Genomic DNA, 61941 nt, shown 5'->3' with positions numbered 1-61941 from the left:
TGGAATCAGGCATCTGATTGGTACATGAAGAGGGAGGATTTAGAGGGATAAGGGTGAACCGCTGGCAAATGGGACTCCATTAACGCTCTCCGTTAATTGTCAATGCATTGAATACAGAAACTGGGACGCCATATTGTGGCTGGACAGGACGTTGATTAAGCCACTTCTGGAATCTGTTTTCAGTTTGAATTTCCCTGTTCTCGGAAGGATGTTGTGAAACTTGAAAAGGTTTGGACAAGATTTACAAAAACGTTGCCAGGATTGGAGGATTTGGCTACAGGGAGAGGCTGAATAGGCTGGGCTATTTTCTCTGGAGAGTCAAAGACTGAGAGGTGACTTCATAGAGATTTATAAAATCACGAGGGGTGTGGAAAAGGTGAGCAGCTGGGGTCCTATTTCCTCAGGTTAGGTGGGTCCAAAACTAGAGCACATGGGTTTAAGTTGAGAGGGCAAAGATTTAAAAGGGATCTAACTGGCAACGTTTTCAAGCTGAGTGTGGTGTGTGTATGGGAGGGGCTACCAGATGAAGTAGTGGAGGCTGATAAAATCACAACATTTAAAAGGCTTCCAATTGGATACATGAATAGGAAGGGTTTTGATGGATACAGGCCAATAGATGGTAAATGGGAATCCATTAGTTTAGGATTCCTTGTTGGCACGGACGAATTGGACGAAGGTCTGTTTCTTTGATGTTAATAAATTAAGATGCATTCCTCTCTTTTGTGCAGAGCTAGCTGAAGCACAGATAATTATCCTTGGAGCTGAGAAGGTGAAGCAGTGATTTCGATCTGGTGCAGATTTGGTTCCAAGGTCTTGAATTTGCAGAGAGAGAGGAATTGTTAACACTGTCACAATTTTTAGTAACTACTTTCAAGTAATTGGCAAATAATACAAGGTGAAAATGTGAACACTATTTTACTCAGTAAGTTCTGAGCATCTGGAACAGTCTGAACGACACAGATTCAGCAGGTATTCTGAAACAGACTTGGAATTTTACTTTTTAAGGAAAGATTTGGGAGGCTATGGGCTCATGGGAGGGGACTTGGGACAGATTTGCAGCATCTCCAGAGGGAGAGTACAACCCCAATGGGCTGATTAGCCCCCAGCCCCTGTGCTCTGTGATACTGCCCCATTCACTGTGAATGATGAAGCTCATCCCAGGGCAGGGAGAGGGATTAGCCCTCCACTCTCATGACAATGGTGCCCGGCTTGACGGCAGCTCCAGACCAATAGGAGGAGAGTCTGTGTGGTCCTGCAGCCAATGGGAGTGAATGAGGGGTGTGGCCAGCAAGACGACACCTGTCCATGAGCTGTGCAGGTGCAGTGTCACTGGGTGGGAGAGGGAGAGACAGCAGAGTCTGGGACAGAGGCTGTTGGACCTGAATTACAAACTCCGGTAAATTAAAACCAAAAGAACTGTGAAAGATGTAAATCAGAAACAACAACCAGGAGGTTCTGGAAAAGATCTGGCAGCATCTGTGAAGAGAAATCAGAGTTAAAGTTTAAGATCCGGTGTCCCTTCCACAGAACAGATGTTACTGAGAAAAAAAAGTCAGTTTATTTGCAGAAGATAGTGTGGGGGAGGATATAAGGAGTAAAGGATAGGTGGGGATAGAGTGAGAAGAACAGTTGGATAAAGGATAATGATCTGGCTGGGGGAGGGTGACTAGCTGTTAATGGAGACTGTTAGTGGCTAACCATAGGTAGTGTGTAATGACAGGCTGTGAGAACAAGGCCTGGTGTGTGGGGTAGGGGGCTACGACATGAGGTTGTTAACCACTAACTGTCTCCATTGTAAGCTGTTGCCCACCTATATCACTCCACAATTGGAGCTGCCGAGGACACAAACCTTTGGAATATCCTCCCTAACCCCCTCTCTCTGCCTTAAAGATGTATCTAAAAATCGTTCTCTTTAATCAACGTTTCCATCATCCGTGAAGCATTTTAGGAGATTTGTCAATGTGAAAGGCTCCATACAATGCAGGTAGTTGTTGTTATTGTCTGACATCAGGAGAAACAGGGATGAGCCCTCTCTCTCTTATACCTGATGAACAGCAGCAAAAGCAGGAAGCACTGAGCATGCTCCAGCCCACAATGGGCCTCGGATTATTGATGTCAGTGGGGGAACGGGGGCTAGAGGTGCTAGTTGTTCCTTCAACCAATCGGAGTGAATGAGGGGCGGGACAATACTCAACCACGTGATAAACTTCACTGACAGCACAGTGTTGTTGTGACCAAGGCATTGGAAATGTGTGAAGGTGCAGGGCAGGGGAAGGAAAGACATATTGACCAGGAAGGGAAGGAAATTTTCACGGTATGGAATGAGAGGTTTTACAGAACTTAGTGTACATTGTACAACACAAATTTGAAAATCCAAATTCTGCCCCATTTTCCCTCCCTATAATGCATTTTACACTCCCTGAAATATCAACTGTGTGTTTCTCTCTCCACAGATCCCAGTGATCAGTGCCAAAGCCCCATTGCCTGTGGAGAAGGTGATGTTTGACTTCCTGTACAGCTGCAGTTCGTGTGGTGAAGGTGCTCCCACAATGTGGTTGGGTAAGAGCTGTTATAGATTATTCACTCAGCGACAGTGAAGAGTTGACAATGTATGTGCAAATCAACAACAGTTTGTTTTTTTTTTCATGTTTACAATTCCACAGAAATACTATTGAGAGCTTCTGACATAAGGCCACAGATGGGGATATTAGGTCAGGTGATCAAAAGAATTGCCAAATAAACAGGTTTTCAGGAATACCTTAAAGGAGGAAAGCAGGTCTGAGAGGGTTAGGGTGGGAATTCCAGACCGTGTTGCCTTGGCAACAGTAGAAACAGCCAGACAGGTGAAGCAATGAATAAACACATCGTTGGGAGTCTGAAAGAAAATGAGTTGTCGGGATCTCACAGGTTGTGTGGTGCAGGGAGACAGGGATGTTCACAGCCAGGAATTACATCAAGGGTGAGAATTTTAAATTGTTGCTTGTTGATGGATCAACAAGTTTTGGTACAAGTGAGCACTTGGACAGTAGGGTTTTAGATACTCTTGAGATTGCATGTACGTTGAATGTGGGAGGCTGGCCAAGAGTGTTTTATAACGAAGTCTGGAGATAACACAGGGATGGACGAGTATTTCAGTAAATGAGCTGAGACTAGGGTGGAGTTGGGTGACGTCACTAATGTAGAAATAGTGTTTTTGGAGTTGGGCTGCTCCTCCTCATCACTCCCCCTCACCAATTCACAGATATTGTTCCTTGTTCTATCTGTCTGTCTTTTCTGGTTATGTCCTTCTCTCCCATTCTGCTACAAACTAATATTTGACCTCACCGTTGTTGCAAACACCTCCTCCATCCCACTCTCCCTTTCCTTTCTGAATTCCTTGTATTTGGTGTCCCTCCAGGATCTCTCCTTGGTCCCTCCTGTTTCTCACCTACATACTGCCAGGAGGTGACATCGTCCAAAAGCACCGTGTTAGGTTTCACATGTACACTGACAATGCCAGCTCTCCCTCCCCATCATCCCTCTCCATTACTCAGTTATCAAACTGCTCATCACACTCCCACTACGCGATTGGCTGCAGTTTCCTCCAATGAAACATTGTAGTGGTTAAACTCATTGCCTTCAGTTGCTATTACAAATTCCTTTCCCTTACTGCTGAGCCCCTCCCTCTCCCTGGGAACTGTCTGAGGCAGAACCACACTCTTCACAATATTGCTGTCATATCTGTAACCCCAAGGTGACCTTCTGATCAGGCATCTACACAATCACAAACACCAGGAATTCCAATCTCTAAAATGTTGCTTGTCTCCACCTCACCCCAGCTCCATTGCTACTGAAACCCCTGACCCGTGTCGGTGTTGCCTTAAACTTGACGAATCTAAAACAGAATCCATGATTCCGTGACTGACCCAAAATCTGGTTCCAGACTCCCTCATGATGGGAAACATCCTCTCAGTATTTACCCTGTCAAACTCCTTAAGAATCCTTCATGTTACAATGAGATCCCCTCTCATTGTTCCCAAATCCAGTGAGTGGAGTCCCAACTACTTCAGCCTTTTCTTAAAAGATAATCCCTGCAAACGATGGATCATCCCAGTCAGGTTTCTGTGAAATGCCTCTGATGAAATGTATTTCCTTAAATAAAGGGACCAAAACTTCTGTCATTAATCCCAGATGTGGTCTCACTTCAATTTATAAACTTCATAAAGTTCCTCTCAGGTATATACTCCAAACAACTCCCTTTAAACTTGCACAGATGTTGAAATGCTCAGCAGGTCATGCAGCATCTGTGAAGAAAACTCAGTTAAAGTTTCGGGTCTGGTCACCCTTCCTCAGATACGTTAACTCTAATTTCTTTTCACACCTGCTGCTAGACCTGCTGAGCTTTTCCAGAAACTTCTGATTCTCTTCCTGGTTTACAGCATCTGCAGTTGGTTCGGTTTTCATATCCTTTAAACTTGCCATCTCTCCTCTAGAATTTGTCATTCCACCTTGGGAAAAAGATTCACATTTGTTTGGTCTCCCCTACTCTGGGGGAAAAATATAAACCATGACTAGTCACCCTATCATTGCTCCTCATAATTTTATAAAGTTCGATAAAGCCACCTAAAGTGTCCAGTGCTGCAGGGAAATAGCCTCAGCCTATTCAGCCTCTCCCTATGGTTCAAATGTTCCAATACTGGCAACACCCTAGTAAAACTTTTCTGAACTCGTGCAAGTTTCCCAACATCTTTCCTGTAACAGGGAGACTGGAATTGAAAGCAGTCTGGGGATTCCAAAAGTGGCCAAGCCAATAAACTGTACAACTGAAACATGATCTCCCAACTCCTATCCTCAATGCACTGCCCAATAACAGCTAGCATACCGCACACCACCTTCACCGACCTGTCTACCTTCAACCACACTTTCAAGGAACTATCAACCCACACTGCACGGTCTGTTTGTTTGTCAACACTTCCCAGGAATTGCCATTAAGAGGTTGAGTCCTATTCTGGTAACATCTTTCTGAAATCAGGGAGACTACAATTGAATGCAGTATTCTAACACTGGCCTCACCAATGCCCTACTCAGCCACAACGTGACCTCCTAACCCCTATACTCAGTGACAGAATCCCCACAGTGTGGAAGCAGGCCTTTCGGCCCATGAGACCATACCAACCATCGGAACAGCATTCCACCCTAACTCTGTAACCTACCATTACCCAAAGCTAATCCAGCTAACCTGCATGGCTTTGGATTTGTGGGAGGAAATTGAGAGCACCCAGAGGAAGCCCACGCAGACACACAGGGAGAATGTGCAAACACCACACAGACAGTGGAGTCGAACCAGAGTCCATTTATTGACCAGCGCATTCCATTAAAGGTCAGTGTCCCAAATGCCACATTCAGCACCTGATCTCCCTGAAACCCCACTTTCCAGGAACTATGCAGTTGTTCTGAGCCCTTCAGAGGGAAGTAAGGTGAGGAGGAGAAAACACAAACAGGGTTGAGTAGTAGATCTATAAAATAACTCTCCATCTTCCCCCTCTGTGTTCCCCCCCGTCTCCCCCCACTCTCTTTTACCCCCCCCTCCTTTGTCGGTCAGTCCTTTGTCAGCCCCCCCACATCGTCGGTCGTGCATCCCCCCCCTTTGATCTGTCCCACAATCTGTCACACCCTCTGTCAGTCGCCCCCTTGTTGGTCGCACACCCGTCTCTTTTCCCCCCTCTGTCGGTTGCCCCCCCCGCCCTCAGTCTGTTCCCACTCTTTGTCGGTCGCCCCCTCTGTCCCCCCCCCCCCCCAGTCTGTTCCCCTCCTCTCTAATCCTGTTTTCTGGCCCCATCCATTTCTGTGCCTCCCCTCTCTGTCCCCACCCATTTCTGTCCCAACCCTCTCGATCCACCCACCCTCTCTGTGTACCCTCCCCTCCCAGTCCCCTAGTTCTGTACTCCCTTCCTCCCCCCCCCCCCCCCCCCCCCCCGCCACCCCCGGCAGGGAAAATATCTTGTCTATTTACCCTATCCATGCCCGGCCTGATTTTAAAAGTCTCCTTCAGGTCACCGTTCAGCCTCTGACGGTCCAGGGAAAACAGCCTATCCAACCCTGGCAACATCCTATAATTCTTTTCTGACCCCTTTCAATTTTGAGAACATCCATCTGACAGGAAGGAGACCAGAATTGCATGGAATATTACAAAAGTTGCCGAATCAATGTCCTGTACAGCCGCAATATGACCTCCCAACCCCTATACTAAACACTCTGACCGATAAAGACAAGCAGACCAACTGCCACCTTCACTATCCTAATTTCCTTGCTATTCTACTGTTAAGGAACTATGAAGCTGCACTCCAAGGACACTTTGTTAAGCAGCACTCCCCTGGAACTTATATTAACTGTATACGTCCTGCTAAACTTTGCTTTTCCAAAATGCAGCAGTTCGCATTTTTCTAAACTGAACTCCTCAGCCCATCACCCATCTGATCCAGATCCCCTTGTACTCTGATCTTTTTCCCTGTCTACCACACCTCCCATTTTGGTGTCATCCGCAAACTTATTTATAAGATCTCTTATGTTCACATCCAAATCATGGATATAAATGACGAAACGTGGATCCAGCACCGATCCTTGTGACACTCCACTGGTCACAGGCCTCCAGCCTGAAAAGTACCCTCTGCCTTCTACCTTCGGGCCAGTTCTGTACTCCGTACGATCTAACCTTGCTGACCAGTCTCCCATGAGGAACGCCTTACTGAAGTCCATGTAGATCATGTCCATGCTCTGACCTCAGCAATCCTCTTTGTTATTTGTTCAAAAAAACTGAGTCAGATTCATGAGACATGATTTCCCATGCACATATCTGTTATTAATATCCAGGATTTAACTCTGTACATCGGGGTCTGCGTTACCCAGTTATAGGTGTTAATATTCTGGATGAAGTTCATGTACACCAGCATTTTGTCAGTGACTGTGTATTGAGTCTTGTTAATGTTACCAACACCGGTTTTTGAAACCTTTTGAAAGGCAGTCCCCGTATCCCTTGCCCACCAGGAAATGGTGGCAGTGTCCTTACCTCTGGACCAGGAGGGTCAGGCTCAGCGTTGAGGAACAGCATCTTTGAAGAGGATGATTAGAAAACCTGCCCAAGCCACCAGGCCATACTGTTTCCCAGCTGTCCCTGCCTCAGCCTCTAAACAGAACCTTCCTGTAGTTTCTCTCCTGTCAGACTCTCCCATTGCTCAGTTTGTCCAGGATTCCCTCCTGCTGCTGCACTGCTCCTGTCGCTCACTGACCTGTCCATCCCCCAGTGTCCTCCACATTCATTCATTGTTTACAATCCATTACCCCAGTTCTCCAGCCCATAGAGACGGCTCAATGATTAGCACTGCTGCCTCACAGCACCAGGTACCCGGTTTTGATTCCAGCCAAACCCAGAGTTTGTGCATTCTCCCCATGTCTGAGCGGGTTTCCTCCGGGTGTTCCAGTTTCCTCCCACAATCCAAAGATGGGCAGGACAGGTGAATTGGCCATTCTAAATTGTCCATAGTATTAGTTACATTAGTCAGGGGTAAATATAGGGTAGGGGAATGGGTCTGTGCAAGTTACTGTTTGGAGGGTCGGTATGGACTTGTTTGGCCGAAGGGCCTGTTTCCATACTGTAGGGATTCTGATATATTGGGCAGCAGCTGCTGTCAGTCTCCCGGACTCCTGTATGATCGGGAGCACGTGCTGTAGGAGGGGAGACCAGTGTATGGGCACAGTGCTGGCCTATTGTGGGAGTATGCACAGTGCCTGGGAAGGAGGCTGTGGTTGTGAGGGATTAATCTGTTATTGGCATCTTCCTCCCTCTGGGAGCAGGACCCAGGGGAATGGCCTATTTCCTGGTACCCTGACATGTGATCAGACTATCAGTGGGGCAGCATTTTGCAGAAAGTTATCAGAACTCTTTTGTGAAGATTCAGGGTTTTTATGGAAAATGTCAAGGATGGGCCTGCAATTCGAGTTCTAATTTGGTTCATTTTAGTAAGACAGGTTTTGGCCAGAGTGTGCAGGAAGCAGTGCATGCAGGATGGTTGTCATCAGAGGATTCACCAACAACGCCCCCCCCATCCCCCCCCCCCCCCCCCCCCCCTTGCTGGACTCAGAGTCAGACTCATTAATTTGGTTCTTAGTCCGCAGACAAGAGCTAGGAAACTGAATTCAAAGTGAGGAGAGAGAGTGTGAGAACTGGGTGTGGAGGAAGGAGTGAGGAGATTGGTTTGGATTTCAGTTCACAGAAGAAAGAGATTGCTAGACTGAGAGTTAAAACTTTGGGAAACATGAAACTACAATTTAATACTATAATTGTCTTATAAAGATCCATCCTGTATTAATATGGTGAGTTGTTTTCTCAGTTGTAGGGTACTGAAAGGGTGGATTTGTGGATGAGAAATTCAAATTGAACTTCATTTTCAGTTTGATAGTTACTTGATCCGTGCCGATCTGAATATTCATTGGCCTTTTCATGTGGAAGGAAAGGTGTGTATTCTGTCCATGGGCGAATATTCCAAATCTCAGTGTGACTGGAAAAACTACTGAGACACAGCCAAGTCCATGTTAGGGTGGTGACTGTGGAGAAAGAGTTCGTTTGTTTTTGAAAGTCTGAAAAATCATGGCATGTTTCCCAGGAACAATTAAGCCACAGCTTTGCTTTGTAGAAGGACAAGTCTTTAATTAACCATACAACCAGAAAGACACAAGGATACCTGCACCTTGGGAAACACTATGAAAACGGGATTGTTGTAAAGGAGTTCATTCTCGATCATGGACTGTAATCCATTGGCGTTGTCACGTTGGTTCCAGCGCCGTGGGGAAACACTGGAAATATGATGAATGCAGTGTAGGTTTCAGTTATTAAACTGTAAAAAGTGCAGAACAATTTACAAGGATGTTGTCAGGGCTCAGGGGTCTGAGTTATAGGGAGAGGTTGGACAAGCGAGGATTTTTTTTGTTTAGAGCAGAGGAAACTGAGTGGGTACTGTTCTAGAAGTGTATAAGACCATGAGGGGCATGGATAAGGTGAATGCATTCAGTCTTTTTCCCAGGGAATCAAGGACTGGAGGGCATCAGTTGAAGGTTAGAGGGGAAAGAATAGAAGGGAAGTTGAGGGGCAACTGTTTTACACAGAGGGTGGTATGTATATGGAATGAGCTGCCAGTGGAAGTGGTTGAGGTGGGTACACTCTCACAACAGGTAAAAGACATTTGGACAAATACATGGATAGGAAAGGGTCAGAAGCAGATGGGCCAAGTGCAGGGAAATGGGGTTAGTGTGGATGGACATTCTGGTCGGCATGGGCCAGTTTGGGCCAAAGGGCCTGTCTCTGCTGCAGGATGTTATAACTCTAAGTGCATCTGCTATTTCTCCCACTAACTCTGTTGATATCCTGGGATGTATTCCATCAGGGCAAAGAGACTTATCTATCTTTAGCTCCATTAGCTTGCCCAGCTCTAACTCTTTCGTGATAATGGTTGTTTCTAGTTCCTCACCTTCCTCAGTCTCCTTATCAATTACTGGCATGTTCTTCGTATCCTCCACTGTGAAGACTGACTGCTGTGTACTCATATTCCTAAACCCTGCTGGATAGCAATAACTACATTAGCAGAACTCTGAGAGGTCTTCTTTGAGTCTTTATTGATGAGACATGGCAGTTACCTGGATAGTGTACATGCAAAACACCTCCAGGCAGCATCAGGTAAAGCCCCACCTGTCCAATGTAAAGCTCCCATTCTTATACCTTTTGTGGTTTGGGACTTTGAATAGAGACTCTCTCTCAGTATTATCTCCATGGCAACGGTCAGTTAGAAAGTCTACTTCAGTTTCGCACTTTGTGGTTAAAACATACACCCCTGTGGCTCCCTCAAGTATCTGACAGGCACTTCAGTTTCAGTGGGGCTGTCTATCAGGATTCTGATATGGAGGAGCCGGTGTTGGGGTGGGGTGGACAAACCTATGAATCACACAACACCAGGTTATAGTCCAACAGGTTTATTTGGAAGTACAAGCTTTTGGAGTGTGCTGTGATTTTTTAACTTGATCAGGATTATCTCTATGGTAACAGTTAAGTGCTTCAACAATTACAGAGACCATATATTTCCCCTTGAGCAGTGTAAACTGCTATTCCGGCCCTGGGGACAGCTACTCATCACTTTTCTCCCCAATCCCATCTAGCTTTCTGTTGATCTTTAAAGTTTCTCTAATCTCCTAGTTTCTCCGTGGTCTTTGCCAATTTGTATGCCTTCTATTTAAATTTGATAGACTCCCTTATTTCCTGAGCCACTCATGGCAGATTACTCCTTTTCCTACAGTCCTTCCTTTTCCCTGATATATACTTTTGCTGAGCACTTCGAAAAATTCCCCGTTGTCCGTCAACTTTCCCACGGTAAAGTCTTTGCTTCCAGTTTACATTAGCCAACTCCTGCCTCATCCTATTGTAGTCTCCTTTGTTTAAGCACTGGATCTTGGATTGGATCTAATCTTCCAGCTTTCCAGCTGTGTTCTAAGTTCAACCAGATTTATCAGAAGTCTTTTATCAGATTACGAGGTGAGGCGAAGTTTCCTGGGTGTTTTGCGTTTCATTAATACAAAGCCAAGGTCTTTGACAAAGTATAGGATAGATATTCACAACAGAGTATTCTGGACGGTGTGAATGTCCTCACAGTCTAAAACCATAAATCACTGTCTCCCCTCAGTTTAAAATTGCAAAATCATTATCTCCTACACGCTTCCTCACTATCTAAGTTTGGAACGCTAATCCACCTGACTATCCTGCTTTTTCCAAAATCTCCTTTGGTGAAGGTGGTGAGTTTTGGATTCAGCTTTCCAGTTATTACCGTAAGAAGATAAGCACTGGGCACAGGAGAGGCAATGCAGCCCTTCGAACCAGCCCCACCATTTAATACGGTGATGATTGAGCTCACCTCGGTCTCAGCTGGGTTTTCCCACCTGCTCTCTCTCACCCTTCATCTCATTGTAAATTCAACATCTGTATCTCTTCATTAAATCTGCTCATTGTCCTGGCATCCACCACATTTTGAAGAGGGAATGCCACAGATTTGCAACACATTGAGATAGGTACATTCTTCTTCATGAGAATAGAGTCCCTATTGTGCAGAAACAGGGTATTCATCCATCGAGTCCACACCAGCCTATGATGAGCATCCCATTCAGACCCACCCTGTCCCTGTAACCCTGCATTTCCCTTGGCTAATGGCCTAACCGGCACATACATGGACACTGTGGGAAATTTAGCATGGGCAATTCACATAACCTACACATCTTTGGACTGTGGGAGGAAGCTCGAGCACCCTAGGAAACCCACGCAGACATGGTGAGACCGTGTAAACTCCTCACAGTCGCCTCTGGCTGAAATAAAACCCGGGTTCCTGACGCTGTGAGGCAGTGGTGCTCACCACTCAGCTACATCTGCTTAAAATCTGCTACCCTTTATTAACCTCCCCACCCCGCAATCTATGTTCCTTACGTCAGAAATCAGGTTGTGGAAGCAGATGTCTCAGTAAAATCCCGTGACAGCCCACATGTCCTGTGTGTCTGAATGGGGATCCTATACACAACACCCTCCAGCCCACACCTTTCATTCACTATCCAGAAACATGTCTCCAGTGGCTTCATGGGGGCTACAACTCCCACAATCCCTGAGGCAGGGACCACACATGTGCGGGGAAGCCCAGAACTGCACATGTACAGAATATGGGCGGATTTTGGAGCATGTGCTTTGGGGTAATTAGCGGAAAGCATTTGACACTGTGATTGGCTGGAGGAGGAACCAATCAGCTTGTAGGATTAACGGGTTGGGGGGGTCAAAGGGTCACCACACCCACATGGGCCCAAGTTCCATCCCCAACTTGTCATAATGCTGGGAATCGACCAATGGGAAACAAAGAAGGATCTGACCCATTCTCCCAGACTGAAGGTTCCTCTTCTGTCCAGGATCTGCCACCTCCCTTTCTGTTTCCTTTTGTTTCATTCTGCTGTTACATTATTGACTTGCAGCAACTGAAGGGAAAGGAAGTGAACCCAGAAAGGGTGCAGAGTCTAACCAGGGACGGGAAGTGGTGGCATGGATCTGTTTATCAGTAACTCCATGAGAATGGGGGCGGGTACATTAGGGACAGCAGAGGCAGAATGGTGGGAGAGAGTAAGTGGGCTGGAGGGTTACAGCTTTTGCAGAAGAAAGGGAAAGAAGATTTCCAGAGAAGCTAGAATTGTCTGCTCTGAATTTCTAACCTGTACATATTTGTTTATTCAGGGTGCTTGATGGTGAAGATTTGCAGACTGAAATCTCAAACTCATGTGCAGATCGTGATTAAGTTAACCAGCATTTGAAGAACCAAAGATGGAGAATAACTTGGCCAAAATCCTGTACACTCTCCTTCCCAGCATTGTCGGTCTCTCTGCGCCAAATGGACTGTGAATGTTTCAAGACAGCAGCTCACTACCATCTTCTCAAGGGTAACTAGAGATGGGGAATAAATGCTGGCTGAGCCAGTGATGCCCATATCCTGGAAATGGTTTCTATATCTAGTTGCTGAAACCCGTTGATGTTACTGCAGGATGATGAGGGATGCTGAGTGCATCCTCCAGGAGGCAGCACCATCACATTACCCCTGCCTACACCCACACAGTAACACCGCAACGTCACTGGAACAAAAGGCAGTGAAGCCAAAGGAGGACTTAGATATAGTTCTTCGAGGTAAAGTCATGAAAGGGGATTGGAACACAGCAGGAACAGGAGACTGAGCTGGATGGTCAGCTGTTTCCCATTGAATGGTGGAGCAGGATTGAAAGGCCGAATGGCCTCCTACTATCTCTCCTGTATGTATATAGCCATGGAGCCCGGCTAGGAAGAAGTAGGCAGGGCAGGGATTCTCCAGGCGAATGCACTTCCACACCCGGTTTCAGTGAGGGATGGTTTGATGGATTTTATTTAACATTTGTCTTTAACACAAGGTTTGTGAATTTGGTTTTAAAATATTGTAGCTATTTATTCCACAATAAATAAAACTAAAAGAAAATAAATGAAACTATCTGAATATAACAGTTTTTAAAATTTCAAACGCCCTGTAAAACAAATCCTGTCTACTCCCGGACACCATCAGTTTCCAGTTACTCAAGCTCCAGGGAAATATTCCCTCCCTGTCTGAACCTTTGGTTTGATTTAACTGTTTTTCAGTTCTGGTTCTGTGAGCTGTGAAGTGTTCTTTATTCCCCATTTCTCTGACCCGGACGTGGTATCTCACACAGCTGAGCAACCTTCCCACCATCAACATCATCACCCCCCATTACCCCATTTTGGTTCACATATAATCACCAGCAGTAAACCACCCATGTAACCAATTGAATATTTATAAACAACGCCCCTTACAGGCAAAGCAAACCATTATAAATGACAAAGTGGGAAGGGATCAAATCAAAGTAGAGTTGGGAGTGAGGAGGCAGCGATGGAGATAAAGCACTGTATCCACTGCGGTACCCATCTCTATCTAAAGGCAGCGGGAGAATTGATAAAAACTACGTGCTCCTTCTCCAAGGACACCCTGTTGTATCGCCTTTATCCTCAATCATAGAATGGAATCCCGACAGTGTGGAAGGAGAGCATTGGCCCATCAAATCCCACCAACTATCCAAAGAGCATCCCATCTGGAGCACTCCACCCCTGTAACACTGCATTTCATATGGCTGATCCACAGAGTCTGAACAATCCTGGACACTGTGGACAATTTAGCATGACTGATCCACCTAACCCACAAATCTTTGGACTGTGGGAGGAAACCAGATCACCTGGAGTGGACCCACACTATCCTGGGGAGAATGTGCAGACTCCACACAGGCTGTTGACCAAGGCTGGACTCTAACCTTGTACCTGGTGCTGTGAAGCAGCAGTGCTATAGAGCAATTTAAATCAAAACAGATGACCCCTGCTCATTGATGTTTGTGGAGACTCATTGCCCAGAGAGACATCCTGAGATTCAGAAAGAGACAATATGAATTCAGTCAACTCCTGCCGAGTTAATGTGATTAACAACAACATCAATACTCCAACAGTATCATCAGACCTCGTACCTACTCTATCATTTACGATTTTTAACCCATGGGAAGTTTGTTACCAGCTTCGATGACAGCCATAATGCTCTGACCACTTTGACAGAGCCAGTGCTTGTCAGTTCTCATAGTTATCAATAGATTGTATCTAAACAGGATGCCCCACAACAGGAAGTGCACTGACACTCAATGCATGTAAGGCAAGGTCATTTTCCTAAAACCACTCGCGTCTGGCAATACCATTGAATGTATTTTATACAGGAGTCTTTCAGTCTCAATTGCCAGTTCCAGTCCATGAAGCAGCCAGTAACACGCCCCAGTGAATTGAATTCTAACAGCAGCATTGCCCTGGCAGGAGAGATTGAGGAGCTTGAAGCTGTCTTCTCTGGAGTATCTAAACATGAAACACTTCAAATGAACAAAAATCTTCAAGAGCTCGAGAGAATGTATACAGGAAGGAAGTGCTCCTAGGCTGGTGTGCCTGGAATGAAATAAACACTAACTACGGTATCTTTACCCAGCATCCCCTTTAGCTGCATAAATGTTGAAGATTTATTTGCTGCTCTCTCCATCACTCCCATTTTTCACTGCTGTAATGTTGATGACTGTGCAAATATATAAAATTTAATTTAATCCATCCCAAAGCCTCTCTGTACCTGTGTCTCACTTGTGTTCACCGAGACACTCATTCAATCTGACCTCTTTGTAAACCCTGCTCTGATATTTCCTTAGAGGGCTCAGAATTAATTATTCACAGAATTGTTACTGTACAAAAGGAGGCTGATTGGCTGATCAGCTCTCCAAAGGATCACCTCACGGAAAGCTATTCTTCTCCCTTTACCCCATAAACCTTTCCATTCATCCTCTTCCAGTAACACCGGCGAGTTCACAACTAACCACAGCGATCAGATTTATTTTGTTTGTTCATGGGATCACGGCATCACTTGCTGGGGCAGCATTTGTCATCCATTCTGACTGCACAAGAGATGGTTCAGAGTCAACCCCATTATTCAGGGTCTGGATTCACATGTCGGCTGGACCAGGTCAGGAGTAACACAGTCTCCCAGACCCAATGACATGAAGAGTTGATTTCTGGCCTACTATCTTATTTCTGAAACGATAATGAATAATGTTTGCCTTTGAATTAAAAGAGAAAGACGAAAATGTGTTTTATTCTGATTGAGCCCGTCCTCCTGTGTCTCTCAGTTGTTATTGACAGTCTCATTCCCCCCGCACCAGAACCTGTCCAGAGAGTGTTACAGAAATAGCAGAATGGTCAGCTGCAGCTGGTCACCTGACCGGTCACTGGACCCAAAGGTGCACTCTCCACAGATGCTGCCAGATCTGCTGACTTTTTCCAGCAATTTCTGTTTTTATTTCTGATTTCCCAGCATTTGCAGATGTTTAGTTTTTCATATTCATCTGGTCTGTTGCAGAGGAGTTTATTGATGAAATTAGAGGGTTTTGCAAGTTGTACGTTAGGTCACACATCAGCTATGATCATCATGAATGGCAGAGAAGGGTTGAGGGGCTGAATGGCCTCCTTCTGTTCCAATGAAAGTTATCCATCGGCAGCTTGTGGTAACATTTCCCCTCACTGCTCACTTCACCCTCCATGTCTAACACACTGTTACTGACTGAACAAACCTCCTGTGTTTGAACTAAACCTGCTAATGTTCAGTGGCTCCTCCTGCCTCCTGGGTTTAACTCTCATCATGGAATGCTGTCTTGTATTACTGCGGGAATGCCCACAAGGACTCAGCCTGGAGTCTGTATCCCCTGGGATCCACGAACCCCATTTATTTCCTCCTTCCTCTCTCATTCTGGCTATTGAACTCTCAGTTTCAATCCATTCTCTTGTCATGCTCTTCAACATGCCCATGTGGGTGGACTAGAGGCAGCTGGGATTTAATGAAGGGAAATGGGAATTAGGCGGAAGCATGAGGAGAGGTGACAGCAAAGACAGTTCTCATTGTAACGGCAGAGTTTCTCCATGACCCAGTGAGTGCTGCAACACCTGAGACTGTGGGGGAGCCAGATTCAATCAGGGATTTGGGGAAACACTCAGACACTGACCTGTCCATCTGGTGTTAACTCAGACAGAGAGAATGAAAGATACACATTAGATTGCAACTTTGATGATCTGGGGCAATGAAACATGCTTCCGACCTGATGATTTCAACCTCAAATCTCTGAAAATACAAACACAAAGCTTCCCATTTGTACCAGGTTGTCTCTCACCCTCCTGTTTTCTTGAGAAAAACATTTGGAGCCGTTCAGCCTTTTCTTGTAATTATAACCTCTATGTTCCTGTAAGATTTGTAATGAAACCTTTATTGTTTTCCTGTCCCTTGTGAGTGATGGCAGCAGCAGAAACAGGTCCTGACCTGTGAGGAGTTTCAGTTGGAATACTTATATTTAAAAATTCGTTCTCACCCTCACATACAGTGTGAAATTGAGGTAAAAACAGAAGGATAGGAGTGAGTGAGAACCCACAGAAACACACAGGCAGCATGTGTACCTGAGCTGAACGAACCAGGCATTAGGAAAATGTGACAGCAATCGCAACCATTTATAATCGCATAATTCTGCAGGTGTAGACAGAGGCTATTCGGCCCATCAAGTCGGTAATTACCTGCTCTCCTACCCTATCCCCGTAACCCCACATTTACCATGGCCAACCCAACGCGCCAAACCTACACTCTCCAGGCCATGTTAGCACGGCCAATAGAGCAAACCTGCACATCTGTGGGAGGGTCACAAATTACATCCAAATGCTCGGAATTGTGGATGAAAGCTCACAAATACTTGACTGACGCAAATTCTCTGTTTCCAAAATAAAATCTGGGGAAACTGCAGCCAGAAAGATTTCCCATTATCTCTGGAGGAACAGAATTCAAAATTTGTGCCATTGACCCGGGGGGAGTGAAAGTTACAGTGGTCAGGGAACTATCAGAAATGTAATAGGTTGTGAGTAGGTAGGTGTGAGACAAGGACAGAAAGGCAGTCTGTCACATAGGCGAAGGCAGGAGAGATTAAACAGCAGAAATGGTAGTCCCTCAAGGCCAAGGGGAATAGATTTAGGGCTGGGAAAGAAACAAGGAAACAAGATATGCAGCTGCCAAAGAAATACTTTGAGAAAATAGGTTATAACAACATAGAGGACAGCGTCTACAGTCTGAAATTGTTGCTCTCATTGGTGAGTACAGAACGCTGTAAAGCCTGAGTCATTCTATCACAGCCAACACATGGAGGATGGGCCAAGTGGCTTTGATCTGTGCTGTAACTTTCTGATAATTTTATTCTGACATTTGGAGCTCAAGTCTAATGATGTTTAACTTCTCAAATTGGACTGGAGTTTAATATTCTGGAGAAATGTCAAATAAATCACATTTATCCCATTCTGCAGAACTTAGTCCATTGCCCTGCACGTTCCAACATTTCAGTTCCATCCACGTACTTTTATTCAAATGTAATGCTGGTAACTGCCTCTGTCACCCCATCAGTGAGATCCTGCTCTCCACCATCTCTGAGGGAAATAAATTCTCCTTTCCTCTTTTTTTCTGAGAATTATCTTCAATCTAAAACCTCTAGTTCCTGATGGCTCTGTTAATGAATAGCTGCTTCCTATCCATTCTACCTGGATTCCTCAGCATTTCATCACATCAATTAAATCTCAGTTCATCTTCCTTGGGAACCCCCCCCCCCTCCCCCAACCTATCCAATCTTTCCTCAGAGCAGAAATTCTCCAATCAGAGAAACATTCTGATCAATCTTCTCTGTCCCCTCTCTGGTGTGATCACATCAATCCTGGAATGTGGGGACTAAGAGTGAGTGCAGTACTTTAGCCGTGGTCAAACTAGTGTTCCAGTGTCACCTCCGTGTTCTTGTGGTTGTTGCTGATACAAGAAGTGTCCTGGTTTTCCCACATGGAACTGAATGTGCACTCCATGGGGCTGGGATTCCCTACCATGTGTTTGTTTGTTAACTAATCCTAAATTAACTTCACATTTCAGATACCCACCAATAAATTTCGTCCATTATACTCAAGTCACCTTACTTTTAATATCTCTTTAAAATTATTACTAACACAACAGGTTTTAATTTGCTGAATAAGTATTCCGGTGTCTTCACTGTTACAATCACTTGAAGATTATCTTTACCTTCAGCTACATGTGGCGAATTGAACACTGATTGTAAACATATTAATATCAAATGGACTTCAGTTTTATGATGATTCATCCAGTCTGACATTCTTGTTGATTAATATCTTGGAGAGAACTGTCCTCAGAACTCCAGCTGTGCTCTGACTTCAATCACAACTGGTTGTGGTGGACTGCAGATCTTAGATCTGTTCCGTTGTTTACTGGATTGTTTCGCTCTGTCTATCACTTGCTGCTTATGCTGTTTGGTAACTTCATCAGGTGAACACCTCATTTTTAGGTATTCATGCTGCTGTTACTGCCATGCCCTCCTGAATTCTCTCAGTTGAATGAGGGCTGATCCTCTGGTTTGATGGAAGGAGGGAAGTTGGGGAATATGCTGGGCCGTGATTCTGTAAGCTTTGTTGGAGTACGACTCTACTGTTGTTGGAAGGCAAGAGCTAAACTCTTGCACTGTAAACCCGATGTACAAGAAGCTACATGCAGTATCCTGAACACTGATAGGCCAAGACATGAAATACGAGCAACGCTGTACAATGATGCAGGATCACAACTGCAGCAAGGGGAGATTAAGATCCAACTTGACATAGGAGTAGGGAAAGAAGCAGCTGATCAGATTGTCTCATTCATAGTCACAAAGAGACTCTGTGAGATTATTGTCCTGTTGGAGGTGAGGATGGAGGAGGTTGGGGAGATGAGGAGCTCTTCAAAGGAAACTAATCTGCCTGAGAGTTATGGGATCGACTTGATTGCTAGGTATTTAACAGAAAGGTAATTGAAACTGTTCTTATCCCCAAAAGATAACAAGACTGATGGTGTTTACAATCATGATCAGAAACAAACCTCAGAATACATGGTTCATAGATGGATGTCAATAGCCCATCAACATCCAGCTCCTGCAATTATTCAGCAAATGTATGTGTGATTAACCAGTCCTGATGTCAGTCCTGATGTACCAGAAAATCGCTGTTTACTCGGTGCAGATGGACAGTGATGTGGGGAAGTATTGGCCGAGTGATATTGTCGCTGGACAGTTAATCCAAAGCCCCAGATAAAGTTCTGGAGACCTGAGTTCAAAGCCTACTGCAGCAGATGGGGGAATTTGAATTAATTTTTAAAAAACTTGAAAATTTAAGAATCTAATGATGACCATTAATCGATTGCCAGAAAAGCCCATCTGGATCACTAATGCCCGTTCAGGAAGGAAGCTGCCATCCTTACCTGGTCTGGCCTACATTGTGACTTCAGACCCACAGCAATGTGGTCGACAGTTCAGAAATGTTGTGAACATTTCCAAAACGAAGTTCTCGATATGCAAAACTTTATGAACTGCCAAAACCGTTGCTCATTACTTGGTGTGAAAAAGAGAAAAAAAATCATCCAACTGTGGTTATGAGTAAATTGACTGGTATCTCAGCAGGATGGATGCCTGAGTGAATCCCTTCCCCCCCCCCCCCCCCCCCACCCACACACACACACACAGAGCAGGTGAACAGCTTCTCCCCAGTCTGACTGGTTTGGCCAGTTTCCAGGTGGGATAGGCAAAGAATTCCCTTTTGACATTCCCCACATTTCCAGAGTCTGTCCCTAGTGTGGCTGCACTAGTGTTTTGCCATTTCAGATAAATGCTGGCAGACTGCTATACACACCGTTACACCCTCACCACCCCCTCCATATATATATATATACACACACACACACACACACACAGAACCCAGTATAAAGCAGTAAACATTATCTCCTGCTGTGGAAGGACAGACTGTATTGGTCTGAGTAGGAACACTGAACAGATTTACCTAAATGACAACTTAATCGGTGACCACAGCAAGTTAAGCAAGTCCAAATAAAATGCATTATTGCACAGAGAGAGGCCCATCAAATCCAAGCTGGCTCTCTGTAGCAGAATCCCATATTCTCCCTCCTCATATGTCCCACAAACTTTGCAAGTTTATTTCCCTCAGATCTGATATAATTGTTTTTATCAATCATTCATCTTCTCCTCTGCCTGCACCACCATAATAGGTAATGTTCTGCATATTTCTAGCCAATACAGACAGCAGAAACACTTGTTCATGTCCCTCTGTCTCAAAACCTTACATCTGATCTTAATTCTTGTACCATCGCCTATCGAATACAGATATTTTTGTCTGCTATATCTAGGTCTGTTATAATCTTATACAGCTCTATCAAAAATATATTTAGCTTGTTTACTTCAAAGAAAATAGCAATTTCTTCAAATCAATCCAATGACTGCATTTTCTTCATCAGTGAACCACTCCAGTAAGTCTGTACTCCACATCCTGAAGATCACTCATATCCTTCATTGTTGATGACTATTTTGTTCCACAAATCCAGACGATGCAAGTTTTCTGCACAACAGCAGTAGCTTTATTATCGGACAGCCGGCGAGAGTTTTAAAGCATCTCTAAAGTAGCAAAGTGCCTACTTGTAGAGACTCTTCTTCATGAATCTCTGCCTTACCCACAGAGACAGTATATTTAATAGGAATTAGACAAAGGCATATCAGTCACATGGGCGATTGTCATTACATAGTTTAAAGCAGGTAATTATGACCTTACAAAGCTTGATGAATGGCGATGTCCTGTGATAACGTATGAATGGATTACAGAAACTGATTATCGTAATGTTCATGATTATGTGTTGGTGGGAAGAGATTAAGGCTGGAGGGTTCTTCCTTCAGTAAATGGGGAATTCACTTACCTATGCTAATATGGAGGGGAGGTAAGACAATGGGAGCTTGTTAGATGATTATAACTGTTATCTCTTATAATCCTTTCCAAAACCTTTCCTACAATGGAAGGAAGGCTCACTGGTCTATAATTACCTGGGTCATGTCTGCTGCCCTTCTTGAAAAAGGGCACAACATTTGCAATCCTCCAGTCCTCGGGTACTAAACCCATTGACAATGATGACTCAAATATCAAAGCCAAAGGCTCTGCTAGCTCTTCCATAGCTTCCCAGAAAATCCTCGGATAAACCCCATGGGGACTTGTCTACTTTCACTCCTTCTAGTATTGATAACACCTGTGTGTAACTAACCTCAATCCTTTCTAGTCTAATATCTCGTACCAAGTTTTGTCCTCTACAATATTCCCCTTTTCCTGTGTAAACACCATTGAGAAATGTTCATTTAGCACTTCTCCGATCTCTGCACGGTCCACACTCAACTTCCCACTTCTGTCTTTGATTAGCCCTATTCCTACCCTAATCATCCTTTTATTCTTCACATACCTATGGAAAATTTCAGGGTTATCCTTTATTCTGTTTGCTAAAGACTGCTCTTGTCCTCCCTTTGTTTTTTTTAAACTCTCTCTTTAAATCCTTCCTAGCTGATCTGTAACTCTCTATTGCTTCATCTGTACCATTTTGCCTCATCAACACATAAGCCTCTTTCTTCTTCTTAACAAGAGATTCAATTTCTGGAGTAAACCATGGTCTACAAACTCTGTCTGTGCCAGTTGGGTCACCCCACAGCCATTGATTTTCCAAAGACAACAATCCAAGATTTTCCAACCTATCCCAATCCAGGCAACATCCTGGTAAACCTGTTTCCACCTTCCCAAAACCCTTCACATTCTACCTATAATAAGGTGATCAAAACGGCACACAATACCCCAAAGGTGGCCTGATTCTAGGTTTATATTCACTTCCCTGACAGAAGGAGGCAAGCCCTGCCATCCACCTCCTTCACCACTTTCAGGGATCTTTCAGCTTGCAACTGAAGATCCATCTGTTTATCAGTGCTGCTCAGGGCCCTTCCGTTTATTGTATACATTCCTCTTGCTATGTGTCTTCCAAAACGCATCACCTCACACTTGTCTGAATTAAAATATATCTGCAATTTCTCCACAAAACTTTCTGACTCATCTCTTTCTTGCTGTATCCTTTGACATCATTCTTCACGATTCACAACTTCAACAGTTTGTGCCATCTACAAACTTGCTCATTAAATCTTTTACATTTCCAAACTTTTCATTTACATACATTACAAACAACAGATGGCCCAGGTCTGATCCTTGTGGAACAGCACTAGCCACAGACCTCCAGCCAGCAACATGCCCCTGCACAACTGTTGCTGGGAGAAATATCAAAGAGGAGCCTTGAGTTCTGTGATGAGCAGCATGACCAACGTTTATTCAGAGCTCCTTACTAATGCATGATGGGAGAGGTCTCTCTCTGGCTCCCCCAGATAACTCCAGCATTTTGATGTGTTTATTTCATACGTTCCAGTAATATTTTCCCCCTGACCTGAACTCCAGGGTTTGGAATGTCAGCTCGGATATTTCCGTGTTCCCTTTCACAGTCTCTGATTCTCTCAGCCCATGCAGCTGCTTTGCCAGTTCTTTCACAAATGGTTTAACCCTATCCTTGTCATTGCACATCTCCAGCCCTCCCACTACCACACATCTCCAGCCCTCCCACTACCAAACATCTCCGGCTGTCCCACTACCAAACATCTCCGGCTGTCCCACTACCACACATCTCCGGCCCTCCCACTACCACACCCTGTGGCATCTGCATAGTCCATCCAGTCACTAATTCAAAGGGGGACAGCCCCATACCCTTTGCTGGGGTTGTCCTCAGTTTCATTAGGCTGGTGTGGAGTACTCTAACCCATCGCTGTCCTGTCTCTGAGAGAGCCTTAGTCAGACTAGCTATCAGTGTCTGCGTCATTCCTTCTAGTGTCCCAGAGCTCTGGGGGTGGTATGGAGGAATGGGTATTCTGTTCAGTACCAAACAGGGCACATAGCTCTTTAGCTATGTTCCCTGTAACATTTGTCCCTTGGTCATAATCTGCAGGGGAATGCTTCCACCCAATGAGTAAACCTATTTATTAAAACCCAGTAGGACTTCCTTCCCTGGGACTGGGATGGGTGTGTGTGTCAAATCCATCTGTAATTGTTCCCATGGGCCCCTGGGTCCCTGCTGCTGCCTCCATTTTATCCTGATTGCTTTCCCTGGCTCACACTGTGAACACACTGCACCCCTTCGACAAAACCTTGCTCCCTGTTCTAGGCAAGGATTGTCGTGGATCATCTGCTATTGCATTGTATCCTGCCCCATATGGTTCAGCCCATGATATGTTTTTAATAATGTTTGCCTTATACAGTGTGGTGGCACTGCTGGATCATCCAGACTCTGTCTTGTCCTATTATTGCCCCACCCTTTTCCCATTCCTGTTTCTCCTGTTGTGGGACTGTTTCTGGGAATATCTTTCAACCTTCCTCTCTCACTTCTGTAGCTATGCCCATTGCCATCTCCTCGAATGTCTTCACTGTTTCAGTCAGTATTTTACATACAAGATTATTAAAGGATTCGACATTCTGGAGGCTGGAAGCATGTTTCCGCTGATGGGTGAGTCCCGAACTAGAGGGCACAGTTTAAAAATAAGGGGTAGGCCACTTCGAACAGATTGAGGAGAAACTACTTCACCCAGAGAGTAGTGGGATGGAATGCTCTGCCCCAGAAGGCTGTGGGGGCCAAGTCTCTGGATACTTTCAAGAAAGAGTTGCATAGAGCTATTAAGCATCGTGGAATCAAGGGTTATAGGGATAAGGCAGGAACAGGATACTGATTGAGAATGATCAGCCATCATCATAATGAACGGTGGTGCTGTCTTGAAGGGCAGAACGGCCTACTCCTGCATCTATTGTCTATTCACCCGCCTTCCCCACATACTCACTGCCCTGTTAGTGTGGGGTTTCTACTTTCCTGTGAGCTATAATCTTCATTATTGCTGCTTCACTGGGAAAGTTAGCTGCTTCCACAAACTCTCTGATCTGTCCTTCATGCTCTATGTGCCCCACCAAGCCCAGGCTATCAATTGGTCATGAACTATACCAAAGGCATGCTGTCTGTCTGTGTATGTGCTGACTCCCTGACCCCTGGCTAATGTCAGTGCTTCTGTCAGGGCTCGTGATGGTTCTGCCATTTCTGGGTAATTCTCGACAAAAGTCCTCCAATAATTGAACAATCCTAAAGTTTGCCTTATCTCCTTCACGGTGTGTGGGTGTATAGTTTTGAAATCATGATCTTTCGTTACACTGGGATTGTCCTCCTTCCTTCCTGATTTGATCGCCCTGATGTGATGTCCCAGGTACGTCTCCCCCTACCTTCCCACGCTCTGTGGGTTAATTTTAAGCTCGGCCTGCCTGATCCAACACAATACTCTGTGTGATATCTGGATATGTTCTTTCTCTCCAACTGAGGTAATGAGGTGCTGGTAAGATTAAATTGACGAACTCCATCAGCCATGTATCGGTGGGATATACTGGAATATTATGGGATCCCTGAGGTAATTGGATCCAGGTCTACTGCTTTCCTCAGACAGTAAATACCAGCTTATTCTGCTGTTCCAGGTCCACAGGAACCCATTCACAATATCAAGGGCTGAGACTGTATCCTGTTGCAATTTTAATCCATTAACTGAAGTGGTGTGGTTCGCTACTGTAGGATACTGTTTAGTGGCGGATTTACTGAGGGAGGTATAATCAATAGTGAGGTGGGATGACCCTTTCGGTTTCTGTGAGTTAGTCTGGGATACTGTTAGTCTGACTATTCCCTGCTTCTCTCAATCTGTTACTGTCACAATGACTGCCTCCTCAGCCCCAGCTTTAATGGGATCCTGTTTGTGTGGGGAGTGAGAGGACCCTCGATCTTTACAGGATCTACAGATAACAACCCACATTCCTGTTTGAGTTACCCGCCCTGCTATAACTCTCCAGATTCTCTGACTGCTCCAGTCTCCCTGCAAGGTAACTACTCTGGAGATGTCGCCTCTCCTTTGCTTCCTGTCCCAGGGCCTGGCCAGGTTGTTCCCGTATTACAGTTTGTGTCTCTACATCAATAGTTGTTCGGAACTGTTCTAAAATGGCAACTCCCAGAATGGTCCTTTCCTCAGTTTCACACTCCCATATCTGAATATATTTTGCCATATCCATGATCTGCATCGGGACAGGTTTATTTCATCCAGCTTCCTCGATTCCCTCTCCAACTGCTCTCATTTTAGTAATTGAGGAGTGAGGGGCAAATCTGTATCGGTAACTGATATAGATGCTCCTGTATTAATATTATGTTCTGCTGGTTCCCAAGCACAGCATCAATGAATATTCATGTGCCTACATGAACACAGGTGCACACACAATGTGAACATCTAGCTCCCTCTCTCTGCCTACGTTCCTTGGCTATATGCCCTTTCCTGCTTCCCTTGTAACATTGTGGGTCTGGTTACCCTCCCTGTACTGCAGCTATTCCCCTGTGTTTCTGAGTTTGCCTCAGCTCTCATGGCCCAATTCAGAAGGTGGTTAGAATTATCTCCCACTGGGAGTCCCATGTTTATAATTACAGTTAAATATGGTCCCATGTTATCTTTAAACACATCAACCTATTTCATCATCACAGGTTGGGGGTTGGTAATCCCCAGTGGTCCTTACACACCTTAGGTTTCCTCTCTGTATGATCCTCGATATTACCCTTGGGTCCCTGAGTCACCAAGGTTATTTTAGCCCATTCAGCCTGACCCCTCCCCAGTGTGTCCCTGTAATATCTGTAAATGCCTGGAGCCACTGATCGGCTGTGCACTGGGAGGGAAGCAGCTCACACCCTCACCATCTCATTGCAGAGACATGTTCTGCTGTACACATCGTGGCATCTTGGCCTGACACCATCATCGGTGAGACTGTATCTCAACTCATTTATCTGTATTCACCCAATAAGGCCCATTATTACCATTTCTCTATCAGGCTGGGTGGTCATTCACCAACATCTGTCGTTCAGCTGGATAAACGGTTCAGTTTGGTTTCTGTCAGTTCCCTTTCTTGCCCCCCTCCCGTCTGTCCAAGTTTGAGCTTTGATGCCGAGCGGTGCCACAGACATGGCCTTCTGGGCCTTACAGGGCGGTGGGTCAACCCACCTATTGTCCTCTCTCTGTCCATACGTGGGCGCTTTGTCATCTAACCCGTCCCAGTCAGTGTCACCATCCTCACTGCCTTCTGAGGATAGTGGGAGACTCGGTACCTCCCCCACTGTAACTACCACCTGGCTCTTTGGCTTTCAGGTCTCGCGTCTGAGAGGCACCACCTTCACTTGTTCCTGTTTCCCATAATAACGTAACACATCCTGTCATTCCTGGAATAAAACAGAACAAAATGTAAATTTGGTTTGACTTGAAATATGAGTAATTTGACATTCACTTGACATATCTATAGAAGTGAAAATTCTACTGTGATTATTTAAGTGAATTTAACGTGATCATATGGTGAAAATGATGATAATCAACGACAATGAATGAACTGAATAATATGTGATTATTTGCACAAGTTCTTGCAATGAAAATTCAATTTTATTTAATGCTTGTCACCCATTACACCATGGGCATTGTTATTAGGGAATAAAGTAATGGAAGGATATCAGAGAAAATAAATAGACTTTAATTTTAGCTTCACTACAATAATGAACCAAAACAATATTTGGACATATGGGTAAACTACATAACAAAGTTTCCATTGTCATTATTACCATGAAAACTATTTTAGTTTGCAAGTTGTTTTATACTAAGAATAATTGGAAATAAATTGTGATTATGAATTGACCATTTAACATATATTTTGAAGAGAATAATCAGATATTTTTTTGCAGGAAATTAGGAAAGTAAATAAATATGTATATATTGATATTAATAGTTTTAAAATGTTTAGAAGTTGACTAGGATTATTTGATTGAGAGAGGCTGCATGATTATAAAGACTAATTCACCTTTTTCATTGCATTGTTGGTTTCACTAGAATCTGTTGTGGTCTAAGCTCTTGTTGTGTGCAATGGACTGTCACTAATAGCTTCATTAACCTGCGAGTCTCAGATCAGGTTTCCTTTGTCTGTAAGTCAGTCTGTAAGTGCGCGACACACCTGCTTTTCTGAGGGGAAACAGCGACTCTTTTCAAAGGAAATAAGTGGCAGATCACTGAGAATGGTTTCTACTGCAAACCATAAGCAGGGAAGTGTTTTTCCAAAGAATTCCAATCTTTATCTATAAATCTGATGGTATCTGTGTTTGTCAGTTTGTGGAGGATTCAGCCCCTTTGTTCTGAGCTGTTTTATACAAGCAGTTGGTTCATTAAGTCTTTGCCAAGAATGTTGTTTACTTTCCCCTTTTACTGTGATTCTGCAGGTTAGAATATTCTGAGAGTCAATAATGTCCAATAACTGAACATTGAATGATTTTGACTCTAACAGAGCAGTTGCCTTGTTTTCAGCTAATTATTCATGTTTTTTATTTCCTGGTTGAGTTGAATGTTACAGAAACAGGCTCTGAGCAATGTTTCCATTCACTTGTGTTGGAGTCACTGACAGCCACATGGTCAGTCAGTTTCAGGCTGATGGATCAGTTTCTCTGACCTTGTACATGATGACACTGTTGGAGTATTGATGTTGTTGTTAACCACATTAACTGGGCTGGAGTTGACTGATCTTACATTGCCACTTTCTGAACCTCAGGCTGTCTCTCTGGGCAGTAAGTCTCCAAAAACAGTAATGTGACAATGCGCAAGGATCATCTGTTTTGATTTAAATTGTGATTGTAGCACTGCTGCTTCACAGCATCAGGTACAAGGTTGGAGTCCAGCCTTGGTCAACGGCCTGTGTGGAGTCCCCACATTCTCCCCATGATAGTGTGGGTCCCCTCCAGGTGCTCTGGTTTCCTCCCACAGTCCAAAGATGTGCAGGTGGATCAGTCATGCTAAATTGTCCACAGTATCCAGGATTGTGCAGACTAGGTGGATCAGCCATGGGTCATGCAGTGTTACAGTGATAGCGTGCTCTGGGTGTGATGTTCTTTGGATGGTCGGCGCGATTTGATGGGCCAGTGCTCTACTTCCACACTGTAGGGACTCTATTCTATGATTGAGGATAAAGGCTACACAGCCGGGTGTCCTTGGAGAAGGACCATGTGGTGTGTATCAATTCTCTCGATGCCTTTAGATAGAGGTGGGCACCGCAGGGGATACAGTGCTTTATCCCCACTGCTGCCCCCTCCCCACAACTCTACTTTGATTTAGTCCCTTCTCACTCTGTCACTTGTAATGGTTTGCTTGGCCCGTAATGGGCTTTCTTTGGAAATACTCAATTGGTTACACAAATGGTTTACTGTTGGTGATGATATGTCTAGATTAGAGTGGTGCTGGAAAAGCACAGCAGGTCAGGCAGGATCCGGGGAGCCGGAAAATCAACGTTTTGGCAAAAGCCCTTTTCCAGCACCACTCTAATCTCGGCTCTGGTTTCCAGCATCTGCAGTCCTCACTTTTGCACTGCTGGTGATTATATGTTAACCAAAAGCAAAATGGCATAATGATGATTTTGATGGTGGGAAGGTTGCTGTGATAACATTTCTGTGTCAGGGAAATGGGGAAAAAGAACGCTTCGCAGCTCACAGAAGGAGACCTGAAAAGCAATTACATCAAACCAAAGGTTCAGACAGGGAGGGAATATTTCCCTGGAGCTTGAGTAACTGGAAAGTGATGGTGTCCGTGACAAAAGGGATTTTGTTTTACAGTGGTTGAAAGTTTTAAAACTGTTATATTCAGACAGTTTAATTTATTTTCTTTAATTTTATTTGCTGTGCAAAAAACTTTTACAACATTTTAAAACCAAAATTTACAAACTTTGTGTTAAAGATAAATGTTAAATAAAATCCATCAAACCTTCCCTCACTGAAACCTGTTGTGGAAGTGCAATCTCCTGGAGAATCCCTGCCCACTCCTTCCTACCCGGGCTCCATGGCTATATACATACCTGGGAGATAGCAGCAGGAGGAGACCATTCAGCCTTTCAATCCTGCTCCACCATTCAATGGGAAACAGCTGACCATCCAGCTCAGTCTCCTGTTCCTGCTGTGTTCCAATCCCCTTTCATGACTTTACCCCGAAGAACTATATCTAAGTCCTCCTTTGGCTTCACTGCCTTTTGTTCCAGTGACGTTGCTGTGTTACTGTGTGGGTGTAGGCAGGGGTAATGTGATGGTGCTGCCTCCTGGAGGATGCACTCAGCGTCCCTCACCATCCTGCAGTAACATCAACTGGGGTTCAGCAACTAGAGATAGAAACCATTTCCAGGATATGGGCATCACTGGCTCAGCCAGCATTTATTCCCCATCTCTAGTTACCCTTGAGAAGATGGGAGTGAGCTGCTGTCTTGAACCATTCACAGTCCATTTGGTGCAGATAGACCAACAATGCTGTGTGTGAGTGTTGCAGGATTTTGGCCGAGTGATTCTCTATCTTTGGTTCTTCAAATGCTGGTTAACATAATCACAATCTGCACATGATTTGAGATTTCAGTCTGCAAATCTTCACCATCTAGCACCCTGTATAAAGGAATATGTACAGATTAGAAATTCAGAGCAGACAATTCTAGCTTCTTTGGAATATCTTTTTCCCCTTTCTTCCCCCGAAGCTGTTACCCTCCAGCCCACTTACTCTCTCCCACCATTCTGACTCTGCTACCCCCTAATGTACACCCTCCCCATTCTCATGGAGTTACTGATAAACAGATCCATGCCACCACTTCCCGTCCCTGGTTAGACTCTGCACCCTTTCTGGGTTCACTTCCTTTCCCTTCAGTTGCTGCAAGTCAATAATGTAACAGCAGAATGAAACAAAAGGAAACAGAAAGGGAGGTGGCAGATCCTGGACAGAAGAGGAACCTTCAGTCTGGGAGAATGGGTCAGATCCTTCTTTGTTTCCCATTTGTTGATTCCCAGCATTACAATGAATTGGGGATGGAGAGTGGTCCTACATGGGTGTGGTGACCCCCTAACAGATCAATACCAGAAGCAGATGCATCCCTTCCCCAGCCAATCACAGTGTGAAATACTTTCTGCAAAGTATACTTACCTAAAGCACATGCTCCAAAACCCGCCCACATTCTGTACATGTACAGTGCGGGGTTTCCCCACACACGTGTGGTCCCTGCCACAGGGATTGTGGGTGTTGTAGTCCCCAAGAAGCCACTGGAGCCCTGTCTCTGGAAAGTGTATGAAAAATGTGGACTGGAGGGTGTTGTGTATAGGATCCCCATTCAGACACACAGGACATATGGGCTGTCACTGGGTTTTACTGAGACACCTGCTTCCACAACCTGATTTTCTGATGTAAGGAATATAGATTCAGCCAACTGGGGCGTGGGAAGTGAATAGGAGGAGCAGATTTTAAGCAGAGGTGGCTCAATGGTTAGCACTGCTGACTCACAGTGTCAGGGACCTGGATTTGATTTTAGCCTTAGGTGACTGTGTGGAGTTTACACGTTCTCCCCGTGTCTGAGCGGGTTTCCTCTGGGTGCTCCCGTTTCATCCCACAGTCCAAAGATGTGCAGGTTAGGAGGATTGGATATGCTAAATTGCCCACAGTGTCCATGCCTGTGCAGGTTAAGCCATTAACCATGGGAAATACAGGGAATGGGTGAGTCTGAATGGGATGCTCATTATAGGGTTGGTGTGGACTCCATGGACGAATACCCTGTTTCTGCACTGTAGGGATTCTATTCTAATTTCATGAAGAAGAATGTACCTATCTCAATGTGCTGTGAATCTGTGGAATTCCCTCTTCAAAATGCAGTGGATGCCAGGACAATGAGCAGATTTAATGAAGAGATACAGATGTTGAATTTGCAATGAGATGAAGGGTGAGAGAGAGCAGGCAGGAAAACCCAGCTGAGACCGAGGTGAGCTCAATCATCACCGTATTAAATGGTGGGGCTGGTTCGAAGGGCTGCATTCCCTCTCCTGTACCCAGTGCTCATCTTCTTATGGTAATAACTGGAAAGCTGAATCCAAAACTCACCACCCTCCCCAAAGGAGTCATGATTTGGAGATGCTGGTGTTGGACTGGGGTGTACAAAGTTAAAAATCACACAACACCAGGCTGTAGTCCAACAGGTTTAATTGGAAGCACACTAGCTTTTGGAGCGACGCTCCTTCATCAGGTGATTGTGGAGGGCTCGATCATAACACAGAGTTTATAGCAAAAATTTGCAGTGTGATGTAACTGAAATTATACATTGAAAAATTAATTGTCTGTTAAGCCTTTCATCTGTGAGAATACAGTGATAGTTTGACTTCTTTCATGTGTAAATCACAAAACCCTTCTTTTTAAAGTTGCATTCTCAGGTTAGCTGCTAACAATGGTTTATAGTGAGACAATATGTTGAAGGTGTTAGTTCCCTTTGTTCTCTGCCTATGACCTGATGTTTAGATTGATCCTCTCTCCACAGTCACCACGCTAACATGGACTTGGCTGTACCTCAGTAATTTTCCCAGTCACACTGACATTTGAAATATTCACCCACGGACAGAATACACACCTTCCCTTCCACATGAAAAAGGCCAATGATATTCAGATCGGCACGGATCAAGTAACTATCAAAACTGAAAATGAAGTTCAATTTAAATTTCTCATCTGCAAATCTGCCCTTTCAGTTCTCTACAACAGAGAAAACAAGTCACCACCGTTAACACAGGATGGAAATTCATAAGACAATTATAGTATTAAATTGCAGTTTCTTTGTTCCCCCAAAGCTTTAAATCTCAGTCTCACAATTTCTCTCTTCTGTGAACTGAAATCCAAAATAATCTCCTCACTCCTTCCCTCCACACCTAGTTCTAACACTCTCCTCTCTTTGAATTCAGCTTCCTAGCTCCTGCCTACAGACTAAAAACCAAAAAAAGGGGTGGCACGATGGCACGGCAGCCCCACAGCACTAGGGTCACAGGTTCGATTCCAGCAATCCAAAGATGCGCAGGTCAGGTGAATCGGCCAGGCTAAATTGCCCATAATATTAGATGCATTAATCAGAGGGAAATGGGTCTGGGTGGGTAACCCGAGGGTCGGTGTAGACTGTTTGGGCCGAAGGGCCTGTTTCCACACTGTAGGAAATCTAATCTAATCAAATCAATGAGTCTGACTCGGAGCCTCCTGGGTGTTGGTGAATCCTCCCCACACCTCCCAGGGCTTCCTTCTGGGACAGAACGGACTGACGTTTTCCCCCCCAATCTGGAACCTCTTATTTATTCCCCTACTCCGATCCTCTGATGAGAACCATCCTGCACACACTGGCCAAATCATATCTGGTTGAATAAAAATGAACTAAAATGAATGTTCCTCTCCGTAACATCCCTGAATCTTCACCCGAGTTCTGATAACTTTCTGCAAAATACTCCCCCACTGATACGCCGACCACTTGTCCCGATACCAGGGGAGGGGCCATTCCCCTGGGTCCTGTTCCCAGAGGGAGGAAGGGAGTGAGCTGCCAATGAAAGATCAATCCCACACACCCACAGCCGCTCTCCCTGGCACTGACCCACCTTGCACATACACCAACAATTGCCCAGCACTGCGCCCATGCACCGGTCTCCCCTCCTGCTGAGCATGCTCCAGATCACACAGGAGCCTGAGTGATTGACAGCAGCCACTGCCCAATAGGGTGGAGGGGGCGGGGCTGGAGGACTGGGACAATGGGATTGTAAACAATGAATGAATGTGGAGGACACTGGGGGATGGACAGGTCAGTGAGGGACATGAGCAGTGCAGCAGCAGGAGGGGATCCTGGACAAACTGAGCAATGGGAGAGTCTAACAGGAGAGAAACTACAGGAAGGTTTTGTTTAGAGGCTCAGGCAGGGACAGCTGGGAGACAGTATGGCCTGGTGGCTTGGGCAGGTTTTCCAATCAGCCACTTCAAAGATGCTGTCACTCAACTTTGAACCTGATCCTCCTGGTCCAGAGGTAAGGACACTACCACCATTTCTTGGTGGACTAGAGGAAAGAAGGGAAGATGTTCTCCGTCTCACTCACATGGAAACTCCATGAGCTCCTACCACTTACTGTCTCTGGTGGGGATGGAGGAGACAGAGCAGATGGGAGCAGGGTTAGGGATATAGGGACTGCCTTTGAAAAGGAACTCACTGTGTTGGTGATATTAATAAGACTCGATACACAGTCACTAACACAAAGCTGGTGTACGTGAACTTTATCCAGAATATGAACACCCATAACTGGGTGACGCAGACTCCAATGTACAGAGTTAAGTCCTGTATACTATTAACAGCTTTGTGTGTGAGAAATCACGTCTCATGAACTTAAGTCAGGGCAAAAGGGTGGAAATCATCTACATGGTCTTCAGTAAGGCGTTCAAGAAGGTTCCCCATGGGAGATTAGTTAGCAAGGTTAGATCTCACGGAATACAGAGAGAGAACGAGCCGTTTGGATACAAAACTGGCTCAGAGGTAGAAGACAGAGGGTGGTGCCAGAAGGTTACTTTTCAGATTGGAGACCTGTGACCAGTGGGGTGTCACAAAGGATCGGTGCTGGATCCACTAATTTTCATAATTTATATAAATGATTTGGAAGTGAATATAGAAAGTATTGTTAGTAAGATGACATCAAAATTGGAGGTGTAGTGGACAGTGAATAAGATTATCTCAGATTACAACGGGATCTTGGTCAGATGGTTGAGGATTGGCAAATGGAGTTTAATTCAGATAAATGTGAGGTGCTACATTTTGGAAAAGCAAATATTAGCAGGATGTATACACTTAATGGTAAGGTCCTCGGGAGCGCTGCTGAACAAAGAGACCTTGGAGTGCAGGTTCACAGCTCATTGAAAGCAGAATCGTAGGTAGATAGGATAGTGAAGAAGGTGTTTAATATGCTTTCCTTTATTGGTCAGAGCACTGAGTATAGGAGTTGGGAGGTCATGTTGCGGCTATACAGACATTGGTTAGGTCATGCTTGGAATATTGCGTGCAATTCGGGTCTCCTTCCTCTCAAAACAATATTGTGAAACATGAAAGGGGTCAGAAAAGTATTACAAGCATGTTGCCAGGGTTGGAGGATTTGAGCTATAGGGAGAGGATGAATACACCGTTTTCCCTGGAGCGTCAGAGGCTGATGGGTGACCTTATAGAGGTTTATAAAATCAGTAGGGGCATGGATAGGGTAAATACACAAGGTCTTTTCCCTGCGGTGGGGAGGAGGTACGATGGGGGGTGGGAGACAGAGGGGGGAGACTGAGAGGGGAGGGTGACGGTTAGTTTGTAGATCTACAACACAATCCTGTTCCTGTTTTCTCCCCATCCCCTTCAATCCCTCTGAAGGGCTCAGAGTAAGTGCACAGACCCTGGAAAATAGAGCTTTAGGGTGACCAAGTGCTGAAGGTTGCATTTGGGACGTTGACCTTTATTAGTCTGTGCACTTTATCAATAAATGGACCTGGGTTCAATTCCACTGTCCTGGATTCATGTCAGTGGCCACAGACGCGCCTGTCTCTGACCCTGACTACTGGATCCCCTGTCACTATAGCTCTGCCATTCTCCTTCCTCCCGTTCTGTGCAGCGGAGCTCTCTGTGGGGTCATGAACCTGGCTGTTGCTGATTTCCCCTGAGAGGCAACCCCACCTGTTCCCTCCCTTATAGAATCCCAAGCGGTGCACAATATCTGTATGAGAAGCGAATGATCATGGGGAGTCCTGCACTCCCTTCCTGAGCCTTTTGCTTGATCTGATGGTCACCCATTCCCTTTCTGCCTGTGTAACCCTCACCTGCAGTGTGACTAACTCACTAAACGTGCCGTCCATAACATTCTCAGTATTGCTCCACAGTGAGTCCACTCTCAGCTCCAGGTCTGAAAAGCAGTTTCCCAGTAGCTGCAGATGGACACCCTTCCTGCACACACAGCCGTCAGGGACACTGGAAGTGTCCCTTATTTCCCACATTGTACAAGAGGAGCGCCCCACGGGTCTGAGGGCTCCTGTAACAATGTGTCTCTAGTTTCAGCTAGTTACTCCCATTAGGAGAATTTAAATGAGCAAAAACCTTCCTTCTCTTCCAACATTTCCATTATCATCAAAAGCCCCGATCTTTACTTAAGCTGACATTTTACACTTTAAAAACTGTTTTAAAAAAAACACTCAGCAGGTATCGCTTACAACTTGGCTGTTCCCTTTGGGAACATGTGAATTGCTGAATGGCCTGGACTAAAACTGAAGCTGTGGTTCACCTTCTCCCTGTCTCCCCTCGCTCTATTTACACCCAACTCCAAAACACTCTCATTGAACCAAGCAGCCCTCACGGTGCAGCCCTGTCATTTTCATTGTCTGCTCACACCTACACTGCCCTCAGCCTCCTGTACTGTTCCAATGCATCTCAATGGGAGCTGAAGAACTGCATCTCATCTTTCAATTCAGCCCTTTGTAACCCCAGAGTCAATACGGACCTCAGCAGTTTCTGAATGAACAGACAGTTGTCAAAACCTGGAACATTCCACCCGAAATGGTGCTGGAATTTGAGTCCATAAGGAATTTTAATCAGAAGCTTGCAGGGAATTGAAAATGAGGAGTTTACAGGTTAACATCAGAAAGTGGGTGATTGGGTCTAAATCTGACAGTTCCTATGTAGAGACGAGGTGTAATTTGGACAAATCTGTGTTCCCTCTCAGGGCCCAGAATTGAGCACAAACCCAAAGGGTGATCCCTTGGAACATCTTTCTGCTTTTTGCTTGAAAAAAAAGAGATACTTTCCCACAGACAGAACAGACACACCTTTCTCCTTCCCCAGTTAAATGTCAATGGTATTCCGATCCTGATGACCCTGCTGACGATAGAAAGTTGATTTTGAGATCCCTGTCTCAATTATTAAATAAAATCCTATAAAATGAATTCACAAAATAAAACTCACAGTCAGTGCAGGCTGAACAGTAAAGACAAATACTTCTCTTGGTATGTGTTTGATGTGTAAATGCTCCTCTTCAAATCACCCCGACCCCACCCAGGAAGAGGATATGCCCATGCGCCTCGCTGTACCTTGTCCCCAATAAAGATGGTGGCCATAACCCAGAACCCATCACCGCCTGAGGCCCACAGCCGTTTTCCCATTTGCTGTAAACGTGGGACCAAGAGTTTCTAATTCAGGCCTAACTACCTGTACAGAGTGTAATTAAACCCTTCCAGTCTAAACTGATCCAACTCCCCTTTCCTCCTCCTGCACACACTAAGGGTCATTCTAGGTCCAGTGACCCTCACTCAGAACTGACTGCAGCTGGGAAAATTAGAATCCCTACAGTGTGGAAACAGGCCATTCGGCCCAACAAGTCCACACTCACCCTCTGAAGAGTTTCTCAACCAAACCCATTCCCCGACCCTATTATTTTACATTTACCCTGACTAATGTACCTAACCTATACATCCCTGAACACTACGGGAAATTTAGCTTGGCCAATTCACCTTACTGCACATCTTTGGACTGCAGGAGATAGGGGGTAAAGAGTAAATAATAGGTGGGGACAGAGCCCAAAAGAAAAAATAACATTTGGAAAGAAAGGAGTAGATAACAATCTGCTGGGAGGGTGAATAGCTGTGAATGGAGGGGACAGGAACCTGTGTCTGGCAGCAGCTCAGTGGAGGTGCTGGAAATGGCAGTTGATGATCTACGTTCTGCTGCAAAACAGACCCTGAGCTTCCAGCTGCCTGCTACTTTAACACACGAACCTGTTCCCTGGCCAACATCTCTGTCTCATGCTTACTGCAGTGTTCCAGTGAAGCTTGATGCAAGCTGGCAGAACATTCCAGAACATTCCAAAACACACCATATTTCAAGGACTGCAATTTCCCCTCCTACGTGGTCAACAATACCCTCCAGTGTATCTCCACCACTTCCCGCACCTCTGCCATTGAACCACACCTCTCCAACTGCAACAAGGATAGAACCCCCCAGTCCTCACCTTCCACCCAGATACAACGCATCATCCTCCGCCATTTTCACCACCTACAATCAGATCCCACCGGAGATATATTTCCCTCTCCATTCCTTTCAGCATTCCACAGAGACCATTCCCTGTGAATCCTAGTCAGATCCATGCTCCCCAACAACCCACCTTCCACTCACAGCACCTTCACTTGTCAATACAAGAGGTGCAAAACCTGTGCCCACACCTCCCCCTCACCTCCAACGGACCATTCCCCATCCAGCAGAGATTTTCCTGCACATCCAAACACCTCACCTATTATGGCCTTTGCTTTCGATGTTGTCTCCTGGGACACCAACTTGCGGAATGTTTCAGGGAGCATTTCTGGGACACATGCACCAACCAACCCCACCATCCTGTGGCTGACCACTTCAACTTCCCTACCCACTCCTCCAAGGACATGCAAGTCATGGGCCACCTCCACCACCAAATCCCAGCTACCCGACGCCTGGAGGAAGAAATTGGGACCCTTTAACCACAGAATCAAGGTTTCCTCATCTCCCCTCCCCTGCCTTATCCCAGATCCAACCCTCCAACTCGACACCACGCCCTTAAACTGTCCCACCTGTCCACTTTCCTTTCCAATTATCCACTCCACCCTATCTCCATTACCCTCTAACTACATCTACCCATTGCCTTCCTAGCCCACTTCCCACCAACACCACACATCCCTCTTATTTATCTCTCAGCCCTCTTACTTCCCACCCCACTCCCAATCCCGGCATTCCTGATGAATGGAATATGCCCAAAACGTCGATTATCCTTCTCCTGGGATGCTGCCTGACCTGCTGTGCTTTTCCAGCGCCACATGTTAACGCAAGTTGGAAGAACAACACCTTATCTTCTACTTGGGGACCCTGCACCCCTCTAGCCCCAGTATCAAAATCAATAATTTAGGTCCTGAACTCTCCAATGTCCTAGCGCCATAGCCTCTTAACCCACACACCAGGCCTTGTTAGTACATAACCTACCATTACACATTAGCTATAGTTAGCCACTAACAGTCCCCATAAACGGCTATTCACCCTGCCCCAGCCAGATCGTTATCCACTCCTTTGTCCAACTGCTCCCATCTCTTTGGACTCTATCACCACCTATCATTTACTCCTTAACCCCGATCTTCTGCATATATACCAACATTTTTTTTCAGTAGCATCAGTTCTGAGGAAGGGTCAGCAGATCCAAAATGTTAACTCCGATTTCTCTTCACAGATGCTGCCAGACCTGCTGAGCTTTTCCAGTATCTTTTGGCTGTTGAGTGAGATTTACAGCATCCGCAGTTCTTTTGTTCTAATTTACCAGGAATTTCTAATTTAAGTCTAGCAGCCTAAAACTGTGCGTTTATAAACCCTCCCAGTCCACAATAACTCAATTTCTTCCCCAGACTTTGCAGTCTCTCCCACTCCCTTCACACTCATGAGGACCTCTCTCACAGTGACACTGCGCCTGCACAGCTCATGGCCATGTGTTGGCCTGCTGGACCCACCCCAATTCACTCCCATTGGCCGAAGGATCACGCCAATTCTCCTATTGGTCTGAAGCTGCTGTCAATCACCTGGGCCCCATTGTGACATGAGTGGGCTCCTCCCAAGAGCATCGGATGATGAGGGGTGACCTCATAGAGCTTTCTAAAATCATGAGGAGTATGGATGGGAAAAATAGACAAGGGCTTTTCCCTGGGGTGGGGGAGTCTAGAACGAGAGGGTGTAGGTTTAAGGTGAGAGGGGAAAGATTTAAAAGGGACCCAAGAGGCAACTTTTTTCACACTGAGATGGGTGCCTGTATGGAATCTTCTGTTTGGGGAAGTGGTGGAGGCTGGTACAGTTACACCATTCGGCATCTGGATGGGCATGTGAATAGGAAGGGTGTAGAGGGATATGTGCCAAATGTTGGGATATCTGGTCGGCATGGACCAGTTCAACCAAAGGGTCTAATTCCATGCTGTATGTCTCTTGGACTCTGCCCTGGGATGAGCTTCATCATTCACAGTGAATGGGGCAGTAACGCAGAGCACAGGGGTTTGGGGCTATTCAGCTGTACTGGCCCCTCTGGAGATGGTGCCAGTCTATCCCAACTCACCTCCCATTTGTCTGTAGCCCTCCAAATCCTTCCTTAAAAAAGTTAAATTCCAAATTTGTTTTCTCAATAACTACTGAATCTGCGTCCAAACTGTTCCAGATGCTCAGAACTTAGTGAGTACAATAATCTTCACATTTTTAACCTGTTTTATTTGCCATTTACCTGAAGGTAGTTACTCAAAATTGTGACGTTAATAATTTCTCCGTCTGTCTCTCTGTAAATTAAATATCCTGGAAACAAATCTGCTCCTGGTCGAAATCCCTGCCTAACCTTCTCAGCTCCAAGGAGAATTAGTTGATCTTCTGCTAACTCTCCATAAAAGAGAAACCCATCTTAATTTTAGTAGTGCCATAAAGATGTACAGCAGAGAAACAGACCCTTCGATCCAACTTGTCCATGCCGACCAGATATCCTAAATTAATATCATCCCATATGCCAGCTCTTGGCCTGTATCCTTCTAAACTTTTGCTAATCACATACAACATCTCAAAGGCATAACTGGGTACTTGTACCTGCCTCCACACTTCCTCTGGCAGCTCCTTCCACACACGTACTATGTTCAGCTGGAAACATTGCCCCTTAGATCCCTTTTAAATCTTTTCCCTCACACCTGAAGCCTGTGCCCCCAAGCTTTGGACTCACATATCCTGGGAATAAGACTCTGGGATTTCATCCTATCCATGCTCCTCACAAATGTATCCGATGCTCCAGGGAAAACAGCCCCAGCCTATTCACCCTCTATCTATATAGCTCAAACCCTCAACCCTAGCAACATCTTTGCAGATCTTTTCCGAACCCTTTCAAATTTCATAATATCATTCCGATAGCGGGGAGACCAGGACTGAAAGCAGAATTCCAGAAGTGGCTGAATCAATGTGCTGTGCAGCCGTAGAATGACATCCCAACTCCACTACTCAATGTACTGACCAGTAAAGGCAAGTACACCAAACACCTTGTTCACTACCCTGCCTATGATTCCACTTTCAAGGAACTATGAACCTGCACTGAAAGATCTCTTTGTTCAGCAACACCCCCCAGGACCTTCCCATTAAGTGTATAATTCCTGCCCTCATTTGCTTTTCCAAAATGGAGCACCTCACATTTATCTGAAATAAACTCGATCTGACAATCCTCAGCCCATTTGATTGATGTCCCATTGTACTCTGAGGTAACCTTCTTTACTGTCCAGTGCACCTCCAATTTTGATGTCTACTGTAAGCCTACTAACTATACCTCATATATTCACACACAAATCATTGATATAAATGATGAAAATCAGTGGATCCAGCACTGATCCTTACACCATATTGCTCATCACAGGCCTCCAGTCCGAAAAGCACTACTCTCCGTCCCCAACCTTCCCGCCAATTTGTATCCAAATAGCTGGCTCTCTCTGCATCCCATGGTGTCTAACTTGCTAACCAGTCTGTTATGTGGAACCTTTTTGAATGTCTTTCTGAAGTCCAAGTTAGTGATGTATGTACAAAGCCATGCTGACTATCCCTAATCACTTCTTGCCTTTCCAATTACATATAAACCTGTCCTTCAGAATTCCTTCCAACACCTTGTCTGCCACTACCCTCAGGCTCACCAGTGTATTGTTCCCTGGCCTTTCCTCATCACCTTTCTCAAATAATGGCTCCTGTCTTGCAGCACCTCACCTCCGGCTATCGGTGATACAAATCTCTCAACGAGGGGCCCGGTGATCACTTCCCACAAAGATTTGGGATACACCTGATCAGGTCCCACAGATTTACTCAGCTTTCTGTATAAGACATCCCGTACAACCTCCTCTGTAATATGGACAGTTGTCAAATCATCACTATTTATTTCTCCAAACTCTCTCGCTTCCATATCCTCTTTCAGTAAAAGCTGACATGAAATCCTTGGGTAGTATCTCTCCCACCTTCTGTGGTTCCACAGACAGCCTTGTTGATCTTTGAGGGTCCCTATTCTCTGCCTGGTTACTCTTTTGTCCTTAGTGTTTGGTAGAATCTCTTTGGGTTGTCCTTAAACCTCTTTCCCCCCAAAGCTCTCTCATGTATCCTTTTTGCCCTCCTGTTTTCCCTCACGTGTACTCCTACTGCCCCTATACTCCGAGGGATTCACTCAAACCCAGCTGTCCGTAGCTGCCATATCCCTCCTTCATCTTTTTGACCAGACCCTCAATTTCTCTAGACACACAGCATTCTCTACACCTACCAGACTTGGCTTTAACAGGAACATACTGTCCATGTACTCTTGTTGTCTCATTTTCACAGGCCTATGGAGGCAATGGCAGATGAGGACATGGAAACAGTCACTCTCAGTAAAGAGGTAGTGTTGGAAAGATAACAGCCCAAAAGAACATGGGTCTCCTGGCCGTGATGGAATGCATCCCAGGGGACTAAAAGAGATGGTGAAGGGTTTATTGTCCTTCCTTGCTAGAGGGATGGTTATGCTGCAGTTGTACAGGGTGCTGGTGAGGCCACACCTGGAGTACTGTGTACAGGTTTGATCTCCTTACTTCAACAAGGATGTACTGACACTGGAGGGGGTGCAGAGGAGGATCACTAGTTTGAGTCGGGGGTTGAGAGGATTGGTGTATGTGGAGAGACTGAATAGACTGGGATTATACTTGTTGGAATTTAGAAGAATGGGAGGCTGTATTGGAAAAAATAAAATTAAGAAGGGAATAGATAAGATAGAAGCAGGGAGGTTATTTCCATTGGGGGGCGGGTCAGTCTAGAGAGCACAGCGTCAAAATAAGGGGGTATCTGATTTAGGACAGAGTTGAGGAGGAACTTCTTCAGCCAAAGGGTTATGAATCCGTGGAATTCCCTGCTGAGTGTAGCAGTTGATGTTATCAACTTGAATGTCTTTAAGGCAAAATGTAGATTTGCAAACAGGAATCGAATTAAGGGTTATGGTGAGAGAGCAGGAAAGTGGAGCCGAGGCCATGAAAAGATCAGCCCTGATCTTATTGAATGGCAGTGCAGGCTTGAGGGGCCAGATGGCCTACCCCTGCTCCTATTCCTTCTGTTCTTATGTTCCCACTTTCCAGCCGTCCCTTTACCTGGGGGTTGCAAAGAAATATTGAAAGTTCTTGCCTTGTACCATCAAAATTCACCTTTGTCCAATTTTGAACACCAACTTTTAGATCTGATCTATTATTTTCTGCAACTATTTTAAAACCAGTAGAATTGTCGTCAAAGAATCCCAAGTGTGGAAGCAGGCCATTCGGCCCATCACATCCACACTGACCCTCAGAGCCTCCTATCTTACCCCTGTAACGCTGCATTTCCCATGACCAATCCACCTAGCCTGCACATCCCTGAACATTTCCCATGGCCAATCCACCCACCTGCCCATCCCTGAACAATACGGCAATCCAGCCTGGATTCTCCACCCAACCTGCACACCTTTGGACTGTGGGAGGAAACCAGAACACCTGGATGAAACCCACACAGACAACCTCAATAAGGTGATCGTCCTGTTCTTATTTCCCAGTTCCACCCAAGTAATTTCAACGGGCGAACCCCCATGAATATCCTCCCTAAGCACAACAATAATGTTATCCCTACTCAAAAACACCATTCCACCTTCTCTCTTATCCCCCTTTCTACCCTTCCTCATATCTATTCCCTGGAACATTAAGCTACCTGGCCTGTCCAACCTAAGCCACGTTTCTGTCATACCCACTATATCCCAGTCCCATGTTCAAAACCATATCTTAAGCTCATCTGCTTTCCCTGTAAAACCTCTTGCATTGAAATAAATGCAGTGCAGTGCTATCAAAAGGACAGACTGATGGGCAGAGGGGGTGGGATGGCCCTGTTGATGAGGGATGACGTTCAGTCCCTTGGGAAAGGGGGATACACAGAATCAGGAGATGTAGAGTCAGATTGGAGGGTGGCTAATGTTATCCCACTTTTCAAAAAAAGTTGGGAGAGATAAAACAAGGAATTATAGACCGGTTAGTCTGATGTCAGTGGTGAGAATGACGCTGAGTCAATTACAAAAGATGAAATTATGGCTCATTTGGATAGCAGTAATAGGATTCGTCAGAGTCAGCATGGATTTACAAAGGGGAATATACTGACTTGGATTGAAAATTGGCTGGCTGACAGGAAGCAAAGAGGAGTGATAAACGCTTCCTTTCGGAATGGCAGGCAGTGACTAGTGGGGTACCACAAGGTTCGGTGCTGGGACCACAGCTGTTGATAATATACATTAATAATATAGATGAACATCTTAAACGTAATATTAGCAAATTTGCTGATGACACAAAGCTGGGTGGCAGGGTGAAATGTGAGGAGGATGTTATGAGAATACAGGTTAACTTGGACAGGCTAGGTGAGTGGGCGGATGCATAGCAGATGCAGTTGAATGTGGATAAATGTGTGGTTATCCACTTTGGAGGCAAGAACAGGAAGGCAGATTACTATCTAAAAGGAGTCAAGTTTGGTAAAGGGGAAGTACAACGAGATCTCGGTATTCATGTACATCAGTCAATGAAAGCAAGCATGCAGGTACAGCAGGTAGTGAAGAAAGCTCACTGCATGCTGGCCCTCATAACAAGAGGAATTGAATATAGGAGCAAAGAGGTCCTTCTGCAGTTGTACAGGGCCCTGGTAAGACCGCACCTGGAGTATTGTGTGCAGTTTTGGTCTCCACATTTGAGGAAGAGCATTGTGGCTATTGAGGGAGTGTTGGGTAGGTTCACGAGGACAATTCCCGGAATTGGCGGAATGATCATATGTTGAAAGATTGGAGCGACTGAGTTTGTGTATACTTGAATTTAGAAGAATGAGAGGGGATCTGATTGAGACCTACAAGATTATTGAAGTGTTGAACACTCTGGAGGCAGGATGCATGTTCCCACGGATGGGTGAGTCCAGAACCAGAGGACACAGGTTAAAAATAAGGGAGAGGCCATTTAGAAGAGAGTTGAGGAGAAACGTCTTCACCCAGAGAGTAGTGGACACATGGAATGCACTGCCCCAGAAGGCAGTGGAGGCCAAGTCTCTGGATAATTTCAAGAAAGAGATGGACAGAACTGTTAAAGATAATGGAATCAAGTTTTATGGAGATAAGACAGGAACAGGATACTGATTGTGGACGATCAGCCATGATCATAATGAATGGTGGTGCTGGCTCAAAGGGCAGAATGGCCTATTCCTGCACCGATTGTCTATTGTACCTTGTCAGTCCGACCTCATTCTGTGCCTTGCCCTTGCCTGTCTAACTTCTCAACTGTACCAGCCTCAGGGTTACCTCCTTTCTCACTATCTCTTTAGGATTACCCCCACGCCCTCACTGGTTTAATGCCTCCCGAGTAGCACTAGCAAATCTCCCTGCTTGGATATTAGACACCTTCCAATTCAGGTGTAATCCATCCTTGTTATGCACGTCACCTCTCCCCCAGCAGAGATTCCAATGATCCAAAAATGGGAATCCTTCTCCCCTGTATCAGATCCTTGGCCACGCATTCATCTGCTCTACCCTGCTATTCCTACTCTCGCTAGCATGTGGCACCGGGAGTAATCCAGATATTACGACCCACAAGATCCTGCTTATTATCCTCCAGGCTAATTTGCTATATTCTCTCATCAGTACTTCATCCTTTTCTCTTATGTCACTGGTACCAATGCACAGCGACCTCCCACTGATCATTCTCCCCTTTCAGAATATTCTGCACCCTCGGAGCCATCCTTCACCCAGACAGTAGGGAGGCACCACCCCACTCTGAGGTCTCACTATCAGCTACAGAAACTGCAGTCTGTGCTGCAGACTAGAGAGCCCCCTATCACCATCGATCGCGTGGAACCTGTTATACCTCACATTATACTAGATTCATTACACTAGTAACTTGGCTGTCAGTGCGATATTCCCCTGAAAATGTGACCCCCGACGCTTTCCAAAACAGTATACTTGTTGGAGATGGAAATAACCACAGGAGACTCCTGCACTACTTGCCTTCCGCTCCTCCATTTCCTAGAGGAAACCCATCTACCTGACTGGATCGGCAGTTTTCCTACCTTTCTGAAACTGCCACCTATCACACCCCCATGCTCCTGTAAATTCTTCATTACCTTTAACCATTGCTCCATCTGATCCAGGAAATCCTACAGGATTTGCATCCTCACTTCCTGCAGACAATCAGATCATTGAAACCTTCCTTAATCTCCCACATCCAACAGGAAGAGCACATCACTGTACGAATGGCCATCTCTGCACCTTAACAGTCCACAGACCCAGAAAAAGGCACACAATCTTACAGCTTTACAAAACATGACTCTAGAATAAATTAGTACCAATATTTTATATTAAAAAACTTTATCAAATTATCATAAGATGTGTATTTAAAGAAATAAACTGTCGCCCTACTGAATGTTGTAGCTTTACTAAAATAAAACAGATTAAGATTTATCTTTGAAGGGACCGAAACCCACTGAGCTGTGAGTCACAGATGAACAGCACTAAACAGAACCTTCGGTCAAATTTGTCCATGCCGACCAGATATCCGAACCTAATCTTATCCCTCTTGCCAGCACCTGGGCCATATCCCTCTAAATCTTTCCTATTCATGTCAAGTATCCAAATGCCTTTAAAATACTGTAATTGTCAGCCTCCACTACTTCTTCTGGCAGCTTATTCCATTCAGGCACCACTCTCTGCATGAAAAAGTTGCTCCTTAGTTCCCTTTTATATCTTTCCCCTCTCACCCTCAACTTATGCTCTCTATTTCTGGACTCTCCTACTCAGGGAAAAGACCTTGTCTGGTTACCCTATCCATGCTACTAATGATTTTATAAACCTCTATGGAGGTCACCCCTCAGTCTCTGATGCTCCAGGGAAAGAAAGCCCCAGCCTTTTTGCTCTCTTTCTGCAGCTCAAACCCTGACAGTATCCTTGTAAATCTTTGTTGAACCTCTTCAAGTTTCACAACATCCTTCCGATTCACGGAGAACAGAATTGCACACAATATTCCAAAAGAGGCCTAACCAATGTCCTGTAATCACCTTCCAACTTCTATACTGAATGCTCTGATCAATAAAAGAATGTATTCTAAACATTTTCTTCAGTATCCTATCTACCTGCAACTCTACTTTCAAGGAAATATGAACCTGCACTGCAAGATATCTTTGTTCATCAACACTATCTAGGAATTTGCCACTAAGTGTATCAGTCCTGTTAAGATTTGCTTTTTTAAAATGCAGCACGTCACATTTATCTGAATTAAACTCCATCTGCCACTTCTCACCCATCTGAACAACATCCTGTTGTAGTCTGAGGTAACCTTCTTCGCTGTCCACTATACCTCTAATTTTGGTGTCATCTGCAAACTTACTAACTATACCTCCTATGCTCATATCTAAATCATATATATAAACGACAAAAAGTAGTGGACCCAACACTGATCTTTACGGCACTCTACTGGTCACATGCCTCCAATCTGAAAAACAACCCTCCACCACCACCCTGCCTTCTACATTTGAGCCAGTTCTGTATCCAAACGGTTAGTTCTCCCTGTATGCCATGAGATCTAACTTTGCTAAGCAGTCTTCCATGGGGAAGCTTGTCCAGTACCTTACTGAATTCCATAGATCACGTCCACCTCTCTGCCCTCATCAATCCTCTTTGATACATCTTCAATTAACTCAATCAAGTTTGAGAGACATGCACAAAGTCATGCTGACTATCACTAATCAATCCTTGCTTTTCAGTATACACATGCATCTTGTTCCTCAGGATTCCCCCCAACAACTTGCCCAGGCTCACCGGTCGTTAGTTCCCTGGCTTGTCCTTACCACCTTTCTTAAATAGTGGCACCATGTTAACCAACCTCTAGTCTTTCGGCATTTCGTCTGTGATAATCGATGATACAAAATATCTCAGCAAGAGGCCCAGCAGTCACATTCCCAACTTCCCACAGAGCTCTAGGGTACACCTGATCAGGTGCTGGGGATTAACCAAGCTTTACAGGTTACAAGACACCCAGCACGTCCTCCGCTGTAAGATGGACATATTCAACTTCTATTTTCCCACATTCTATATTGCCCATGTCCTTCTCCACAGTAAACACTGATGCAAAATATTTTGTTAGTATCTCTCCCATCTCCTGCGGCTCCACACGTAGGCTACCTTGCTGATCTTTGAAGAGCCCTATTCTCTCTCGAGTTACCCTTTTGTTCTTAATATATTTATAAACACCCTTGGGATTATTCATAACTCTATTTGCCAAAGCTATCTCATGTCCCCTTTTTGCCCTCCTGAGTTCCCTCTTAAGTATACTCCCACTGTCTTTAATGCTCAGGATTTTTTTGGTATTTTTGGATTGGAATAAATGCAAAATATTACATCTTGATAAAACAAACGAGAGCAGACTTACACTAATTAAAAACAGGGCATCGAGGAGTGATATGGAACAAAGAGGCCGAGGGGTTCGGGTCTTTCAAGTCTGTGTCACATGTAGACAGGGTGGTTAAGAAGGTGCTTAGCACACTTGTCACCATTGCTCAGACCTTGGAGTACAAGAGTTGGGATGTTATTTTGGATGTTGGGGAGGCCTTTTCTGGAATTCTGTGTCCAGTTCTGGCCATGCTGATATCGGGAGGACATTATGTATTTGGAGCGGATTCAAAAGCGATTTACCAGGATGTTGAGGGGAATGGATAGTCTGAATTATAAGCAGAGGCTGGATAGGCTGCGACGTCTTTCACTGGCGCGCAGGAGGCTGAGGAGTGACCTTATTAGACTCAAATCATGGATGGGTGGTATCAGTAATGTGAACAGCAGGTGTCCTTTCCAGGAAGGAACCCGATTCAAGACTGGGTACACAGCTTTTAAGGTGACAGCAGAACAGCTTTAAAAAGAGATTCGGGGATTTTTAAAAAATATTTGTTCAGACAATGGTTTGTGTGTGGAATGAACTATCAGAGGAAGTGGTAGTTGTGAATCAAATTACAATTTGAGGGTGGCACAGTGGCTCAGTGATTAGCCCTGCTGCCAGGGCCCCAGGTTCGTTTCCAGCTTTGGACAACTGTCTCTGTGGGACTTGCCCATTCTCCCAGTGTCTGCATGGGTTTCTTCCAGGGGCTCCAGTTTCCTCCCTAATGAGAGAGCAGCCCTATGGTCTGGGAGGACAATGCTGACTTTCCCTTTTACACAGTGATGCCACTGTGTCTCTGGGATGGGGAGAGGGAATGCTGAAGGGGTGGATGGGACACCACTACGGCACAGTGCTTTGTCCTGGAGGATGTTCACTTTCTTTAATATTGTTGGGGGCTGCACTGATGTAGGCAAGTGGAGAACGTTCCAACACAATCCTGATGTGTGTCTTATAGAGAGCCGTGGGCGGCATGCTGGCACAGTGGTTAGCACTGCTGCCTCACAGCGCCAGAGACCTGGGTTCAATTCCCGACTCAGGTGACTGACTGTGTGGAGTTTGCACGTTCACCCCGTGTCTGCGTGGGTTTCCTCCGGGAGTTCTGGTTTCCTCCCACAGTCCAAAGATGTGCGGGTCAGGTGAATTGGCCATGCCAAATTGCCCCTAGTGTTAGGTAAGGGGTAAATGTAGGGGTATGGGTGGGTTGCGCTTTGGCGGGTCGGTGTGGACTTGTTGGGCCGAAGGGCCTGTTTCCACACTAAGTAATCTAATCAAACAGACACTGGGGAATCAGGGGTTTGGGGAAACTGAGGTTGTTCTCCTTGTAGCAAAGGCAATTGAGGGGAGCTGTGACAGAGGGATTTACAGAAATTATACATTATAATAATAAACCTTACACCCATCAGCTCATTATACAAGGATTACAGGACACACATAAAAGGTTTGGGAAGATTCAAAGAGAACTTTTATGCAGCAAATGGGATTCAGATGGAATACAATACTCACACACAATGCGAATATCCAGGTCCTGATGAATTGACTAATTCAATCAGAGTTTGGTGTTACAATGACTGAGATTACCATCTGAATGTCCACCTGTAGTATCCTGTAATACAAGTTTATAAACTCCATCACTGTCAGTTCAGGTTAGAAACTCACACCATCTCCTCCTCCTGGCCCAGGATGACTGGACACATTACCCCTTGTGGAGGTCAGCAGTCAGTTCAGGGGGAAACCTCTGTGGGTTTCTGTGAGTTTCCACCTTGGGATTTCATGCGACTGAACAGGGCAGATTTTTGACACATGGGACAGAATATTCCAGGAGTCAGTGAGATGCGGAGAGCAGGATTTGCTTCTTTTTTTTCCCTTCCGTGCTGCCGCTGTGCCTCATCAATAAGACATGGGGGGGGGGGGGGTGAAAGGTTCATGCAGCTCGATGGGCAAGTTGTCTCCATTCTGACCAATGGGCAGCAAGTTCCTCCCATAGAGTATCTCTAAAAACAGAGCATCTCTGCATGCTTCACACTGCCCACTGTTCCCAGTAAATGTTTAGAAGAATGGGTGGGGGGGGGGGGGGGGGGGAAATTCCTAGAAAAGGCATAACTGTAAAGTGCTAAGAGGATTGTGAAGAGAGAGAGATACACAGGAGAAGGGGGCAACAAGTTGTCAGATGGAGTATAATTTGGGAAGATGTCAAGTCGGTCAGTTTGGAGGGGACAATAAGAGAACAGAGTGCTATTTACATGGTGGAATCTGTAGAAAGCTGCACCAGAAAGGGATCTGGGGTAATTGTGCAGGAAACACTGAAAGCCAGCAGATTCTGGGCCAGTCACGAAATCAAGGGTTCTGTTTCGGATTCACCAAGTTTAAGGTAACACAGACACGGGTAAGGGGTTTCAGTAGCAATGGAGCTGGGGTGAGGTGGAGACAAGCAACGTTTCAGAGATTGGAATTCCTGGTGTTTGTGATTGTGTAGATGTCTGATTAGAAGGTCACCTTGAAGTCAGATATGACAGCAATATTGTGAAGAGTCTAGTTCTACCTCAGACTGCACCCAGTGAGAGGGAGGGGCTCAGCAGTAAGGGAAAGGAATTTGTATTAGCAACTGAAGGTAATGGATTTAACCGTAACAATGTTTCATCGGAGGAAATTGCAGTTAATCAAGTAGTGGGAATGTGATAAGCAGTTTGATAACTGAGTAACAATGGAGCAATGGAGAGGGATGATGGGGAGGGAGAGCTGGGCATCGTCAGTGTACATGTCAAACCTCACACTGTGCTTTTAGACAATGTCACCTCCTGGCAGTATGTAGGTGATAAACAGTAGGGACCAAGGATAGATCCTGGAGGGACACCAAATACAAGGAATTCATAAAGGAAAGGGAGAGTGGGGATGGAGCAGGATTTACAAATGATGGTGAGGTTAAATGTTAGTTTTTTTTTGCAGAATGGATGAGAAGGACATAACCAGAAAAGACAGACAGACAGAACAAGGAACAATATCTGTGAATTGGCGAGGGGGAGTGACGGGGAGGAAACAGAGTTGGAATGTCTGTGGTTTAGCGAGACTAGGAAAAGATCAAGATGAGCTCTGATAAGACTTGACAAGAGGAGAAAGATGTAAGTTTGGGACAAAAACCAGGAACACCATGTGAGGCAGTTTGTCTCAGTGGGCTAGTGGGATGGAGGGAAGCAGCAGAGGCAGCTGGTCGGATTGTCTCAGTCTTAGTGACAGAGAAACTCAGTGTGCTCCTTGCTCTTGTTGTTGGAGAGAAGGATGGAGGAGACAGGATGGTGGGCAGTGTTTACAAAGAAACAAAACCAGGGTTAGTGATGTTTAAAATGAGTGAACAAACCTAATGTATTTAACTTTTATCCAGAATATTAAAATGTACAACTGAAGTCCCTGTTCGAATCCCAGCTCGGCAGACGATGGAATCTGAATTCATGAAATAATAACGAATTAGGAATCTCCTGATTTCCAAGGAACTATTGTCAATGGCAGAAAATATCCTGCCAACCTGACAGTCGCCCAACAAGCTACTCACTGCATTAATCACTGCAAAGTCTCAACAAAGGAATGAAACTGGATGGACCACTTGGCATCTAACAAGGCACCAGAAAATACAACCACAGAATCAGCCCTCTCGGCTCTGCAACATCCTGCTCACTAACATCCGGGTTTTTTGTGCCAAAACGTGGCGAGCTGTCTCACAGACTAGTCAAGGAACAGCCTGACATAGTCATCCTCACAGAGTCATCCCTTACAGATAATGGCTAGACACCACCATCACCATCCCTAGATATCGAGAGTGTGATGATGGAAAAGCATAACAAGGTGAGGCAGCATCTGAGGCGAAGGAGAATCGATGTTTCGAGCCTAAGCCTTTCATCAGCCTGACCTGCTGTGCTTTTCCAGCACCATACTCTCCACTCTGATCTCCAGCATCTGCAGTCTTCACTTTCTCCTGAAATCTCTGGATATGTCCTGTCCCACCAGCAGGACAGACCAGGCAGAGGCGATGGCACAGTGATGTACACACCTTTTGCCCTGGGAGTACTCAGCATTAACTTTGGACACCAGGAAGTCTCATGGCTCCTGCTGATTACCACGTACTGTGCTCCCACGGCTGACGGATCAGTGCTACTCCATGTTGAATAACACTTGGAGGAAGCACTGAGGCAATAAAATGGTGACAAGCCTACTCTGGGTACAGGATTTCAATGTCCTCTACCAAGAGTAGCTCAGCTGCAGGATTACTGACTGACTGGTCGGGTCCTCAAGGACATAGCTGCTCAACTGGGTTTGCAGCAGGCGGTCACGGAACCAGCAAGATGGAAAAACATACTAGATCTTATCAGTATGAATCTATCAGCTGCAAATGTATCTGTCCATGACAAGAGCGACCATCCCACAGTCTTTTTGGAGACAAAGCCTCACCTTAAAGTTGAGAAAAACCTCCCTTGTGCTGAGTGGTACTATCACCATGCTAAATGGGACAGATGTAGGATCTCAAACTGGATATCTCTGAGGCACTGTGGGATAACAACAGCAACAGAACTGTACTCCAGCACAATCTGTAATCTCATGGGTTTGTACATCCCGCACTCACCCATCACAATGGACAGGAAAGGATGGCATGCCATGAGCAGCACCAGGCATACCTAAAAATGCAGTGCCAACCTGTTGAAGCTACCAAACGGGACCATCTGCATTTTAAACAGCATCAGCATCAAGCAACAGAGCTAAACGATCCCACAACCAATGGATCAGATCAGAATTCTGCCACACCCACTTGTGAATGGTAATGGACAATTAATCAACTTGTTGCAGGAAGCACAACAGATATCCCCACCCTAACTAACGGAGGGATCTCACACATCCATGCAGCATTTGCAGCAATTCTCAGCCAGTTGCAAAGTGGGATGATCCATCTCAGCCTTCAACAGTGGTTTCCAAAATCACACACGTGAGTTTTAAGTCAGTTTGATTTAGTTCGAATAAGACCAAGAAATGGTTAAGTAGTGTAAAGGCTATGGGTCCTGCTAACATTCTGGCAATTATACTGATAACTTGTGCTCCAGAACTTGCCACCCACAAAGCCACGTACCCATCCAGCACTGGCATTGACTGACAATGTGGAACATTGCCCAGGGATGTTCAACACAAAAACACAGGTCAACTCCGACCCAGGCAATTTCCCTCGATCAGCAGGAAAGTGATGTAAGTATTCATCAACAGGGCTATCAAGCAGCTGCTTAGCAACAGCCAACTGAGTGACACTCATTTTAGGCTCCACCAGGGCCACTCAGCTCCCGATTGTGTTACCACCTGATTCACAACCTGACAACCAGCTGAATCCCAGAGGTGAGGTAAGAGTGACAGCCCAGTCCCACTCCAACACCACTATTTCTAGCTGATTCCACCCTCATCTCAGCTCATATACTGAAACTCTCATCCATCGTGTGTTATCTCCAGACTTAAATTATCCAAACACACTCCTGGCCAGCCTCCCAAATTCAACCTCCCTGTAATCTCAAGAAAAATTGAAAGCTCTATCGCCCACGTGCTCACTTCTCCCCAAATATGTTCACCCGTCAAAAGGCTCCTATAAGCAACAACAATTTAAAATTCTCATTCTTGACTTGATTCCTGGCTGTTCTCATCCCTAGCTCCATGCACCACACATCCTTTGAGACCTCGTCAATCCATTTACTTCGAGACTCCTAATAATTTGTTAATTCATTACTTCAACTGTGTAGCTGATTCTACAGTTGCTAAAGCAACATGGTCTGGAATTTGCAGACAAAACATCACAGGTCTGCGTTCCACCTTTAAGACATCCCTCAAAACCTGCTTTTTGGCAATGCTTTTGGTCACCTGACCTAATATCTCCATCTCTGGCTTTATATCTAAAATTCTCAATGATATTTTATATGAAATTATAAGCATGATAATAAAATTACAAACTGTTCTTGGTTTGGACATTATCTTCAAATCATCACTGTTGCTGTAATGAATAATCTGTAATGTCTCTTACCCAACCACATTGTGGGAGCACCTTCACCACACAAACTGCAGCTGTACAAGAAAGTCAAGCATCACCCTCTCCACAGGCAACAGGGCTTTGGCATTAATCACTGGGATCTGTGGAAAGAGAAACACAGTTCAAGGGGGTGCAAAATGCATGACAGGGAATGAAAGTGGTGCAGAATTTGATAGTCAGAAACTGAAGGAAAACACACTTGCTTATTGGAAAAAAGAATTCTTGACTCAAAAATATTCAAGACAAAATAATCTGATAATAGAGCAGCACATGGTCAGGGGCTGGGCCACGTGAAAAATTCATTTACAAATGGTCTGTAAAAGTAATAATACAGTATTAAACAGACCAAACATACCCCCATGGTTGGAGACTGAGGAAGCTAGACATTGACAAAGTGGTCCTGAGGGAGCCCAGAGGTGAATCAGAGCAGGATTGGCTGCTGTCATCACAATGACTCTGTACCAGAGAGAGGCTGCACATGCGCCTGGCTGCACCTTGCCCCCTACAAAGATGGCGGCTCCGCACGTGTCCAGTGAATCGTTGTCCCGAATAAAGATGGCGGCGCTCACTCAGGCCTGCAGCCGCTGAGGAAATTCCCCATTTACTGCAAACACGGGACTGGGACGTTCAAATTTGTGTTTTCCGACATGCACAATTTGTTTGTAAAACCTCTCCGCTCATGACAACACAGCTTCTCTCACATTTCCCTGATTATTTCTTTCCTTACCGTATCCTTTCTCTCTATAACTTCCCGAGCATTTATTACAGCGACTCTGCGTCGGGCGCGAGGGTGATCACATGGTTTACTTAGCTCCGCCCTTCATTCACTGTGATTGGTTGGAGGATCAACCTCCCGCAAGGTCCTCCAGCTCCGCCCACCGTCCTTTCATTGGTCCGGTGCTGACATCAATCACCTGGGGTCACTGTTGGCTGGAGCATGCGCAGTGTGTCCTGCTTGTGCTGAGATGTTGGGTCATGTGATGGGAGGTAACAACAATGACTGCAGATGCTGGAACCCAGATTCTGGGTCAGTGGTGCTGGAAGAGCACAGCAGTTCATGCAGCATCCAAAGTGCAGAGAAAAAGCCCTTCATCAGGAATAAAGGCAGTGAGCCTGAAGCGTGGAGAGATAAGCGAGAGGAGGGTGGGGAGAAAGTAGCATAGAGTCCAATGGGTGAGTGGGGGAGAGGATGAAGGTGACAGGTCAGGGAGGAGAGGGTGGAGTGGATAGGTGGGAAAGAAGACAGGCAGGTAGGGCAAGTCCGGACAAGTCATGGGGACAGTGCTGAGCTGGAAGTTTGAACTAGGGTGAGGTGGGGGAAGGGGAAATGAGGAAACTGTTGAAGTCCACATTGATGCCCTGGGGTTGAAGTGTTCTGAGGCAGAAGATGAGGCGTTCTTCCTCCAGGCGTCTGGTGGTGAGGGAGCGGCGTGAAGGAGGCCCAGGACCTCCATGTCCTCGGCAGAGTGGGAGGGGGAGTTGAAATGTTGGGCTACGGGGCAGTGTGATGGATTTGTTGGGGTGTCCCGGAGATGTTCCCTGAAGCGCTCTGCTAGGAGGCGCCCCAGTCTCCCCAGTGTAGAGGAGACCACATCGGGAGCAGCGGATACAATAAATGAAATTAGTGGATGTTTAGGTAAAACTTTGATGGATGTGGAAGGCTCCTTTAGGGCCTTGGTTAGAGGTGAGGGAGGAGGTGTGCGCACAGGTTTTACAGTTCTTGCGGTGGCAGGGGAAAGTGCCAGGATGGGAGGGTGGGTTGTAGGGGGCGTGGACCTGACCAGGTAGTCACGGAGGGAATGGTCTTTGCAGAAGGCGGGAAGGGGTGGGGAGGGAAATATATCCCTGGTGGTGGGGTCTTTTTGGAGGTGGCTGAAATGTTGGTGGATAATTTGGTTTATGCGAAGGTTTATAGGGTGGAAGGTGAGCCCCAGGGGCGTTCTGTCCTTGTTATGGTTAGAGGGGTGGGGTGTGGAGGGCGGAGGTGCGGATGTGGACGAGATGTGTTGGAGGGCATCTTTAACCACATGGGAAGGGAAATTGCAGTCTCTAAAAAAGAGGCCATTTGGTGTGTTCTCTGATGGAACTGGTCCTCCTGGGAGCAGATATGACGGAGAAGGAGGAATTGGAAAATGGGATGGCATTTTTGCAAGAGGTAGGGTGGTTGAGAGTTTACTGAGGGTAAGAATTCCCTTTGCGTGAGCTCTGCAGTAGATTTCCTTTATTCATGGAGGGCACTGCCTTCCTACTCATTACTGTATAGCTGTGACTGATGAATCAATGCCATTTGAATCAGTACATAAACACCCCATTTTCACAACATCTGAGATCTTTAGCACATTGTATCACACTCTTCTTTGGAGACAAATAAAATGAAACGGAGCCTCAAGGAATCGGAGCAGGCATAGGCAATTCATCCCTTTCAGCTTGTTCCCCCATTCTGTCAGATCATGGCTGGGCCAACCCAGGCCTCAACACCTCTTTTATGCTTGATCCGCATAGCCTTCAACTGCTCAATATTTCAAAACTCTATCTACCCTTTTTAAAATAATTTGAGATAGAATCATAGATTCCCTACTGTGTGGAAACAGGCCCTTCCGCCCAACAAGCCAGAACAACACTCCGAAGAGTAACCCAACCATTCCCCTCCCACATTTAACTTTCACAAAAGTTTGGGTGAGAAAATTCTAGCCATTCACTGAGAGAAAAAAATCTTTACTTTTTCTAAAATGAATGTTCCCTTGTTTGAGACTTCACTGGTGCTGGAAGATCTAGTCAACGTCCACCCTGTCAAGCTCCTCAGAATCTTGTTTCCATAACATCATCCCTGCTTATCTATTCTTGATAGGTCAACCCTTTCATGCTTGAAGCAGCTAAGTGAATCTGTTTTGAATGGTCTCCGATGTTGGTTTATCCTTTATTAAATATGGGAGCTAACATTGTATACAGCACTGCAAGTGAGGACTCAGCAACAGCCAGTGTGGTTAACCAATCCTCAATCCATGCTAATGCATTACCCCGATACCATGAGCTCCTCAATTGTGCAATTCACTTTTATGTAGCTCCCTATCATTTGCATTTTTAAATTCCAAATACAGAACATCATTGGATTGCCCTGCTAGTTATCTCCTCAATGAACTGTCGCAAATTTGTCAAATATACTTTCTCTTTCACAAAACCCAGTCTACCATGTTTAATGATAAGCTTTTCTAACTGTCCTGCAATTTCTTACTTTAATATTTGACTCTGTGGATTCTTTCAGTAGATTTGCTAAGTATGATTCCCCTCTCTTAAATCCATGCGGACTCTGTCCAATCCTGTCACTGTTCAGTAAGAAACTTGAGTGTACTCCAATATAGTTAGTAAATGTATCTGTAGTTATTTCTAAAAATTGATTACTTATAAATGCTGGACCCAAGCAACATCAATGAATTTGTGACTCTGAGTTTGGGTTATTGTGTTTTTTTACTGTTAATTCCTTTTCGTACTGTGTTATGCAGACAGCACCAAGTGATCACTCTGAATTGTGAGTAACTTTGATAATAATATTTTTAAAAATGACATCCCAACATGCTGCCTCCGTGCAAGGAGGATTTTATTCAATAGTTTGCAGATAAAACTGAACAGCATTTTGCTACAATTTGGCCAGACTGCAAGTTACACCAAAGTAGGAGTGCCTCACCTTTAGAGTGTTCCCAGATATCTTGCAGCTGCAGTATTTTGGTTTGCACTCAGCTATATGTTGTTCTCACTTGCTTCTTTGTGAAAGATTACAAAATTAACTTGGATGAATGAAGTTATGTTTTCTTTCATCAATATTAGGAGAAAAAAAGTCAGTATTTCAAGTGCTGATAAAGTAAAATAAACTGATAATCAGTAGAAAGGGTTTAAGATTGATAGATTCTTGTTGCCTCGAGGAATTAAGGGCTACGGGGAGAATGCTGGTAAGTGGAGTTGAAATGCCCATCAGCCATGATTGAATGGCGGAGTGGACTCGATGGGCCGAATGGCCTTACTTCCACTCCTATGTCTTATGGTCTAAGATGGATATGGAACAAATGCTGGCAAATGGGACTAGATTAATTTAGGATATCTGGTCAGCATGGACAAGTTGGACTGAAGGGTCTGATTTATATATTGTACAACTGTGACTTCATTCTCTCAATTATTCAAGAAGTTGAATACTTCGAGGAGGAAAAGGAGAATTTATGCAGAGAATGCACTTGAAATGATGATTGAGGTATATCAAACTCACATTGTTTCATCACCTTTTCCTCTGGGTTCTTCAATGAACAAACTTGTTTTGTTCTCTGAATAACTATGTATCATGTGATTTGTTTTGCACAAAATATTTCGTTAGGATCTAGTGAACTATTAAGAAGTGTTCATGTTTAAAGTTTAGGCAGCTTGATTGTGAATCTCATCTTGGCCTGAACACCACTTTCCTGCCAGCCCTCCTTAACTCTTCAACCCATTACTGATTAAAAGTCTGTGTGTCTCTTATTTAAATTTACTTCATGTCCCAGAATCCACAGTGTTCTGAGATAGGGAATTCCCCAGGTTCACCATCCTCTGAGAGAAGTAATTCCTCCAACTTTCCCTTCATTGTAAACTTAGGACGACTCATTGTAGATTGAATCATCTTCTCTGCCTCTACTTGGTCAATCCCTTGACCATTTTATAGACCCTCAATGATACCACCTCTCATTCTTAGGCTGCAGTGAATATGAATGTAAATAGTGGTTGTCGTTCAGCTTGTGGCATTTTGATAACTGTGGCAGAGGATGTTTGTTCAAAACTGAGCTCGACAGTTAGTGCTTTTCAAATAAGAAATAGTTGACGAGATTAAGTACATTAATATGTTGGCGTTTTGTTTTTAGGAAGACTTACTGTTGGGAAGATTTGGTTAAGGGAATATTGCAGTCAAAGCTGTGGAAGATTAACCTCCACCCATGTGTGAGGTAGTACACTGTGGTCAAAAGAATAAAGAGACCACTTCCTCTTTGGAAATATGTCCTTAAATAGGGCAGAGGGATCTGGAGATAGCAATGAGTCACTGGCAGCAAATGGCACCAGTTTGTGAGGTTAAATAGAAAAGTAGATCATGGGTTTATTTCTGGGACGACAGAATGGAAATGTGTTCGATATGTGTAGAACCATGGACAGATCACCCTTGGAGCACTGCAAACAGTTCCGATCTTCATATTGTAATATGGATGTAGAGGCAGTAGGGAAGATAAAGAATAGTTACTGGAATTATATTCAAACTGAATTTGAATTCATCAAGTAAGATTGGACAGTCTTGTCTCATTGTAAAAGAGTGACATGGTCCAGTTACGTTTGATCGGGTAGACATGGAAAAGATGTTTCTGCTTGTGAATGTCAGAATCCACTGGATCTGTGGATATAATTGTAATCACTATTAAATCTCACGGGGAATTTGCAGAGGGCGACAAAGTCTTTACCAAAAAGGGGTTTGAATGTAGAACTTACTTCATCAGGAATAATTGAAGCAAATAACAGATGAATTCAAGGAGGAGCTTGGAATACAAGAAATCAAAGAAAACTATGTTGATGGGTTTAGGTTGAGAAGGAAGCCTGTGTAAATCACAGATACTGAGAACCTGTTTTTGTGTCCTGAAACGATGCATCTGTGTTGTTCTGTGCCATTTCTATAGGAGCAGCAGCGGCAGCAGTAAACAAGACAGCTCACCCTTACCATTCTTGGAGAAAAGCAGAACCTCTGGCCACACAAAAGGGAAATAGCTCTACTGAGGAGGTGGTTCAAACAGTGGCCAACGACTCAATCTGCAGAGACAGTGTGCCTTCATTACCTGGTGAGAAAGGTGAATTCTTTAACCAGAAATGATGTTTTGTCCTTCCAATGATCTCATGACTTAAGCAGGGAAATGTGTCTCTTCAGTTAGATGATTTGAATCAATCAAATCTTTTGCTACGTTAGCACTCCTTCCCTACCCAAAGGATATGTGGGTCAAATAGGCACATGTCTTGCACTGCTTTAATTCAAGATTCCTTTATTCAGTCATGAGCTTAACCTATTCAATCCAAGTTCCTTGTGTTTCCCTGGATCTGTGGTTGTGCACAAGGAAACTTAAACAATGTATGATTCAATATCAAAGTTGTGTTGAATCAATAATTGTAACCCCACTCTGCTCCTTGAGCAGATAGTTAATCCAAGGATTCTAGCTCAGCCCTCAACTTCAAGTTCAAGTTCTAAACCTTTCAGTGAGCAATGGAAAATAACAAAGAACAATGTCAATCATTTATTGTCTCTCCAGCCTCTGCTTCTGTTGCCACTGAATACTCCCATAAGTTTGACGAGCCAATGACTAAAGATGAGATTGAAGAGAAATCCTTCCGTTCCCTTCTGCCACCAGAGAGCCAACACCACTTTCATATGGGGAAGGAACGCAGCCAGCAGGATGGTTCAGATGAGGACATAGTGCGGGACCAGTCGGCTTCTCTTATGGATTAGGGTGAGTGGTGTTACCAATTAGTGGGATCTCAGTGCTTGGAATAGTTGCTCCTCTCCATGTTCGAGGTACCTTGCCATGAGATTCAGATGGAGAGGACGAGGACCATATGGTGTAACAAGTGTGAGCCAACAGTTGGGCAGGGCCTGTGTTTCTGAAAAAAAAAGCGAGTACCACTCGGTCACAATGTGCCCAGAGTTTATAAATCATGAAGGAGAATAAATACTTGACATTGTTAATCTTTGTGATCGAGTTCCCATATAGTGAAGACAACGATTAATATTTATTGGGATTCCTTGCTCCCCCAATCAGATAAACACAAGGCAAATTTGACTGTGAAGAATGTCCCTGAATTTACACCTTTCTACTGTTCATTAAAGGTAATAAGATGCAAAAGATATTTTTGCAGAGGAATTTGATTTGAACAAGAGACATTTGTGCAGATAGTAAGAGGTATTCTAATTGGAAGGATATGTTTAGTGATATCCTGCACGGATCGATGTTGGAGATCTAATTATTCGCTATTCATAATGAAAGGAAAGCCACATTCAACATTTGGGGCCACTCTGCAGATGACAGCGATTCCAAGTGTAGGTAGATGGAAGCACAGCATTAGAAAGCAATCTTGATAGATTCAGTAAATGAAAAAAAAACAACGACAGATGAGTTTATGTCGGCAAGTGAGAGGTTGGATCAAAATCGGATATTTTGTGATTGTGAAAATAGAGAGAGAGTGGACTCCAAAGAAACTACGTGGGATTGATCCAGCTGTATAGTTCACGAAAATGTCTCAAACAGGTTCAGAAAAGTGACCAAGGGGCCGGTGGAATGTTGACATTGATCTCGACAGAAGACGAGATACCAAAGGATTAGAAGTCATGCTTCAGCAAATCCGAACCTAGTTAGACCAAGCTGTCAGGGCTGGGCACCATGGCTGAAGGAGAGTATCCCTCTGAGGGGAAGTGCAGTGTAGATTTACTGAAGTGATACTTGGATTCCAAGGCTTAACTTAAGAAGAAAGATTAAACAGATAAAGTGTTCGAGTCAGAACATTGAGGTGTGATAACGGGGAACACTTTTATACACAGAAATGGATAGTTTGATAAAGTTCCACAAACAGCGATTGATTGGAAATTATTTGCAAATTTCAAATTTGAGGTTGGTAGATTTGGAATGAAAATGCTGAAGGATTATGGGACAAAGACAGGGATTTGTCATGATGATGAAGATGACCATGATTTGGGTGAATGGTGGAATAGGCTCACGAAGCTAAATAGCCTCCTCGTGTTCTGATGTTGATGTAACCGTGGCTCCCTTATTCTCTGCAAGTGCAACTCCTGTTGTGTTTTTGGTTATTTATCAGAACCTGGCAGCAAATTAGTGACTGGAGTCCTGAGCAGAACGTTATCAGGATGAGGGACTTCGCCGGTCTTAATGTGTTTCACAGACGATGAAATGACATAGCCAGCACTCTCCTTCCGTCTCTCCCCCACTCTCTCCCCCTCTCTCCTCCCCTCCCACCCCCTCCCACACCCTCTAGAGCCCCCTGTGCCCCCTGGCCCCCCACTCAACTCCACTCCCCCCCTCTCCCCCCACTCGCTCCCTTCGCCCCCACTCGCTCACCTCGTCCCCCCGCCCACCTCGCCCCCCCTCACTACCCCTCTCGCCCCCCGCCTCCCTCAAACCCGCTCGCCCCCCTCGCACCCCTCTACCTCCCCGCCCCCCCACGCCACCACTCTCGCCCCCACTCGCCCTCCAATCGCTCCCCTCGCCCCCTCCCACAACCTCCCGTTCCCCTCGACCCCCACGGCCCCCTTCTCCACTCACCCTCCAATCGCCCCCCTCGCCCCCCTCCTCGCTCCCCTCTCGAACCCATCCCCCTCAACCCCTGCTTGACCCCTCTCGCCCCCC

The 61941-nt window shown here is 45.1% G+C and overlaps 1 long non-coding RNA gene across 2 annotated transcripts; it reads right to left on the bottom strand.

Annotated features, from left to right (window-relative positions):
* Positions 1-28846: 28846 nt before the first annotated feature.
* On the bottom strand, positions 28847-54318 carry LOC132812707 (uncharacterized). Of its 2 annotated transcripts, none has more exons than XR_009643767.1 (4): positions 54264-54318; positions 53531-53637; positions 48997-49096; positions 28847-29612 (listed from the first exon to the last, which is right to left on the bottom strand). It is a non-coding gene; the product is annotated as an uncharacterized LOC132812707 (long non-coding RNA). The 2 variants fall into 2 exon arrangements; XR_009643766.1 differs by lacking the exon at positions 28847-29612 and adding an exon at positions 45257-45338.
* Positions 54319-61941: the final 7623 nt, after the last annotated feature.

The sequence above is a fragment of the Hemiscyllium ocellatum genome, unplaced genomic scaffold (genome assembly GCF_020745735.1).
Source record: "Hemiscyllium ocellatum isolate sHemOce1 unplaced genomic scaffold, sHemOce1.pat.X.cur. scaffold_2925_pat_ctg1, whole genome shotgun sequence".
Lineage (NCBI taxonomy): Eukaryota > Metazoa > Chordata > Chondrichthyes > Orectolobiformes > Hemiscylliidae > Hemiscyllium > Hemiscyllium ocellatum.
This window is presented reverse-complemented; position numbering and strand designations above follow the sequence as displayed.